General features: G+C 47.9%; 4 protein-coding genes across 4 annotated transcripts in view; 1 reads left to right on the top strand and 3 right to left on the bottom strand.

Annotated features, from left to right (window-relative positions):
- LOC131267714 (uncharacterized) overlaps positions 1-3,413 on the bottom strand; it is a 7,235-nt gene extending 3,822 nt beyond the window's left edge. Inside the window, 5 exon segments of the mRNA XM_058270799.1 lie at positions 1-387; positions 458-587; positions 651-2,068; positions 2,071-3,130; positions 3,195-3,413. The exon segment at positions 1-387 is cut by the window's left edge and continues 1,494 nt beyond it. Of these exon segments, the coding sequence (XP_058126782.1) occupies positions 1-387; positions 458-587; positions 651-2,068; positions 2,071-3,130; positions 3,195-3,269 (3,070 nt within the window). The 5' untranslated portion in view covers positions 3,270-3,413.
- A 9,054-nt stretch (positions 3,414-12,467) lies between these two features.
- Positions 12,468-15,218, bottom strand: LOC131258570 (carbonic anhydrase 7). Its single transcript, XM_058259919.1, has 5 exons — positions 15,030-15,218; positions 13,742-13,960; positions 13,517-13,670; positions 13,066-13,420; positions 12,468-12,975 (listed from the first exon to the last, which is right to left on the bottom strand). Exons 1-5 carry the CDS (start codon positions 15,106-15,108, stop codon positions 12,814-12,816), a joined length of 969 nt encoding a protein of 322 aa, XP_058115902.1. The 5' UTR covers positions 15,109-15,218; the 3' UTR covers positions 12,468-12,813.
- An 11,008-nt stretch (positions 15,219-26,226) lies between these two features.
- Positions 26,227-28,464, top strand: LOC131259217 (uncharacterized). Its single transcript, XM_058260658.1, has 2 exons — positions 26,227-26,522; positions 26,586-28,464. The coding sequence occupies exons 1-2, from the start codon at positions 26,227-26,229 to the stop codon at positions 28,462-28,464; spliced, it is 2,175 nt and encodes a 724-aa protein (XP_058116641.1).
- Positions 28,465-29,662: 1,198 nt separating this feature from the next.
- Positions 29,663-58,383, bottom strand: LOC131272032 (interference hedgehog-like). The gene is made up of 7 exons (XM_058273642.1): positions 58,306-58,383; positions 39,105-39,727; positions 38,706-39,040; positions 37,810-38,636; positions 35,839-36,654; positions 35,613-35,770; positions 29,663-32,813 (listed from the first exon to the last, which is right to left on the bottom strand). Exons 2-7 carry the CDS (start codon positions 39,687-39,689, stop codon positions 31,977-31,979), a joined length of 3,558 nt encoding a protein of 1,185 aa, XP_058129625.1. The 5' UTR covers positions 39,690-39,727; positions 58,306-58,383; the 3' UTR covers positions 29,663-31,976.
- Positions 58,384-71,712: the final 13,329 nt, after the last annotated feature.

Raw genomic sequence — 71,712 nt, 5'->3', positions numbered from 1 at the left:
ATTCCACTCTGATGGGCTCCTCGAATTTAAGATATCGATAGTGCTTGGAAGCGTTAATCTCAACGTACGGTTCATCAATATATACGACGTCCTTTAGGTACCGCTCTAGATCGTACCCATCGAGGTGGTCGACGTATATCGGACCATTTACAATCACCTCGTCGAACTCACAGGCGGCATCCAAAACTTTTGTCTGCAACAGCGTTGGGTTATCTAGGAATTTGTCCATCTGTTTTCCCCTTACGGCACCCCGCACGTCAAGCGAGTCTTCAATCTCTAACGAATCGAAGGTGACATTGCCTGGGATGTATTGCTCATCGTGTAGGGTGATGAAGTCAAACGGGTTTATGTTGTTCACGAAACCGTCGATATCAAGTGCGTCCATCGCTGTGAATACATTAAAAATCATAAAAGTATTAAACTGCTTTTGATCATAGGACTGTACCGAGAAACCTACTCAGCGTTCCCAGGAAATGTTTTTGACCAGTAATGATCGTTTCACGCGGTCCTTGCTTTAGCACGTAGTCGTCTGGAAAGCGCAAACGGTTTAAGAACTCCACACTCATTTGACTACCGAACGTTACATTCTGCAATATTCAAAAAAATATTTAAAAAATAACTGTGTCTTTGATATATGTTTAGCTACTCACTCCCTCTACATGCAGATGGCTCAAACGCATCGGTCGGTTTTTGAAAACTAATCCATCCAAAAATGTTTTCCATGGAATCCCATTAATGCGCTCGAAAGTCAAATCGCCTTCAACGTGCAGCGTTTTACTTCGCAGCACTTGCCCTTGCTCGTCGATGGCATTCCGGAGGGATTTTTCCGCTCGGTGCAGGTCGATCTGGGCCCCGTTTATTTCCTTCGCCACGTGCACATCATCGATTACTTCCAGCGAGTCGAGTGTCAAATTTTTCCATCGGCGGTTTTTACAATTGAAATACACCAGTGACTCGCTCAGATCAATCCCATTCACTGTGCCTCCGTCGGGCAGAATGACGCTATCCGTGTACAGATCGCCACCGATGACCAGCTCTCCTTCCAGCTCGACCTTACCGTCTACATCGTACACAAGGTCTTCAGCCGATATGCCGTTGAAGAAGTCGAAGTAAAGCTGCTCTACCGCCAGATCTTTTACGTAAAGCTCTTGAACGGGATCGTCCTGTGATGCATTTCGGGTAAACCGGGTCTGAGTGTCTTCCGGAGGCTGCTCGAACCGTTGGATGTACATGTCGTCAGCACGCAGAGCACCATCGATAAACAACTTGCCCTGCACCTGAATGGTTCCATTGATTTGCTGATCGTGCGATCGGGCCTCTCTGCGTACGCTGTGCTGCAGCTCGGTCAGCATCGCATCGACGCTCAGCTCGATTTCCTGAACCATATTGACCGTTGCGCCGAGATCAACCTGCAAGTCCGCCTCCCGCCAGTTATTGTGTCCGATCATTATCGTTGTTCCTGAGAGATCGTACCCCTCCGAAAACTCCACGAGTGGCGTCTCGAGTGTGCTGAAATTTTGCCGCTTCAACACCACCGGGTCGCCCTCCATCAGTGCAACGTAAGATTGGGCCTGCTCGATAACGGCGTTCTGATATTCGATGATTTTCGTAAATGCTTCCATGGTTTCCTTCATCTCCTGGATTTTCATCATTATCGGATGCTCACCGGAAAGTAACTCGATCGTGAGATGATAAAGGCTAGAATGCGCCTTATGCCGCGGAACAATGATCGAGATGGATTTTCCCCGCTGCACAATCGTTCCACCGAACAGCCCATCCGTGCGATCAACATCGAGCATGCAGCTCACCTCGTTGTCGATCACTTCGTTCTCCACCATGCACGGGATGTTGGTAGCCAAATCGAACGACACCCCGTTCCAGACGAGCGCCTCGAGGCGTTGAATTTCGTGTGTCGCAAAGATCATTCGATGCTGTACCAGCAGGATCATGTCGTCGCGGAACGTCCGAGCCGGTATCTCGAAGAACGCTTCCACTATCTCGAGCGATTCGGTGGGGATCTCCTGCGCGTAGAATCGACCCCGCTTGTAGCGGAGCACGGCAGGCGACTCCCGCTGATCGCAATGTACGAGTACCGTCCAATCTGAAACGCGTCGACCGAACGCAGGGCCTCGGAGCTGTAGTTTCCAACCGGTTTGAACTTCCTACGGTTCTGGTCTCCAACGCGGAACGTGTAAATCAGGACGGTGGAGTTCTGCGGAAACGCCACCAGGTATTCGTCACCGGCCGGCACAAGCCCTACCGATGGGCATGGATGTTCGAGTCCCATCTTTTGCATCAACCAAAACTGGCGTTCGTTGAAGGCGAATTCGTACACCGTTGCGGAGACGGACTCGTGCCGGTTCGGATGACGCCCTATGAGAAGCAGCGCATCAACCTCCTTCTGTCGGAAGAACTTAATTTGCGTGATGGTTTTATGCAGCGGCCAACGCCACTCCTCGTCCAGCCGGTACTCTTGCTCCTCGCGCATCGTGTACCACACGAGAAAGTTGCCCATCGATATCACGACACAACCGACGGCCGACGTGCGGTGCGTGTCCCATAGCGTCAGGATCTCGAACGCGATTGGCTTCGTCTCCAGGACCAGCTCCTCGGCCAGGCTGTACTGACCTTCCTGTTCGAGTAGCACCACCAAACTGGTATCGGTAAGCCCAACAACGACATGACGATCGACGTTTTTCGCACTCATAGTCTTCCAACGCACGACTCGCTCGCCAAGCGTGAAATTGAGATCTTCCACAATCGACCGAATTGTCAGCGTGTCCCGAGTGGCATCGTGCACCTTTGGAGGATCCGAAACGGTGCCGAGCGTGCGGATGAAGCTCGGATCGATCAGTTTCGCATCGATCGCCTCGTGCAGTACGTTGATGTGTGTCTCCCGAAGCGGTTTTAGATCATCCGAACTGAAACTATCCGGATGCTCCAACAGCTGCTGGCGTCGAAGCTCGTAAGCAGAAAGCGACTCCTCTGTTACGCCTTCTTCGTCCGGTTCTGTGACCGTTGGAAATGTGGCCGGTCCTCGAATATCATCTCCCGGCTGGTTTTCTTTTGGCGTAGAGAGCTTTTTTGGCACCTTTGGTGAAATTTCCACTCTATTGGTGTACCCTGTAAACTGTCGATCGAAATACACGTGGTTATCATTAGGTCGAGAGAACCCTTTCTTTAGAGGTTATTACCACCAGCGAGATTGCGAACGATAAAAGAAGGTAAACACTTGTGTACGAGGTACGAGATGCAGCGCACTTCACCATGCTAACTTTTGACCTCTTTGTTAAAATGTACAAATTAAAACACGTTCGCCTTATCTAAGCGAACGGCACCATTGCAGACGGAAGACTAGCTTGAAAAGGTTGGATACAAAATGACTGCTAGGTGTCACCGGCCTCCACACAATCACAGACGAAAAGATTGAACTGACCGCACGGACGGCACGAGATGTAATGACACTGGCATGCCGAACATATCATTTGTGATCGAATGAGAATTCAATCGTATACATTTACAGGTGAGTGTTTAATAATGCCTGGCTTGATTTCTTTAATTTTGATGATATCCATACTGCTTTCTACGTTTTACGTTTCTCTCAAAGTTAGGTATAATAACATTGAACATGAGTGGGAATGATTAGCCAACTTGGTTTAACGTAGAAAAATAAATTCATAATGATAAGAATGCGAGCTGAATCAAGTTTATTTTCGCCTAATTTCAGTCCTTTTAGAATTAAACCAATCTTTTGACGATCATAGAAGAACGTTTAGTTGTGACGATTGAATTGTTTTTTGTATCTGCAACGAACTCTTCAAAAAGCCCCTAAATGTATGCAACCCTCGGTACATCCAAGCATTAAATTTATACTCTCACGACTAGAACCAGGGTTTGCGAACTATGTTGCCGTCCTTGGTTCGATGCACCTTCTGATTTTTTTTGTCGGCGGTACGATATTACACAAAATTTGATTCTGAATCAATTCAATTCTAAATTCGTTGCATATTTAGTTCAGATTTATTAATGGAGATTCTAAATCATCAAGAACTGAAAGCCATGTGCTTATGTACCTATTTCAAAAAGTAGAAAATCAATTTAAATTGTTTAAAGAAACTACCGGATCAATCCAGAATGTAGTATATTATAGTACGAACATCTTATTTAGGAATTTATGTTGAATGATGTTAGCTAGAAAAAGCAGTTGACTACTGTTCTACGACATTCCAATCCATTCTGGAAATTCCAATGTTACTACTATTTGTGTTATTCTCATTTCTCAACAGCTGATCACACTCCTCACCACCCAGCGCAGACTCCACATCGGATGGTTCACTTTTTCCGTCGTTTCATTGACGCTTCGGCTCCATTCAACAGTGGAGTAAACGATCGCATGACAAGATCATCGTGAACAGCAGATCATCATAGTTCGAGAGTATATTGTTGCTCCAACATAGCGCTAATAAAAAGCATGAGCTGCAGCATGCAGTCACAACCGCGTGGAAGGGGTGTGACGATGGGCCAGTGTTGCGCCTTCGTCGAGTCCAAATTCAAAACCGAAGAAAAGAAACCCCGACCGACCGAAGAGTGGCTGCGGTGCAATGAAAGATCCAGATGGGAACGAGTGAAACGGTGCGATCGTGCCACGAGATGGAAACCGTTCGGCCACCAGGGGGGACCGGGCCAGTTGTGCGGTTTCATCGGTTGTCTGCTGTTGCGTACCCATCGACCGACGTTTCACCGCCCCAGTCAGTTTGTGTTAGACCTTCGTGCAGCTCGTGCGCACACGTTTGGCGTACCGGTGGCAAAGCCTACCGTTTTCCGTGGCTCTTGGGCTCCCAATATAAAGTGCAGTCTCTGAACGGTAGGCTTCGTGCGATTGCTGAAAATAATCTACTTCCGGTCACCAGCGCCCAACGGATCAACTCGGGACGCCCGGGTATCACATGGTGCGATTTCAAGGTGTTGTCTTTCCGCTAAAGCAGCACGCAACCGGAGAAAGTGGTCGTAGCGCTCCGGACCTTTACTGTTTACCTTTTTTTTCGATCGGTGGAGACACCAGCGGCCCGCGTCCTCGTGGTTGTGTGGTGCGCTTGAAGTGAATAATTTTTCAGTGTATTTCGAGGTGTGAATTCCTCGGCAGGAAGAGGAGAAGGATATAGGAATAGGGTGTCATTCGGTTAAGGTGCTACGTCATTGCAGATCCCCTCCACCGATCGACCATCGGTTGACAGGTGTTGGTGAATTCTATGAGCATTTTTTTATTAATTTATTTCTCCATTGATGGCCAACTGCACTTCGAGACCCAGAAATACCCGCCAGTGTGTTACTTCATCGACGTGACGTACATTCGCGAACGGATTACGCGATCCACTATCGACCGAACCTCTGTGGAACGATCCGCCGCTTCGATCGACAGTGAGTCATAATTTTAGTACTTTTCGCTGAAGCTATTCGACCCGGAAACAGGCAGAGAAAAAGCCTAACCAATTTTCGGGATATCCAGAGTGATACTTTCAGAAATCCTAGTGTCAAACCAGTGTCCAACCTCTTATCCAGGCTACAGTGTACGTGCGGCTTCTTGGGGGTCGATTTGTGTTTCCGTGGAGAACGTGAAAGTGAAGCGATAATTTTTTCGAACAACTTTCGTTGGTTCCGAAGTTCGACACAGAGAAGGAATTGTACTCAGGTGGACGTGGGGTGTCTTCCTCTCTCAGTGGTGACTTCCTTTCGTGGCGAGCCGTTAATCATTCGGCTTGTGAGTGTTCCTTGAAAGGATTGGGCTGCACGGCGTATCGTGCGTATTGAAGTGTAGTTCGCTTATGTTGTTGTTTTGTCTTTTTTTTTTGTGCAGTGCAAACGGAAACCAGTTGATTTTTTTTCAGGTGTATTTATGTGCACTACTCAGTGAAGTCGGCTGGTAAAGAAATCGTCGATTCGATCAACACACGGTGAGCATTCCTTTCCAATTTTAGGCTAGCAGTGGGACAGGTAGCAAGTATATGCACACATGTGATATGTCTGAGAGGTTCCGTTTTTTCACAAAATAATTCAATAAGAGTCTCTTAATTTCTAATCTGAAATCTTACGCCAAGAATCAATGAGTAAAATCTTAAAGACTTGAAAAATTAGTTGAATTAAGATGTAAAGGAAAGTAAAAGAGAAAGCAACTTTGATCACACTCCATATAGTTTAGCTTTTCTTCTTTTTCTCCAATGTGGTATGCAAATGAGAATTTACACAAATTTTTGCAATTAAATGAAACCAGTTTGTGCCACTTGCAATCAACAGAAATTAGCAGACTATAAGCATCGCGGTGATAAATTTCGCGAAACTAATCAAAGACAAAACGATTGATGTGCTGTCCTCTCAACGATCCCTCTCCGGCTTGATGGAAGGCGATCGCTGGCTTCAAAATAAGATCCACGATTAGTCGCCGATGTCATACGCGGACTCTAGCAATGGCTTACTGCAGCTACCGTGGCCATTAAGCAACCGGTTGTCCTCGTGTAGTGGTGGACGGGGGACAAGGGAGGTTAATATTACCTTGCTGACGTTTGCTGGTCGTGGTGGTGGTGGGCTAGAACTAATGGGCCAAGCAACCACATTTCGCCTCCGAGTCGCACGGACAACGGAGTGGCGACTGAAAGTAAATTACCTTGACTTAACTGAAGGTTGCAGCCGGTGGGGTGGTCGATTAATACATTCGTCGACGATCAGCGAGTCGTTTAAAATTTTGATTTATACGAGTTTATTAGATCGATGATATTTGTCTTCTGCTGTCAAGGTGAATATTAGTATTTTCGTGAAGACCTACGCTTCATAACAAATATTTCCACCCCCATTTAGCTCCCCAGTAGTAATGCAATTTGTGCAGTTCAATTGCTACAATCGGAGGAATTAATTTTAAAACAGGATAGGCCGTTTATTGTGGTGAAACTACACTTTTACACCGTATGTATCCAGTCCAGTCTTTTGTCTGATTTATTGCTTCAAACTAACACCTGCACAGTGTAATAGCCCAACCTTCCAAAGTAACAACAACATGCAACACCAAACCGCATGGAGTATCGATGACTTTAACGACCCCATTGCACGTCTACATACTCCACAAGGGGGCGAAATGTTACTTTATTTTGTTTGACTACAACTGCAACATGCTGCCGCTGGCGTAGCTATATTTGCAACGAAATTTAGCAATGGCGCGCCAAAAGAAGGTCATGGAAGGCCCGCGTGGGACGGGTTGTGTTCACTAAACCTGCCACCGAAAACCGACATAGCCAACGTCTATTTCACCACCGATCGGGAAAGAAATGAAAGAAAAAATGCCTGTCCGAGACACGGTGGATGCTAACTGGAGATCATAATCCACACTCACCTGTATACGTGTGTGGGGTGCAATATGGGTCAAGAATCTTGAGGAGACGCCTCGTGGTGTGAAGAGAGCGCCTTACGAATGGCAGGTTTGCGTGCTTCAACGGATCGCGCAGCGCACGGCTAATAACTAATGCAAATTCTTCGCACGTCCCAGAAACGTTTCGTTCGTTCGTACGCCGCTTGTTAGGTGCGAAACTTAGGTAGTTCAAGGCAACGATCGACCTGTCGATTCTTCGTCTCCATCTCTTGAAAAGCTTGTTCTGAGCGACGAGTAAGTTTGTGGATTCGTGAGCTGGCAGATTAGCCAAACTACTGGCAACGGATTGTCTGTGGTCAAGATGGGCTGGAAACTGTGTCATGAAAACGCATCATAAGCATGTGGACTAAGAATTACTAAATGAATATTAGGTTAATGATAAACTTGAAAAAGGAATAGAATCATTTGAAACGTATATTAGAAAAAAAAAATCAACGAGATATTATGTAAAGTCATTTAACGCACCCATTAAAACGACCCATAGTTGGGCTGACATTTCTCATTCATCTTCTCTTCCTAATCTGTACATTGCCGTCTCCCATTACTCTTGTTTCCCCTCTGCTGGTTTTACTCACCTTGCATAATGCTTGCCGCTATCAAAAAACATTAGAGCTTGGGAAAGGGCATCCAACTGAAGTGACGAGGCTCGCAAGAGTGTCTTTTTGGCGTATAAGTAATGGCCAAAGCATGTCTGCGCGCGCGGCCGAATGATCGTAATGCGATGCAGACAACTTACATAGTCGTCCGGCACCTACCAACTGGGCGGTATGGAGCATATTTACCACCATGGGGGCAGCCAGGATGGATTTGCATGATGCAATAGAGCAAAGAGTTCAAATGTGAACAGAAAAAGTCATCACATTGTTGGTGAACATGACACAACGGTCCTCATTACGTATCCGCCCGTTTTCGCAAGGATTGCGACGTGCTCATCCTGATTTTTTAGGAATAATATATTTGCAGAAGATTTATACTTGTTGCCGTGGTACATATGTACGAGGTATGACCTTTGATTTAAAAATGTTAAGCCTGTTTTATGTTACTTTCAAGCTGTGATGGTCTATTTTTCGCTTGTGCAAGTTTTTGTGGTGTGCCAAAGTAACAAAATTGAAAATAGTCCGCTACCTTGAATTTTCAATACAGTAGGTCCCCGCAGTACACAAATGTTTGGGAGCGTACGCTATAGCGTATATCGAGTTTTAGTGAATTGCAAAATTTTCTCTGCCATAGCGTTTATACTTCATATTGAAGAGTCAACACTGACAACCGCTTATTTAACATATCTTTTATCCAAATACGAATGACCATTTTATTATTTGATGCCATATTAATCGCTTCAATATTATACAGCTTAATGAAACAAGTACTTAAGTGTATTGATTCAGGCCGTGTGTAATTCAGACCGTTGCAGTCATGGCCTTTGAACGTCTGTTTAAAACTGCGCATTAAATACTTCATGCTACCAAAACAAACCAAAATTGACTAATAAGAATTCAAGCAACAACGGTAAACGCTGTGTAAAAAAAATCCCGTATTGCAAATTTGCGTATATCGAGTATAGCGTACTGCGGGGACTTACTGCAGTTTGTTGGATTATTTATTCATGTTGTAATCACGTTTCTTATAAAATCATTGTTACAATGATTTGCCATGCAGCGAAAGAAAAAAATCCCGTTTGGTTGTAGCTGTGGGACCAAAATTATTAGCTGGGATACTGCGCCGGTTGGAAAATGTCACAAGGACGCAAGGAAGTCCAAGCGGTGGTTGTCTAACAAACGTCATTTTGTGAGTCACAAATAGGACCTTTGCGAGCGTCGTACAACTTGTCTTTTTGCGTTGTCAAAACGGCTTAGTGTCTACAGTTGATTCAATTCTGCAAGTGCAATTGCTAAATCGTTACCGCTGCCATTTTTGTGTAGTTACGAAAGCAAACATTGCTAGTCTACAATGAACTACCAGCAACTAATGCGTTGCCCGTTGGGAGTGTGCGACAGACCATACTATACCTTGAAGGATATAACGTAAGTAAAACTTACTTTTGTCACTTTGCCCAATCATGATCCTTTTTGTAAACTTTAATTTGCTTTCTGTAGCGTAAATTGTAACGACCCGGTACCTCACGCATTCAATGGGTACGAGAACGAGTTGGCTAGTTGCATCGACGACAACTCAGTTGCAGCTTCGGAGCTGGATTTTACTGAATTTTGTTTGTCTCAACAGCCAACGTCATTATCCCCCAACATAACAGCATCAACGCCTACTGAAGAGTTTCAGGACTCTCGCCTAGAAATGCCAATCGAAGCAACCACCGAGTCGCCACAAAAATGGGAAATGTTTTTGCTTGACGGATCCACCGTCAAGACAATGCCAGAGTGCGTCGCTAAGGCAGAGGCATTTAAAAGTGTGTGCGACCTACGTGCCATGGAACTTCGCGACGATGAGAACAATATTGTGTCGTACTATCACCATTGCGGAGAAAATATCGGCCAACCATCGGTTATGGAAAAATCGCATCATATCGATCAGCCTGCGGTCCAAGAAGACGACCACGTTATTTACATAGAAGACAGTGAGGACTCGTGCGAGGAATCTCCAAACGTCATGGAAACCTCTATTGACGAAGTGGAAAATCATGTCGTTCAGCATGCAGTCAAAGAAGAAGCCGATACTATAATGATAGAAGACATTGAGGACTCGATGGAGGAATCAAAACCCAAGGAGCCTTCGAATTCCGGAACAGTGGATCCTATCTATCACCCTGCTTTCCATTTTGAAGAAAACACTTGTGACCTGTTGGAGAATTTTGCGAAACTCACGGAGGCATCGAATAATGAAGAAACAAGTTCTATCATTCAACCTGCAATTGAAGCCGATAACAATGTATTTATACTAGAAGCCACCGAGTACATTGAGCAGCCGTCGAATGCCAGCGCTGAGAATGATATCGTTCAGGAAGTCGATGTCGACGAAGACGACGATGTAATATTTGTACATGACACCGGGGACGCTGAGCAGCCTGCGAATGCCAGCATAGAGAATGATATCGTTCAGAAACTCGAAGTCGACGAAGACGACGATGTTATATTTGTACAAGACACCGAGAACGCTGAGCAGCCGTCCAATGCCGGCATAGAGAATTATATCGTTCCGAAAGTCGAAGTCGAAAACGACGACGAAGACGACGACATGACACCAAGATCGCATATATTTGTACATGACACCGAGATCGCTGAGCAGCCTTCGAACGCCGGCGCAGAGAATGATATCTTTCAGGAAATCGAAGTCGACGACGACATAATATTTGTACAGAACACTGAGTACACTGAGCAGCATTCGAATGCAGTTAAAGAAGCAGCCGATACTATGGTAGAAGACATTGAGAACTTGTTGAAGAAAACATCAATACCTAAGGTTCCTTCGAATACCGGAACAGTGGATCCTATCTTTCACCCTGCATTCCATTTTGAAGAAAGCACTTATGCCTTGTTAGAGAATTTTGCGAAACTCACGAAGGCATCGAATAATGAAGAAATGAGTTCTATCGTTCAGCCTGCAATTGAAGCCGATGACAGTGTATTTATACTAGAAGACACTGAGTACATTACGCAGCCTTCGAATGCAGACACTAAGAGTGATATCGTTCAGGAAGTCGAAGTCCACGACGATGTAATCTTTGTACATGACACCGAGAATGTTGAGCACCCTGCGAATGGCATAGAGAATGATATCGTTCAGAAACTCGAAAGCGTCGAAGACGACGATGTTATATTTGTACATGACACCGAGAACGCTGAGCAGCCGTCGAATGCCGGCATAGAGAATTATATCGTTCCGAAAGTTGAAGTCGAAGACGACGATGTTATATTTGTACATGACACCGAGATCGCTGAGCAGCCTGCGAATGCCAGCATAGAGAATGATATCATTCAGAAAGTCGAAGTCGAGGACAACGTAATATTTGTCCACAACACTGAGTATACTGAGAAACCTGCGGATGCTGGCACAGAGAATAATATCGTTCAGTCTGCAGTAAATACCGTAGAATACAATGATGCTCTGTGGAACAACTGTTTGCAAACCATGGGGCCATCGACTGATGGCGAAACGAGCTATATCATTCAGCCCGCAATCGAAGCCGATGATGGTGTATTTATACTAGAAGAGACTGAGGACACTGAGGACGCTGAGAATCCTTCAAATACCACAATAGAAAACTATAATGTTCAACCTGCAGTTGATTTCGCGGAAGGCACCAACGTCCTGTGGCTAAACTCTTCGAAAATCACAGAAACATCAATTGGTGAAACAAGTTTTAGCCATCGGTATACAGCCAGGCAGACTTGCGAAGGAATTGTAATAGAATACACAGATAACTTCAAAAACGAAGCTCCAACAATTAAACAGGAACCGATCAGTATAACAACGGAATGTGTCACTCCGCCAGTGATCGAAGAAGACGACGACGACGACGACGTTGTGTTCATAGAGGTCGTCGATAACCGGATCGAAGAATCTCCAATCGCTTCAGCCATGTTGGTAAACGGAATCGATCCTCAGAATGAAAACCGGGATTGTTTAAGGCCGATTTGGGATAACATCTCCGTCCCTGTGCTAAAACCTCGCCCAAACAAAAGAGGGGTCGGGGCAGCTCGTCGAAAGCAGAAGTCGGAATTGATTTGCCAATATGTCGCCACAAATTGCGAGCAGATGAATGAACTGGTGTGCACGTCGACAAAGCCAGCGGTCATACACTTCCCACCCAGACAAAGCACGATCAACACCGAATGCGTCGCTAAAACAATTAAAAGAGCACCTGCAACCCGCAAAGTCAGAAAACCAAGAGCGAAGAAAACAAACCCCACCGAACAACGGAAAGCATATTCGCGTCGTACCCGGCAGTGAGATAAAAAGCTGTGTGATGGTTTCTGCGTGAACGAGATTCGACACTGAAGAATGAATATAACAAGTTTGGCACTGCGCTCTCTCTCATACGATTGTTATGAAAAGTCCCGCTTGCACTTAGGACGCTAGTCCACAAGATGCGAAGCACATATATTGTAAACTCGTTTGTATCTTTATTTAAAATCTTAATGTATCAGTAGTGTTCATGATGATGTAAAACAAATTTAACCGTTCGTTTATCGTTGCCATTAAATGTTAGGCACTACTTCTACCTCTCCATAAGAGTTAATTCATTTTCTTACGATTGTCTTTCAATAAAGACGCTGACAACACTATGATGGCACTATGGACGTTTTGCGTATTTTTTAGATTTTTACTTGCGTTTGCTATACATTTGAATGGTGCATGCTTGCATAATCCTTACTTGCTATGCACATAAACGCACTGTATCTCCGATTCGACTGCATAAATAAAGTGTTTCGTATCTCACACTGCCCCTAGTACACCCAGTCCCATTTGCTGTGATGCTGGCCTGCCTCAAGCGCTTCCAGCGTGGTAAACCGCGGGTTAACCTTACGCACGAACACCCGCCGGTTGCCGATCGGTTGCAGCGCCCGGTAGTTGTCTACCATCGGCGATCCATGGATGCCGGTGTCCAGCTGAAATGTGAGAGACGACAGAGACATTGCGTTACGTGACCATTTCGCTCCTCAGGAAACCCCAGCCTCGATCAACGTTTGTATACGCACCGTTCGAAACCGTTTCATCTGGTTGACGGAAAGCTCCAGCAAGTCGGGGAAAACCACCCACGTGACGGCCTCCGAGCAGGGTGGCGTGGTCAGCGAGCCCTTGTACGTGTAGAAGCGCGTCATGTCGATCCCGTCGATGAGCGACTGCAGCGTGAAGGTGTGGTTCAGCTGAATCGACTGATCGTAGTCGATGATCTGGCCGAACGAGCGCACGAGACTGTTTATCTCGGGGCTGTCCTGCTCGGTGACCTGGTAGAAAAAGCCCAGCACCGTAAGGCCGTCGGAATAGCCGAGGGCCTCGGCGACGTTCTTGTACTTCTTGTTCCGATGGATGATGTGCATCTCGAGCGGATATCTGCGAACGGGTGGTGGTGGAAAGAGTGTCCGAGGGTCGAAACGAAACGGCACATAAATCACAGACCCCGGGGAAAGTTTCGCGGTTGTTGCCTACCTGATATCGTTGAGCACATGCTCGGCACCGCGGCTGTTTTTGTCACCCCAGTGGAAGTGAAGCCCTTCCAGCTCGTACTCGTTCTGCAGCTTCCCACCAAAGATGTACGGATGCTTGCCCTTGGTTGGGTCCGTTTTCGGAATCGCGAGGGACACTGTAGGACGAAAGGGAAAACGATCGGGTTACGCAACAGACACACGCTATCGGGCTCGACTAGTTACCCACCGGAATGGCCATTGTTGTGCACGGTGATCGGCCCGGGGAGCAGGTTGTTGTAGCCGACCAGCTCGATCGCCGGCATGTAGAGTGGAACCGCCCGGCTGCTGCTGATAGCGATCGGCGACTGGTGTTTGCCGGCGCAGCTCTGGTGTGCCTTCGACCAGCGCCGTTGGTCCGGCTTCGAGTACCCGAACCGGTGCCCGCTGACACCTCCTCCAGTTGGTCCTGTTTTCGACGAACGAAAAGAACACACATAGAAGATGAGGAAAACATGTTACCAACCAAAACGGCTCCAACTGGTCTCGCAGTGATGAATATTGATTGTTTCACTTCACTTCCACGCTCGAATCACCATCAACTGGGTGTTTCGGGCCTTTCAATGGAGGTGATTCAAAATTGGCGAACCACGGTCGTCCCAAAAAGACACGGATGCTGCGTGTACGAACTCGTGCAAAACAATCGTGAGCTATTGATTTACACCCACTTCGCTGTATCACATTCTGTATGAGTACGATTTACCGCCGGGTCTACAAACGGTGAGTAAACAGTGGGGATTATCTGGATGAAGCTGAGTGGGTTCAAACAATATTTCCAATCAGCAGAAACAATGAACAGTTCAGAGTAAAACACAACCGAACCATAAAACTAATCAACCACTTGGTGATCAGGTGCGAGTCGTTGACAAATACAATATAACGAGCCTCCGAGGCGCTAGCTAACGGGACAGAGGGGCGCCCAGAAGTTTAGCTAGAAGTGCATCTTGCTGTTCAACTGATAATGCAACATGTTTGCACGTCTGAGAACCAACGTAGTCACACGACACGTAAACAATCGGCCACATATGGCCACTTAAGGGGAGGGGGCTTTTGGTAGTTAATGGTCGTTAAAATAACCACGTGTGCAACACAGGTCAGGAGTGCCCAGATAAGCTAGTAGGGATGCATTATCTGTCTCGCGAATAAAATCGTGCCATACATTAATTCCGGTACATGACCGCGCATCCAACTTAGTAGGCTTTGAGGTGGGAGGTGTCGAGATGCAACGCTACCGGGCAGGAGACTGAGGTGCAACGTAAGTAGTTCGTTGTGCTAAATATTTGTGCAAATATCGCCTAAGCTAGATCCACTGTTCGTGTTTATCCCAGTTGCGCCAAGCGAAACTGTGTGGAAGACTAGAAACTGCATTTGCTATAGCAAAAGTTAGTTGTCGTGCCTCATTTGCGCTACCCCGGAGCCCGTCTAGTATCCATCGCTTTGTTGTTATGGGATTAGCAGGATCATATCGAGTGCCTTACCGCCGATTAGGAGCGCAAACAGCAACACGGAAATCACCACCATCGTCGAGTTGCAGATAATCGGTGCCGTGGACCGCATGACACTTTTACAGTAGCAGAAAAGCCCCCGGTTATTAAACTGTCTATTTATACTTTTAGCACTTTGCGCGACGACGAAGCACTGCGATTGGTTGGAAGACGTGCGCTTGCCTACTTGGATGTACACCGCGGACTGAAAGAATAACGCACAGGTGTTGCACTTTTATCCCGCAACACACTCGAAGGACTCGAAAACTGGATTCTCGATCGGAGGTCTGGTAGAAAGCCCCGCCCGAACCGAAGGATGTTGCTTGCGTCCGATCTGCAGATCGTCTGGAATACGACTACGTGGCGTCGAGTGTGGCGAGTGTCGCACAGACCACGGGATGGAATTGTGCTTTCCCGTTTTACCGCCGTGACGTAACAGTTCGCTCGCACGAGAAGACAAAAATCTCGACACGTGGCCACCGGTTGCTCACTACACGACGGAGATCGCGGCTTTGGACCGTTGACGCCGCTGGCTCGATAACAACTCCGAGGACGTTCGACAGGCTTCGATAGGCCACCGCGTCGTGGGACTTCCGAACCTCCTGCCCAGGGAACGAACTCACACACAAGCACAAACAAGTACAGTGGGGTGAAGGGACGCGTGTGTCTCGGCTGATTACCGACCGGCAACTGGTACCAGCGGGCTGGCACCGATAGAGTTTTATAGAATCATACCGGCACCCTCCCGCAGCCTCACCGCTTACCCGCCACCCGCCCTTGGGAACGTGCTTCTAGGCGCGATGACACTCGCGACGTCGCTGTACGAGATGTCTATATCGAGGGGAAGGGGAGGCAACCGGACAATGGTGTAAGCGCGTGCTCGCAGAATGGTCATCCTCGATCGAACGGGCGATATGGTCATTAAATTTTTGGAGCCCTCAACGCGCAACGCAGCTCCTCAAAATGCGCCAAACGGCACTGGCCAGAATCCATCCCGCCCGGTAACTTCTCCTACGGGGACGCATTAATTCACATCGTTACCTAATTAGCAAACCAAGCCGTAGATAAAACACCATTTCTGGTGCTTCGGTGGTAGTGCAAATTTTTGTCCATTAATTGCTAAACGTGCGGCGCCTTGGTGTGTGAGCAGAATGAGGAACCCTTCCGGCAGGGCTGGCTGACGATGGCCAGCAGTGCAGATTGGGTTGAAGCTCTGAGACACATCACCCAAGGGATGGATTTATTAGTTCTTATCGCTTCAAGGGATTCAGTTAGGCAGAACCTAAAACCCTAATGGATTTTTGAACCAAATCGGAAAGCTTTTGGCAATCTGATCGGTGCGCGCTACAACCGGTTTTTGTTCGAACTCATCTATCTGTTAATTTTGGCTATAAATTTTTCCACTATCAAACCAACGACATTAAGGGCATGGGATAGATATCCTTTTGTTTTGCCTAATCGCGGATCTTGGACTCACTGGGGTGGCAATATGTAACCGAAGATACCCAAGCAGGGCATTTGTCTTATTCAAAACCAGCAGCAACTGGTTACACGAAAAGAAGCTATGTAAGGCAACAGGAAAGAGTTTATCTTCAGTTCTCTATCAATTCCAGACATTCTTCTGGGAAACTTTGTTTGCGTTTATGTTCGGGCGTTTGCATACAAGATTAAAGTCGAGTCACACCGCGACCGGTTACGGACGGACTAAGTAATGAAGCTGGATCTACTGTTACCGTTCCGGGCCGCGCTGCCGGGTAATTAAATGAAAGCCCGCTGAATTGGGTGCCCCAGTGTCGAGGACATGCTTTATGAGCTTCAGGCGGGATAGGTGTAAATTACACGGTTCAATGGTTTTCCGGCCGGATTTCACGAGTGTTGGCAAGTTGGTTCATGTGTTTGGAATTATCTCCCTTGGAAGAGAGAAAAAAAACGGAAGCTATGCTGATACGTAGAACCTCAGGTGATCTCCCGCCAGTTAGAGAGCTGGAAGGGGGTGACAGAAATAAATCTACCCTGTTGCCAGGGCACTGATGGCAATGAACATTACTTCTACTGGCGCACGACGAAGGGAGTTCCCGCAATCAACTGGAGGTGTGTATTTTCCATTGTTTCCATAATTATCATCGGAATCGACCGGGTTCATCCAATAGCCCAATGTACTCATGATGGTATTTCTATTTTAGTCCCTTCATTATGGAATAAACTCGATGGCTTCGTGGCTGAAGACTTCTTCACGTTCCGCAGTTCCACCAGGCTGCTATTTTAAGGGCTTACCGATTTGAATTTCCCTCTCCCCGTCGGCCCCAAAAGAACGCCTACCCACCCCTCGCCATTGCAGACCGGCCACTACGCCGTCATTATCTCCCGGGTTAACTAGTTTTATTAGGCAATCCGTTCATTGCTATGCCGATGGATAAACAGCCGAGGCGCCTAATTGAAACGGGTGGTGGTACTTTCGTTGAAATATGTGCTGACATAAAAATCACAACTTTACGGGCTTTACGTGTGTGGCATGTCGACAGCGGACCGGCGTCTCGCCCTTTCGCCCGTCGACTGCTTTTGATTTAATTAGTTACAACTTCAGATATTTGCGCATCATTTCCGCCGTGGCGAGAAGGATAAATTGCCCAATTGCGTTAGCAGGCACGGCCGAATCATTACCGATTCACCTGATATTGCTACGGGAGAGGTTGGTGATAGGTTTGGCATCGCTGATCTCGAGTCGAGCCTAGATAATCGAAGGAATATTTTAGTGGATCTTTCGGACCTCGCTCCATCGGGATACTAGATTGATTGCTGCGCACACACAAACGTTGGCTTTATTGAACCGGAAGAAGAAAGGTACGCTGTTCCCTCTCTCTCTCTCTTCTAGAGCCGCAATGGTCCACTTAGACGATCCAATATAGGCCACCGATAACCAGTCGATTCTGGAGCGCGCGTGCGTCTTGTATTTCAATAAGTTTACCAGTAATTTAAATCACTTATAACGTGATTACGCGTCCGAAATGAGAAGATAAGTTTCCGGAAATAGAACGTATTCAGCTCGTGTCTTGTCCGGGGTCTACTGCGTTTCCTTACTGACGCCAGTCGGATACTGTTCTGCGACCCACATTCGGTGATAGATCGTGGCGATTTAGAGCATTGAAAATATGATAATAAGCGTATGGTTTAACGCCATCGGGCCGAGGAAGCAATCGGAAGAAGGCTAATTTTTAAGTCAATTTCCACCCGGTGCTGATGGTAGAAATGGTATCACTATGGACGCGCTTCGTTTGTTGTTCGCTTATGGCTGTTTTCGTCCAGAACAATCTGCCCGTTAGGAGATTATTGCTGTATCGTTGCGGGGTTGTTGATGCGAAGCACTAATATTGAACAGGCCTCGGAAAAGAATGTTTGCAATTGCTCTTGGCTGCAAAATTAACGGTTCGCGGAAACGGGGTGGGCATCAGAAGAAATGGATAAGGTGGGAGGCTCGATCATCCGGCACACCCTGCATGCCGTCACGATTGTGATCACGTGTGATTGCATGCAGTTGTAGCGCACGAGAGAGATCAATCACTTTTCGTACCATGGTTAAATATCGAACCAACTGTTAGCATGGTACTCATTTTTTTTTTCGGTGGTTGTCTTCCTAACGAACGTGTTTGTGTACATAATTTTCAGGATTTTGGATGACGTGACGAATTCTGGAATATTCTCAAACGGAGTAACGCACGCGTAACCAATTCACGGCAGACAACAAGACAGGTTGTAAATTGGACGGCGTTTACTGGTCAACACCTCGAAACGAATCATGATTTGTTTGGCTGCAACCTTCGGTTGAATGGAACATCACCATTTACCGAGTGCGAAAACTCCGACCAAGCGCCACCTCTGCAGGTTGAAGGAATCTTTCGTTCCGGCCTTCGTCTTCACGTGCTTACTTTCGGCAAAACGTGGTCTGCGCGTAGCGCCCTATTTTTGACGCATTTCCACCTGTTTATTTATCTTTTCCGTTTCACAAAAACGTGACCTGCGTCGATTGATGGCGTCTGTTTTGATCGCCTTGTTTCTATGCTGCTCTTTCGAGTACCTTCCGATTTGTAAACGATCGTCTTATTTTGCTTGGATTTCTTTTTCAAATTTAGATTTCAATCCTAAGTAAACTTAGTTAAATAAGACATAGCTGAAGTACAGGACAACAAAAGGTAACAAGAAATGTAATATGTAGTCACATGAATTTGTTTTTCCAAATACGGTATAAATTAAGTATGCAATTTAATATATTCTAATTAATATGCCAAATTGCAGCAATCAATTTAATGTATTAAAGGCTTTCAGCATTCGTATCATATAATTCGTTTTATTATACCAAATTAATTATATAAGTTAAGGTTTCTCTGAGAAATGCCAGAAATTGTATGCCCTACTTTTCATTCTTTTCAAAAACATCCTTAAAAATCTACGTACTGTTTCTTTTTCGTAACCATTTTGATGTTTTGGTTCACAGAAAGCTTTTATAATGTGATGTGTTTACAGATTGTTCCTATCCAATTCGATGTTTATTGAAACAAACGGAAAACCATTAAGTTTTTTTCCGTTTTATTTTATAGTTTTGGAACTTTATTATTGATTTTTTAATAGATTTGGAAGGCTTGATTAATTGAAAAACGTATTAAAACAGTTTTAACCCGTTTTGTGCTTCAATAATTTTCTGCATCCTGCAGTTTATATTTTGATGTTGTTTGTAATATGCTTTAAGATCATGCTAACGTACCTTAAATATAAATAAGTAACATTTCCCAATGCTTTTAACTTGTTATCAACGCTCCCAGTTTGGTCCTTTTTTGTTTTGTTCGACCCCACTGGTTAGCATGAAAGTTCGTATATATAAAGCTTGAGTTCGTTGAAAGCGATGTGATTGTTGGAATATAATTTATGCAAAAACTAGATCAAATATTTTTCCAATGGAATGAATGAGGTAGTAGCAACTACCAATTTGGGAAAAACACTTCCATATTTTTGACACACTTCCGAAAGCGGGCTAGGAGGAAATGTGCCAGAAAAGCACGCCAAAACAGCACCCTTCCTCCCTCGTTTCCGCCAGGGGAAAGTTGATAGAGGAGATGATCATCCTCTTCAACACGGTGTGGCACCACACGACCCTTGACGATTTCGACTTGCCAACGCCGTAGTCGTCGTCGTCGTCGACGACGTATTCGATGGTCAAGTTCCAGCTGGGAACCGGCGATCCATGACCGACTCTCTTATCCGCAACTATCGGTTACGGTCGCTTGACGCCGGCCGCTTTGACGTTCGATGAGCGTTCACCCACCCCCCCGGGGGTGGCACTCCCCGACGAAATTCGGCCTCTCACATCCGATGCTTGAACTTGCCACTCAACCGAACGTCATCGGCCGATGGTTTGTTTGAGCTTTCCTTGGCCGCACCCCGTGCCCTTCACGTTGCCGTGCCCGGGGTCGGGGTTAACGTAAGGGCAACAGTGAAAGTTTGCTAATTGCACGCTTCACGCAATCCACCCCGCCGGTAAAGAAGGAACACAAGGGAGTGCGGTCTGTAGAGGATCCATCAGCGTCGACGGCGCATGCATCTGCATTGTGTGTCTTCGTGACCGTGGCCCCTCGAAGTTTCACATGCACGAGTAATAATGCACCACCGGAATGTGCACCTTCTCCCGAGACAGTCGGCGGTGGCTTCCGTTCCAGAAACGGGCAGCGACATCGTCGACGGCAATGAACTGTGACGCCGCGTGACGTATGGGTGGATGCAAAATGATAATGCTTTCATCGGAGGAGGACGCAACAAACATTCGCGAGTTTCTACGCCATGACGGACGTGGCCGTATGGCATTCTCGTTGAAGTGAAAATTACTTTCTTCCCATCTGATCGATCCATCGAAAACTACTCAGCGAAAGACCCGTGGAAAAGCATGACCATTCTTCAAACATGCGCATTTCCCATGCACGCACACTTTACGACTTTCATTGGGAGATTACGATTTAGAAAACGTCAAATCCAACAAACCACCACGCTTGACCACGACCAAACCCGTACTGACCTAATTCGGACCTGCGCCGATCCGATGAAAATGTAATGGCAACAAATCTCGTGCAACATAAATAAAACCGGCCATAAAATCACAGATCGTTTGTAAACGCATCAAGCCTCAACGGATCATTGGCGTGGCGAACCGCGAGCCTAAAAGACCCCAAATTACACTTCGCTACACCCTTGGATGGGGGGGCAATCTACCGGTGTTGGTAGATGAAATGACTGGAAGGGAAACGAACCCAAGTCGTGTGCCGCCTGACCGTCGATCATTAGCGTTCGCTCACGAAAAACAACCCCTCGATCGTCGTTTGGTGCGCGTTCGCTTGAAGTGATCCGTTTCGTTTTTCCGACCAATGCGTAACTTAGTTACGGAATGGAAAGAGCTCAAGAGCAGGGTCGTCGTCGTTCCATAGGCAACGAGGAGGGACGGTTAGCTGCCAAAGTCAAGCGGAAGGTTAGGCCGGTGGAGTTAGGGAGTCCCTGGCGAGTCGGCCACACGCCAACACCTGACCAGCCAACCGGTTGCCGTCCGAAGGTCCCTGACTCTCGCGGGAAAACTGGTTTCGTCGCTGACGGATGTGCAAGGATGATGGGGTGGGTTGGAAATTTCTCTATTACGCCATCGAACTCGAGCCGTGGGTTTGGCCACTGTGGAAGGAAGGGGCGAAGGATCCCCCCGATCGGCGTAATCAACCGGCGTGTGGCGTGTAAGGAAAGGCGCCAACTCGTGGTGGTATCCATCGCGCGGGTCGGGTTTGATCGATTACAGCCTTCTGCAGCGAGCGAAGAAGTAGCTTTTGCCTGCCCCGGCCGGGGGGTAATGACTGTCATCGGGCGGTGCGAGGCCGTTGGGTATTCCGACGATGAGCTGTCCGGCGGGTTTTTCTGCCCGCCCTGTCAATAAACTGTGAAACGGCGTCCAGCTTCCTGGCTGGATTGTGTGTTGAGCAATAAAAGCCATCCTCCTTTGTGGGATTTTAAAGAGGAAACTTTATTTAATAAGGATGCATGGTTGAATATGCGCTTACGAATATTTTACATTTGACCGAAACTTCCGTTTCAATAAACTTTTGCTTGAATGAAATGAATAAATTACTATTTACAAAATTTGAAAAGGTTTCTGAAATGCCACTACTCTTACAACAAATCTTTTTTTTTTGCTGTTGGTAGCGCATCATTTGAAATTTTTTGGAAGTACTTTTTACATTTTTTCGTTACAGAACCCTTGTTTTCGCTAGCTAGAATAGCTTCATTTTTCAATTTTTTGTTTACATTTGAAGGAAAATGTTTCGATCTTTAGGAAAAAAAAAGTTTATCGTAGGTTTATTTACGTTTGGCAAAACTTTGGGTTTTGTGATGGGATAGAAACATTTGCTGGACACCACTTATCTATGTTTGTAATGTTGTTTTCAAGTGTTTCCTGTATATATCAATATTTCGTTATGAAGCTATTCCAAAACATAATTAACGATAAATTGAATATGTGTAGTCACTGTAGTCACTAGCTACACAGAAATAATAGCATGTCCCCACTGGTACTGTTGTGGAAAACGATTAATTTTTTGGAAGATCGTAAATTTTAAACCACAGTGCCGCCAAAAAACCGAAAAGCGATGTTATCATCAACGTTCGTCGGTTGGATTGGCGCTTCAAACTTCTTCGCCACGCCGCTTTTCTCTGTGACTTTCAACGAGATTATCAAAGATCGTGGAGATCTCAACACCATCTTCCGGAGGAGCCACTTCAACGACCCAGCACGTGGTAGTCTCCTCTTGGCATCTCGAGCGTCAAAGTGCAATATCTACAAACATCCACGCGACTCATCTTCCATTCCACCGAAGGGAAAGTGTTCCCGGGTCCATCGAGTTATTCCACACTCCTCTCCCGTGCTTGCCGGCATTTGCAGATCACCAACAATTTCGGCTTGCCATTGCATTCCCCGAAGGCGCTGGCGGTCGCACGTGTGCGTTAGGGAAGCAATTTCCCATCCCCCGAATTCATTCATTCCAGCCCATAATTTGGGTTGACCGGTGGGTGTGTGGGCGTGGGCGGGGTGCGTTTTGAAATCGCGGTTCGTGCGCTCAATTTACCACCCCGGCGGTGTTTGCTCGGCGCCTTCAATTGGACGTCTTCAATTGGTGTGGTTGCCGGTACGCGATGGAGCTGGAAAATCCATCGAACAGATGCGGAACGTCCGAACAAGTGTGGTCTAAAGATACCTAAAGGTGATGATAAAGAGCGAACACACAACGGTAGTTATGTTTTCTTCTTCGCTGATTGATTTGCAGTTTTGTTTGTTGACTGCTTGTTATGATTAAGTAAGGGCTTTCAAGATACCAACACCGTGATACGATTATTGAGGCCGATAGAAATTGTGCTTTGTGTTATGCAATGCAGGGTAATTGAATTGAAGAAGCTCTAAAATTGAATGTTATGATAAATCCAATACCATAAGCATAAACATGTCGAAAAGCAGTTGGTTTTCAGCATGGAGAGAAATCAAGAGTTTCTCTATTATGCTCCAATGGCGTATCGTATCCTTCAAGTCAGCCGTTAACCTGCTCACCTTCTCCACTCCCAAACCGTTTCCAAAGGAACTTATGAATATTTGGTTCAAATCAATAATTTAACTTTTCCATTTGAACCTTGCCTGCATTCGTTGATCCTCGAAGTTTTCATTCCGATTCAACCTTGATCCGAGGCTGGATCCGGCTCCGGATTGGAACCACCACTAAAGCGCGCGTGTGCGGCTCACCGAAGGAAGGCATTGCGATGATTATGATTGCGCAATGTACGGCCAGTTGTTGTTGCTGGGTTTCTTTTCTTTTTTTTGTTGCTACCTTCCACTTCCTTCTGCATCATGCATTCGGACAGCTGCAGTTGCAACGTGCAAGCGAGAGGGGGTGAGTTCACCCATGCGCAAAAACCATTCACCGACCGACCGGTGGGACCGGTTGTTTCAGACATCCCCCGATCCACCGTCCTGCTGAGGACGTAGGAAGTGGCACTTGTTTCGGTTCTTTCAAGCACAGCATAAACATTGCGCACACTACGGAACATTAGCTCGTGGGTTTATAAAAAAAAACGGTGGCAAAACGAGAAACTCCCGCCGGAAAGTTGTGGTTGAAACGAAAGGGAAAACGCATTACATCGGCATTACTGTGGTGGGGTTGAATAACGCTGGAGATCTTAGGAAGGATTACACTAACCAAGGATCACTTTTCTTTTAAAGCTTACTTAAAGAAAAAGATACGTTTAATGTAGAAAAAGTGTGTTACGAAAGAAACCACGAACAATGGCTAATTACCTAATGCTGATACATATTCTGTTCGGTCGAATTTCTTATGGTGCTGTTTTTCTTTCGCTAAACATCACCCAAAAATAATTGCCAACCGTCAAAGTTGGCGGTGTTTTGTGTTGGCCCGCGTTTTTTAAGTCCCACAGTTTGGTTGGCCACCGTCACACCGTGTCCGGTTAACGATTTCGAAAACATTGTCCCCGCTTTGGCGCATCTTCCTCGAAACTTTCGTAAACAAGTCACCTCGGGGCGAACGGTTGAATCACGGTGGAATCTACTGGCCTGACCGGCAACGAATCTCATTTTGTCCACAAAGTATGCCACGACTTGAGCTCGCCGAAACTTTGCACACTTATTTTCACACAGTCGCCGTTTGGAAGCCGACGACGATGAAATGGAACCGAAGTGTGCGTGGGGGAAAACAATGGACAGACTAAAGGTAACAACAACAAAAAGAAAAGAAGGAAAACTCATCCACGCACTCATCGCCGGAACTCGGTGAAATGCCAGTCCGGGGGCAATTACGAAACTCGCGGTTCGTTCCGTCACGTCGTTCAAAAATTCACAGCTCAATTCGCCATCCGCCACCCCATTGTGCGGGTGTAACCGAATGTGGTGCGAGTGTGGTGTAAATGCAGGCCAGGAGACCAACAGGTTGTTAAAAAAGCATAACCACGATCGTGCATCGCAATGCGTCTCTCATAGGGAAGAAAAAAAAGCCGTTCGTCGCTTGACGCTGCGTCGGAGTCGTTGGTTCTGTAAACGCTCTCCCTTTCTGTAGGGGAATTCACAGCATGCGTTGGGTAGGGGCAGAAAAAAAACAAACAAGGTTCCCCGCTATAAAACACCACCCCGTGAACTCTCAAGGCCGTTCGGTCGGCTATAATAGTTTCTCGTGTAGGTAAGGCTCGCCTATTCCAAACCTTGATCTGGGCATAAAACATGTAGAAAATGGGATAAAAAATACCCCGGCCGCTTAACGCACACACACCAACAATGCCTATGCCGGGCTCGTGGTGTGTTCCCGGGGAACAACTTTCACTTGTCCGTGCTCAACCCTCGTTGCGCATACAAAGTTCGAATTTTCCGTGTTTATCGATTTCCGTTTAGTTAAAAGGTTGAGACAATTTATCATGCAGAATTCTTTTAGTATATAGAAACAGTATGGACATCAATGTGTTTCATAAGTTTGTGGGGCAACAGTTTTGAGGGAGTAATAAGATGTATATTTTATAAATAAAAAAATATTTTCCAATAAACGAACAAATGATCAAATATTCACATGAGCATAATTTTTTTTAGCTGTTCTTTTTTGGAAATTAAATAATCCAATGTTTACTCATTAAAAAATGTTATGTAACTTAGAGAAACTAAAATTCTCTAGCTGTAGAAAAATGTGCTTTTGCGGCAAATCAAATTGTTGGTCAACCGCTGTAACATTTCGGTCGAACGGAAACGTCGCAGTGAGGGCGATGTTTTTTTAGAAGTTAAAATAAAAGGATCGAAGGATGCGCCTTCGCCCTCTTTTGAAACACGGAAACGTTTAGAGACAATCTATTTTTAATAGAAATTGTTACTACAATTTTCACTTTTCGGATGGAAAAGGAAAAGGAAGTTGTCATTCCTTAAGTATAAACATAATAATAAAACTTAAAAATCTGTACACATAACTTCCAGCGAAATTCGATTAGAATAATTTTATTAGAAACAATCATATTATAGAACGCAAATTTACGCTCTCTTTGACACTGTTTAGCAAATGTTTAAAAGTTTAACACGGGTTTTATTACTTCCATTACAGAACCACGAACATTACAGAATCCGCCAGCATTCGACGTCAAAATGCAGTCCTTGCGGATTGCATCCTTCCCTTCTCTGCCTCTTCTTTTGCTCCTGGTCGGACTGGTGATCGTCGAGGGTTTCCCCTATCCCCGACCGTATCCACAAACGACACAACTTCGCCGGCTTCCGCGAAGGAACGACTTCGTGGCGTACAACCTGCACCGCATCATTCGTCCCCGCGATGTGAACGATCTGGGCGTCGATCAGGCGCGGAAGGCAATGCACGACGTGCACGAAACGATCGCTGAGGTGCAGCGGCTGCTGGCGTTGGATCCATCGCTTCCCCGTTTGACGAGGTGAGAATTTTGGTCATGAGTTCTTTTAGAGCGTTTGTAATATTCTTTCCCGTTCTATTTTAGGGGTGAAATCGAGGAACTGTTTGAGAATGTCACGAAGGAAGAGTTCACCAAGTCGCTCCGAGCTGGCGATCACGGCCGGGCGCAACACATGCGTGCCCTGATGCTCGTGCTGCCGTACCACGCGAACAGCATGTCGCCGGAGAAGCTGCAGCAGATCTACACCCGGCCTCCGGTGACGCGGATCGTTGATGGAGCCACCTCCCAGCAGCTACGACCGACTGGAGGACCACTTCCACCGGCGCGTCTTATCGCAACCACGTCGACACCGCAACCTCCACCACCGGAACTAACCACCAGGGCACGCTCAACGACTCCCTCCTACCCGGTAACGACCATCCGCTTTACCACACCCCGTCCGACGACCTTCCATCCGACGCTTCCGGAACGGATGGGACTCCGGCAGGAGGAAGTGAACGACCTCCTGGCGTCAATCGGTCTTTCGCAGAGCTCCGAGGAAGCTTCTCTGCCAAACTTCCGCCCAATGCCCACCACCGCCGAACCGCTGAGTACGGAGTCGGCCACAACCACGACCACAACGCCATTCCCAGTGGAGAGTTCAAGCGCCAAGGCTGGAATAAATGTGGACGATCCGAAGGTAGCGCAGGAGCTGAAGGACCTGTTACGCTCGTTCGGGCTACTGAAGGACGACTCGGACAACTCGATCGGACTCGCGCCACTACCCGGCGTGGAAAACCTGGCCGACATTCAACCGGCTGCACTCGTCCTGCACGAACCGCTCAGGGTGGAAGAGTCGACTCCGACGATCGAGGAACCGACGACCCCGAAGGCGTCCACTGGGTTGACTCAAGCGAAAGTGAAACCGGACGATTACGTCGCCTTTAAGCCACTCCCGAGCGGCACCGGTGGGAGCGATAAGCCGATCGACGAGGAGTTGGACGTGCTGCTGAAGTCGTTCGGTTTGCTCGGAGCGGGACCACGCAACAAGAAGTCGATGCACCCGGCGGAGGGTGTGACCGTGCGGGAAAAGGCGTCCTCCACAGTGATGAAATCGATGCCGGCCATCAACCCGGACCTCGTGGCGCCCCAGTTAATGCCTGTACTTGGTACGCTCGGCATTCAGATGCAGTCCGCTGGTGGCGGTGAGGACCGAACATTCCCGGCGCCCGTGTTCCGTAGGAGGGAAAAGACGGGTCGCAAACTGGACCCCCCGACGGCGCACGATGAGGATCAGGCGGCGCGACTACGCGTCAGCAACGAAGACTACCGGAAGCTGGAGCAACTGTGGCAAACGGTGAAGCAGCTGGAGAAGCTCAACGAGAACCTTACCGAGGATTCGCTCGACGCACTGAATCCGCAGCACTACAACCTGAGCCCATCGTTGCTGGCACAGCAAGGGCCAGACCCGCTCGTCGATGGTGGTGACACGCGTGATCGCCTGAACGAGATCAAGAAACGACAGCAACCGGCATCGACAGCGGCGGACTCGAACGGAACCGGCGACAGTCCGACACGCTTTAGCTTGGAGCTGATCACGGCGAACGGTACCGCTTCCGAGGTGAGCTCGCCGGTCGTGATCGAAGATGCAAAGGACGACCAACAGGTACCAACGACCACCGACTCGGAGGATACGACATCGACGACGGAAGCATCAACGACACAATCGACGACCACCACGACGACAACGACGGAAAGTAGTGGCCGAAATGCGGCCCTGCTCCATGACTCCTTCCCTTCGCACGATCTGGCCGGCGATCCGGTTGACGAGGAACCGCTGCCACCACCGCGCCGAACCGGGTTCTACTTCCTGTACGACTGGAACACCTTCCTCGAGGTCGGTGAAGAGCCGAACAAGGTCGTCATACGGTACAATCCGCAGGCCGGCGATCCGAGCCGCTTCCTACCGGTCAATGTGCCGTAACGAGACCACCCTCCAGGGGTGCATGCCCCCTATATGGGGATGGGTGGGACGATAGGTGGTAGTGTAAATAGTGAACCTCCCGTCGGTTTAGTTTAGGGTAAATTATCCTTTATTTATTATCCAGGCTCCACAAACGAAACAAGCAAACAGCGATCGCGATCGACGGTGGAAAACTAGATGTGCGAGAAAGATTTATGCAGGGATCCATAGTAAACGCAACGCAGATCAACACGGAACCAACAAATGTAGTTATATGTAGCTTAGCGAGAGCTAACTTAATACGCGGGGCTTCGGGTATAGGGTGTAAGGATAGGAAGATTTCTATTCGTTGCTGCCAATCAGCTACGACGAATCCTGAAGGGAAATTAATTGTTATTAACAGACGGCACATGGGCTGACGAGAATCGGTTTTAAAAGTGCTAACAAACCGCTTTTATGTCACACGAAGGAACGAACATTTGATTCTCGGAACATTTTAATGTAATAATAGAACCAAAATTCAATAAAAGTTAAATATTTTGAAGGGAGTAAGTGTTATCTCGCCGGGTTTCTCTAAAAATTTGTGAAAAACTAAAAAAAACGAATTAAAAATTTAAATTTGAAATATTTTGAAACATTTCAAACGGGTTTGTACATATTTCAAGTAAGACACATGACAGTAGCGCTACCTATATGTGACTCAATGCAACAAAGGAATGTCGACACTAGCGCTCTCTATATTTGAAATAAACAAGCACATGGAACAGGCGCCGGTTACCTCCTCGGATTCCTGCTACCCTGGTACAAATTTTGTAAAATTGAAGCGCACGGGATCCGATTTTGAACCTCGCGCGGATCTGATTTTTGCGATCCGGTATCCTCCGCCGGTTCCTGCGACCCTGTTACTTTTTGTTGAGTTTGTGTGCCGCAATCGACTCCGGGATTTTGCTTTCGATTCCTGATACCCTGTTATTTTGTGTGGAATTTGAACCATCCGGAATCGGATTAGTTCGGATCGGATTTTGGCGATCAGGAGCGCAGTGTCCTCCTGCGTTTCCTTCAACCCGCACTTCTGGTGGAATCGGATTTGTTGCATCCCTTCGGCGTTTTCCAACGGGGTTTTTCCCTCTCAATTTCGGATAAAAACGCTAGTTTCTCATTCATTCCGTCCGTACGAAAAATCAAACCACATCGTGTTAATGTTTCGATCACTATTTCGTCTTTATTTTTCAACATCTTTCCAGCCGAAAACGTCACCCGTTTTCCGCCGGTATTTCCAGATTTTCCTCTAACACGCACACCTAAGCAACCGCACATGCTATATTTTCCTGTTCGTTGTGCGCGGGACTTGATTGAATGTTTCAGGTATCAAAGCTTGTTGGAAGTGTGATTTGTGGATGCAGTTTTTCCTCCACCCTTCTCGCTTATGCGCTTTTGTGCAGTATACATTTTTTCTCTCGCATCGATACACATACACACATACATATATATATAGATATTTTCTCTTTTGTACAGTGAAACACATTTCAAATGCTTGCGTATACGGATCCCCGGGATCCTCCGCGCGACGCCGGACCCGACCTTCGTCGCATTGTCTTAAGCAAATTTGATCGTCTGCGATCTACATTTCCACATCCTTCACTCCTGACCATCCGGGAAAACACATTGCATCTTGTATGTTTCGGTTCTAACCTCTCATAGTGTTATCGTATATTTTGTTAAAGTTTTCCAGTTTCTCTACATACATATATATTTATCCGAGATGCCGAGGCGCGGTGTGATGGAAAACGTGGAAAACACTATGTACACAGTTCCCTCGCCGGTCCGGGGGGGGGGGGGTTTCGATTCGAGGACATATACCATTTACCCTAACGCTAAACAACCCCGTATTCCGTGGGCTTTCGGATTTCGCGGAAGCGGTTGGATACGGGTTTTGTATATTTTGTTTAAATGTTTCCACTTCGTTCGTTCTGGCTAATGTTACTAAGTAAGTTTTAAGTAGAAAAAGGCAAAATAAAAAAATACCATCTTCATTAGGCCCTCCCCCTTCCCCCTTTTTCCTAAAGGTGTGCGGGATTGCGTTAAATAAATAATTTACAGCACATTTATAACACATCTCTCTCTCTCTACCTCATTCTCGGCCGTTAGTAAGCGCAGCTAGTACTAGTAGTAGTAGCAATATTAAGTAGTATATCGGTGCAGTCGTAAAAGTCGTTCACATTTCTTTTTTCACTTTCGACTGGCTTCTGTTGCTCGGGGATTGTTTGAGTTAGGAATTAAAACAAACAAACGAAAAAAAAAAAACAGAAGTGAATTACTAAAATAAAATTAAAATAAAACACAGGACAAAAGGCCTGTGTCGTCCTTCTTTTTCTTTCCCCTTACTAACGCTACACAATTAAAAAGAACATTCTATCGGACAGCTATAATTAATCAGTGCTCATCAGTCAGTAAAAGCTGCTGCTAGATAACATCGGTTTTTTACTCCTCCTTCTGTTACATTCACCCTACACTTGATCTTGCGATCTTCCGATCTGCACTCGGTACCGAGTTTGCCGTTTGCTTGTTAAATGAAGCGTATATTTTTGTTTTTGCGTTTGCTCGTTTGTTTCTATGTTATTTTTTGATTGATTTGTTTGATCTATTTTGCTCTTTCTCTTCTCGTGAAGTTTTTCTTTTCCTTAACACTTCTGTGCCTCTTCCTTCCGCAACGAAGGTACTTGTCTTTTGTTTTTCGTTTTTGCTATTTTCAAACATCCGTTTTCACCTTTTATTTACATTTTCTATCTTTCACCGTTTCTGCTCTCCTTTCGGGTGTTAAAATAATAAACTAGTCTTACTTATTTAGGTAGAAATTAAGTACAACGGTTCTCCTACAAGCCTCCCCCCACATCCTATGGGATCTTGGCTTGCCCTATTCCCCCCTAGCTCAACCTCTTCTTACAGTACCCGTGATCGGGGATTCGATTGTAACAAGGCAAGGTGACACGGTTAAAGTAAAATAAAACAACGCCGGAAACGAATCCGCAACCCGATGGACGGAGCAGTGTTGGTGTGTGTGTGGGGTGCCCAATTCGAAGCTACACGCTGACCACGAGGTCATGCAACGCGGACAGCAGCAGCTCGAGGGCGGACATTCAGGAGACGAGCCGGTACCCGTTGACGCGCTCGTAGAACGCCTGCTTGCGGCAATGGTGCTCGCTGTCCTGCAGCGTTCGTCCCCTTCGTCGCTCCTCTTCGTCGTCGGCGAGATGGAAGGTGTCCTCGTCGTCGTCGTCGACCGGGGAAGGAAGCTGACGGTAGGATGCACCTTTACGCTCCGTCGTTGGTGGAGGTTTCCTTCGTTTGCGTAAGAGATACAGCTTGAAGAAACGCCGCCGGCGACGCTTGCAGGAGGAGGAGGATGGTGCTGGTGGTTGCGGGTGGGTAGGCTGCTCTATCACATTGTCCACTCGTTCGTCGTCGTCGTCGTCTCCACCGGGGTCCGGTGGCCACCAGCCGCGTCCCGTGCCGGTGACGACGTACGGTCATTCTCATACCTCAATACTGTTCAGGCTGCCCGAGGACATGTTCTCGGCCCGGCCGAGCCGTGCGGCCGCGTTCCGCTTCACGCCCGAGGCCGCCCTCATCGGCATCGGCGATCTGGCTACCACCGTCACCCCCGCCGGCTGCTGCTGTTGTTGTTGTTGAAGGAACTCGCTGCTTGGACCGCGGCCGATCCGAGGGCTGCCCGGTACGGAGCCCGATCCACGGCGCGTTCGCCGGATGGACGAGTTGCGCCCCGGCGGATGACCACCCATCGGCATCTCACCACCTCCCCCGCCGGTCTCGTGCATCATCGTCGGCGTTCCGCCACCGCTTCCACCGTTCGGGATCGTCCGGACCGAACGCTCCAACGTCCTCCGGTGGGGCATCGAGGCCAACATCATCTGCTCCTGCTGCTGTTGTTGCTGTTGCTGGATGGTTGCCGTTGGACCTCCGATCGTCGGAACGCCACAGCTGTTCATCGCCGCCGTCCCCGGATGATGCATCGGTGGAAGTCCTCCGGAGGGAAGATGAAGCTGTTGCTGCTGCTGTTGCTGCAGATGGTGCTGTTGTTGGTTGGGAATCGATTGGTGGTTGTTGTTATTAGTGCCGGTCACGTTCGTTGCCACGCCGCCATCGCCATCGCCCTCGCTACTACCATCGCTACCATCGGTGCCTTCCGGTGGGGCGGATTCCTCCGTCGCCTGCTGCTCGCCGGTGCTAGTCGGGGGTTGCTTTTTCTGCCTCCTCCAACCACCTTCCGGGCGGCCGGGGATCGCCGTCGCCGCCGGGTCACCCTCGACCAGCGTGTTCGGCAGGAAGCGCAGCTCCATCACGGTGCGATTCTAGAACAGTCACGCTGATTTCTAAGCTAGAATAAAACGCGTCTTTCGCAAATCGAGCTACACAGCAAACGGCTACGGGATAATGGGTTGGGGAGGAGGGTGGAGAAGAGAGTGGTGGTGGTTTACCAGGGAAAGTGGTCCAGGGCAGAGGTCTTAGAAGAAGGTGTGAAAATAGGGGAGGAAAACAGAGCGCAGCAAGCGACGCTTTCCAGAGAAACAATGCAATCCAAGATCGGTGAAAAAAGAGAGATCGAAGCATACCATGGAAAGAGCCAAAAACCGTGGGAATATTTTTGACAGTTAGTTCGAATTTGGTTTATCTTTGATGAGCGGCTCGTACTGTTTGTGTAAAACAGAAAATTGATTATATTTTACTAATTGAATAAATAATTGAGACGTTGGGTTTGAAGGTTGCACGTGAGAAAGGCCTTCACCCTTGATTGGGGCCATATCATGGCGACCAACAGGATCCATATCCCATGAATCACCGGGGAGCAGTATCCGCGAGGATATGTGTCTCAACTGAAACACTGTGATCCAGAGTTTCCGGTTACCTATTTCGCGAAAGAGATTCTAACGAAGATCGCTTACGTAATGCATGAATGTTTGCAAACACTTTTCGAACTAAATAAAATAGCTTTGCATCGACAACTCTTTCTACCGATCTTGATGCAATCCCAAAGGCGATGGGAATGGTTTGTAATTCGAAACGAACAACAAATAGTTTTTTTTTTTGGGGGAAGAGTAAGGAAATAGTGATGTACCAAATCGGGTTATTTTTCACTGATTTTGGGAAACAATTCCAGCATTTTTATCATAATGTTTTTAAATTAGAAATATGAATATAAACACGTAAACAATGTGTTGTTACTAAAAAAACAGTAACCACAATTGACTGTAACTTTTAACAGGTTTATTCTGTGATGAATTAAATATTTTGTCTCAGAACATGACAAGTTTTGTGATTTTGATGCGTATCGATTTGAAGTAATTAAAGTTGATTTGTAAGTAAGTAAGTGTACTACGAGATTATCATATGATTCGAGATTAAGAAAAACCCCAATGGCTTAAACATGGGTTGGGAACATGTTTCGTAATAAATTAACCTGAACCGATAGGTGTTTTTACCCCGAACGGTACATCACTATACGTGGGGAAAGAAGGACGGTCCTTTAAGACTGCCTTAAAGACTTAGGATCTGTGGTGGGACTAACGGTGTGTACAACAAGATCACACGGATTCGAAAGTTTAATTAAATTTTCCCCGCAAAAAAACAGAAACAGTTGTAAAGAGGAAGAGAAAAATAGAGGGAAAAAGGGTGTAAAGAATAGTTGTTTGTCACGGACAGTTTCCGGAAACGCACGAGAGAGTCAGAAAGAGAAAGGAGAAAGGGACAATTTGAAAAAGGATCCCCCACACGCATTCAATGATCGATCGAGATTGTATGTGAGTGTGCGTGTGTTTGTCAGATACACAGGGAAACAGTCAAAGGACAGAGAGAAAGAGAGAAAGAAAAAGGGGTAAATGAAAGTGGTAAATTTTCCGGTTAAAATGATCGAATGGAAAGATCCTTGGTTATAAGAGAGGGTAAAAAGATGGAGCTTGAAGAAACACAATGGAGGAGGGAAAATGGGGAGGGAGAGACCTGGAGCGGGTGGCGATAGTGGAAGCATCCTTTCCTACCCCCATACAAACAAAAAAAAACAACAAACTCCGACGACAGCGATGGTAGCGGCGAGTAGCTTTTCTTGAGCGACGACGATGGTGGTTTCGTGGCGATCGTACATCTATTTGTTGCTGAAATTTTGTCTGTTTGTTTTAGTTTTAGGAGAAAAGAAAAACGCAAAACAACGCACCACAAAGATCTACACGACTAGATCTACATTTTGTACAGCTTGCCGCTTCTAAGCAGTGCAACTAAATAATTAAATCGTTTACTATACATGTTTGAGTGCAAAAACGAAAAACAGTGGATCGAAAAATGGAACGTAAACTGTGGCATGCACGGTTGGTGGAAGGAGAATACATATCCCGGTGTTTGATTATTCTGCAGCTACAGGAAACAGGACTTTTCTTTAGCAATTTTGACCGGAAGGATGATAAATTTTAAAATTCACATGTATTTTAATTAAATGATAAGTAATTCAACATAAATATTTACAATGAAACGAATGCACGAAAATGAAATTCACTCAAAAGTGCTTAAAAATCCAAAAACATCAGAACTTGCAAGAAAAAAACAAACTCAAAACTGCATGTCAAAACAAAACAAAACAAGAAAAGAAAAACAGGACGGAGAAAAACAAAACAAACAAACAAAACTATGCAACGGTTTAAATTGAAACTCAAACGAAAACCATCAAAAACGGCCGGATGAAGTAGGCTTGGGTTGTTAACCGTAAGGTGATCCAAAGTCTACTTCGACCGTTGCCGTTGGTTTCTCAGCCGCAATCCGGCGTTTCCGTGGAGGGATTGTCGATGCTTGTCGAGAGATGGGTCGGGGAGGAAAGGATACTTCCACGACATCCTTAAAGTGCGAGATTTGGGGCATTGCTAGGCGTGCGGTGGAGAAACCGGTTAGTTTGTCGGTGTAGTAAGGTTAGTCGAAGAGGATATGCACATGCTACTTGTTTCCGCGAGCTAATGAGAGGGTGCTTTTTCTACTTCTAAAGGATGCTGGAAGTATGTGAGGTTGTGAGCAACTGTGTGTGTGCGGGACGGGATGCGAGGAAATAGGCAAACGGATCCTACAACTACGAACTACGGCGGACGTTAACGAAGCACACACAAACGCGTTACCTTGTCGCCGTCCTGTGCGAGCGGGTTGGGCGTGATGTTCATCCGACCGTTGATGCCGTTGGCGCGCGTCTTGTGGTGCACTCGGGGGCCTCCGTTGCTGACCGCGCCGGCGAACCCGTTCTGGTCGACCGGTATGTGTACCTTGGCGTCGGTTTCGTCTACAAAGCGAGAGAATGTATCGGTTAATTTGAAGGTTGACGTAACTTCCTTGCGAGACGCTACTTACCGGCAGCGTGGCCACGCTTCTTGCGCCGATTGAAGCAACAGCAGAGCAGCAGTACGACCAGCACGCTCACGATGATCACGCAACCGATCACGAGCAGGTAGTTCGCTGGCATCACCTGGCTACCGTCCGCACCCTCGGCGGCCGCGATCACCGTCGGGACGGTGGGTGGCGGGGTCGGTGGTTTAAGGGTGCGCCCGGTCAGGATCGCACTGAAGTCGGACGCGGCCGACGCGGTGAACGATTGCAGCTTGAACTCGTACGCCGTGCCCGGCTCGAGATGGTCCACCTTGAAGTGGCGCGCCGTGCTCGAGTCGACCGTGGCCTTCGAGTACTCGCCGGCGGTGGTGGCGGGCCGGTAGTACGCGTAGAACCCATCGATCGGATGCGGCAGATGCAGCGGGAACTGCCAGTGCAGGACGACGGCGTGCTGCGACATCGACTCGATGCGGGTCAGCGTCGGCGCCAGCAGGTGGTTCTTCGTGAGGCCAAGCTGTGAACCGCGCTGCAGGTGGAACTTGCCGGACGCGGCCCCCTCCTTGTTGTCGTTGTTCGAGTAGACCGCCACGATGCGGAAGCGGTACAGGTGGTCGGACTTCAGATTGTTCACCTCGTACGAGCGCGTGTACGGCGGGATGTCCTCGTTCTCCGTCATCCACTGGGTGCGCGCGATGTTCTTGGTCGGATCGCCCAGCATCCGGTACTGCACCTTGAAGAACTGGATCGGCAGACCGTCGCTCGACGGTACGGACCAGCGTACCATCACCGATTCGTCCGACAGGCGGGTAATGTTTGGCCGGGAGGGAGGGATCATGACCACTGCAGAAAGAAAGAATTAATACAGTATGAATATTAGTAATCTTTTCTTACTTTTAGAGCGGAAAACCTCCACTACATGGTGTCCAATCACTCTCATACAATTTCAAACGTCAATTATTATTTGAAAGCTACATTTCTAAGGCTCAGTTACAGCATATGTTTTGGAATATTACTGTAACATACGGCACGCACGACTTCCATCGCTTTTTTCTCCAAAACAGTCGTTGGGACTGCTACAGGACCGATAGGTTCCATCGGAAAGGAAGCGCTTCAAGGAACTAGTTTTATTTTTTATTAAAAAAGAACTGTCATTCGATAAGATTCAACTTTTATGTCCTGTCTAAGCACATTAGAACATTTAAAACAAGTGTATGAACTGTGCAGTGGAAGCTACAGTTCGATAAAAACGGTGTATGATACTATATTGGATACCGTGTATATAACAGTTCCATACGTTTAACAAAGGGAGAAACATGACTTTGCTTATAAGTTCAATTTCAAAAGGTCTAAAAGAATAAGACCATTGCTTATTACTACCTTTTCACCAAAACAATAATTCTCTGACAATGCAGAACTTTGTAAGTTGGTTACAAATTTCTACTTGATTCAATTCCATCATCTTAGCAACCTGTGATTCGTGTCTTAATTTTGTTGCATCAAAATTGTCCGTGTCAGTATGTCAAAAGCGAAAGGAAAATCGAAAGGCAAATCGAAAGGGAAAAAGAAACAACCCGTCGATCCAAATCTCCTGTACTGCGACGACAAACACTTCGACGAGGCATTGGCCATCGTTCGGATCGTGCACTGCCTCAAATGTCCCATCTATCGGACGATGGCGGAGCGGTTGTTCGAGCAGATCTGTCATGCCGCACCGGACAGGCGTTTCAAGCTGATACTGAACGAGTTCGACACGCTGGAGCAACCACCGGAGGGTAGTTTTGAAGTGTCACTCGCCCGAAACTGTCGCCTGCCGGCCTGCGAACTCTGGAGTGGGTTCCAAAGGGGGCCTCCGAGGAGGAACAAATTCCCACCGACCGATCCGGATGCCTCGGAGTGGCTTGCCATTGTCGCGAAGGTCCGGGCGGAAGTGGCTTCCCCGAGGGAGGAGAATAAGAACATGGCGGGATTCGTACGGCATGACGTGTGACAACTTACGATGTTTGTGCTTCTTGCCACCCTTCCGCTTGGCCGAATGGTCACCGCCAACCTTCGCCCCGGACGGGACGGAGCCGAGCGGGACCGTGCCGGTGCCGCCCGGGATCTGCTTCGGGATGACCTGCAGCAGGTTGCCCTCGCTCGCTTCGCCCACCTCGTTCCGCGCGAAACACTGCACGATGCCGGCGTGCCGCTTTTCCACCGACTGGATAATCATGCGCGTCCCGTTCGCGCGGATCAGCGAGTCCCACTTGGCGTAGTCGCCGTTCAGCATCCAGTAGATGTCGGGCCGCGGTGAACCGCGTGCCACACACTCCAACTCCAGACTGTCGCTCTCGTTCGTGAGCGTCGAACGGGGCGGTGCGATGATGCGCGGCGGTTCCTGCACCGTCAGCCAAACCGAGTGCATCAGCGGGGGTTCGATGCCGTTCTGCAGCCGGCACAGGTACTGGCCCTCATCCTCCGGGTGGACGTTCGAGATCTGCAGCCCGTAGTCCTGAATGCGGGCCCGGCTGTTCAGCGGGATTCCGTTGGCACGCGTCCAGCTCGGGATGGGCACGGGGTTCGCCACGCCGGGACACTCGAGCAGCGCCGTATCGCCCGGCTGCACGGAGACGTTCTGTGGCTGGGTGAAGGCACGCGGTGCCGACCGGGCCACGTAGTCCACGTCGATCGTGGTCTTCTGCGGCAAGATCACTTCGCTGCCGGTGATCGAGTTGACCGCCGAGCACCAGTACGTGCCGGAGTCGCGTTGCGTCAGCGTGGGGAGGATGAGCCGCCGGCCGGTTTGGATTTGCGTCACGTTCGGGTAGATCGTAATACCGTCCCTGGAGGAGGAGGAGAAAACGGACAGTGAGTATTCGCTATTCAATTGGCAGCGAAAACGAAAGACTTACTTGTAGTAGCTCCAGATTGGCGGCGGATTCGAGACGATGTCACCGCAATCGATGATAATACTGTTGCCAGGGAACACCTTGAAGTGCTGCTGCTGCGGCATCGGTGGCAGGACGCGCCGCATCATCGTCGGCACCCGATCGTGCCGTCCGCCACCCGTCGCTGGAGGTTGATCCGCCTCGAGCCCGATGGTGGCAAGCGTTAACCGGGCCGGTATCGAGGCGATCGCGGACGCACCGAACCACGCCACACACTGGTACTCCCCGATGGTGGCGCCACTGACGGACACTCGCAGCTTGTACCGGCTGTCGACCGTGCTGACGTTGTATCCCGCTTGCTGAAATGATACGGTATGTAAGTAGAAAGGTCCTAAACTCTTGTTTCCGATGCTCGTCACTTACGTTCTTCCCGATATAGACGTAGTCCTTGCGCACACCCGGAGTGCCTTGGGCCCGAAACCGCCAGTCGAGCCGCTCGGGGACGAGATTGAGCTCGCACTCGAACAGGACCTCATCGTCGGCCGGCGCGATCGTGGACTCGGGCGACCGAATCATGTACACGCCGAGACCGCTTCCACTACCTCCACTAGATCTCGAAGAGGAACCACCGCCATGTTGATGGCCGGAGGAACCTGACGCTCCAGAAACCTGCGTATGCTGCACCGACTGCTGATGGTGATGCTGGTGATGGTTGTGGTGATGTGTATGGTGCGTTGCCCCGTTAGAGGACTGTGGAAACGGTGAGGCCACCGTCGGTGGGAACAGCTGACTGCTTAACGCTAGGCAGAGCACCAGGGACGCTGCTATCCGCTGGAATCGATGGCAACCCCGCGGCCGACACCGGCCCACACTGTGATGCGAAGGTGTACTTCTATTCCCTGCCCTTTGCCGTGGTGGCGTCCCGCACTGTCTTTCCTCCATCGCTGTGCTGTCCGAGGGATCACGAATTGAGGCGGTATCACCGAGCCGGTCACTTGCTGTGCACATTCTTCGTTTGGCGCTTGGTCGCTTTAGCGCATATCAACCTGAAACGGAGGACAGATGCAAGGTTTCATTAGCCTGCGGTCACTTGTAGTTTTTTTGTTTGAGGAACTTGTAGAGAAAACCGAAACGCCCTCATCGTTATCCCTTTGGGGAAGCAACCTAACCACATTGCGCTTGGACCGAGCCTGGGGGCCGAAACGTGTAACATCAAACCACACTTCCGCAACTTGGCCGGGCTCACTGGAGGTCCCCGACCCCTTTTCCCCGGGCCCCGGGAGTTTGGCGATTTCTCCCAAGCGATCGAATATCAGCTAGGGTCTCCAGTTCTTGGACCCGTTGTGGTCACCGATGGGCCGCAACGGGGACTTTCCCTTCCGGTTCGGTTGGGCAGCAGCAAGTAGACACAATTTGCCAGCGCAAGAAAAGAAATCGAGACCCGGGGAGAGATCGGCGGCGTCGGTTCGTATCATGCATGAGAGATATATGATTAATAAATTGGACTTGCTACGGATTCCCGCACCGTCGTCTCCGCACGAGGGAGGTGCGGGACCGGGTGCGCTACTGTGCAAGGTTCAATCAAATGCATTTTACGCAATCCCGTCAATCGAGTGGAAGAGAAACCAGTCAGGAAGCGCTTTCCGGCCATTGAATATTGAATAAACTGGAGCTGATTGTCTAGAGAGCCATTTAACGAATTGAAGAGTCAATCAACAGTGAGGGATTGGAAAATGGAATCTCATGCTGCTGATGGGTTACTTTATTTGTAGCATAGTCTTGTCAAGAAACAGTTAGAAATTTTAGAGTCCATTTAAAGATTAGAGCAAAACTCAACGAAAGTAACTTAACGAAAGCCCAAACTTTGAAATTGTAGAAATATCAACAAATAAATTATGGCGTTCTTTAAATACTTCCCATGTGAATTATAAAGTTCAAGATCTAGGGATCAAACAAAGAATCGTTTTCGAAGCTCATCGCAATAACCTCAAGAACCGCATACTTCCCCGAGTCAATTCCCCGATTAAAGCAACGACCACTTTGGAGTCGGCTAACGTGAATCGGACAAACTTCTTCCACATGATCCCTTCGGGTTTTTGGAGTGCGGTGCGCTTTCACAGGGTCGAGATAAAACCCATCGAACCGTTTAAATCCCTCCTCCCATCAGGCGCCAGCTGTTGCCCCGGTTGGAAGGAATGCAATCTTCTTGAGGATGCGAGCATTACGATGCAGTTTACAAACGGTACACAAACACACACGAAGCCGGCTTCGGAAACGGTCCCGATGTGATCTTGCCGAAACCGGTGTGGAATCAAACTTCTTCGCTCCGAGCGAGCGAGCGAAGCGTCCAGCGCGAGTCGTCCGCGTCCCTGACGGAGGGATTTCATCTTGACGTGCTCGGGCCGTGATTGATGATAGATTAATCACATCGTCACGGGATTCTCGGCTCCCCGGGAGGAGGGTAGAATCGAAGCAAAAAGTAAAAACCGGAGGAAGCGAAGAACAAAAACCATCCCAAGACAGAAGGTTAACTTCTCCTTATAGGCAGAAGGCCCTGCGTATGGATGGGGTTTTTGGAGTTGAGCGTCCGGCGTTCTGTCAGAAGCAAACGCGTTGATGAGCTGTGAGGTTTTACGAGAACGTCGTGCGTCGAAACCGCTTGGGGGTCCGGGGTTTGGGGTCGGTGCCGGTGCGTTTCACCGGCAGCAGGGTGCAGGGAGTCACAGCTCTTCAGCGTCGGCGTCGGACATGTGGCAACGCGCAATCAATCTTTCCCGAATCTTCTGGAGGCTTCTTTATTTGTTTTCGATCGGCCATCGGGGGGGATGCGAGAATGGAGAGGAATATAGAATTAAATCAAAGAATTATCCCACAACAGGAGGACTCCTCGGGTTAGGAATGTGTTCACCAGAGGAATTCGAACTGCATCCCTGCTGATCGTACAATGTGCTCACATTTGCAGTTGCTTGAAACGATTTATTAGAGTTGATCAATATCACCAGATTGAGCAACTGAGAATGCCGTAGTTCGGTTTTTGTTACCTATTCTGTTTAGCATTTCTAGAAAATTGGATTCTTAGACCACATAGCTATTGTGCTAGTCACCTCTTATCCCTAGGATTTAGGCTTTCTGTAAATGTTGGTCAAAATTTCGATAACTGCAAGATTTTAACGTGAAGCTTTCGCGATGAAGAAAAAACTTTTCTCATTTCCATTTCAAACAAAATTGCCAAACAACCATGTCATCACTTCTGTTTTACATTTCTCCTACGAACTGGAGCAACTTACTGAAGATACTCGTATACTGACTAATTAGAAATTAGTTGTACTTGTCTTGTTCCTATTTCCTTTTCCTTTTTTTTTAACCGTTCCGTTTTATTTTCGATTCGATCATTTGATCAATCACTTAAGTTTTCTATGTTCTTTACAAGTATATTTGAAACATTATAACAAACTAAACCTCTTTTTAGTTCGTCCTTTGTCATCTGACTATGTTGGAAATATTTGTCTATTTAAAATAGAACATAAACGAACTGACCCGAAAAGTTGAGCACAATCTGTTCAAATTCCAGAGCACTATGCGTTTTCGTTCGCCGGATCGCTTTAAACTGTTCCTTGAACCGCCCTGGAACCGCTTGGCGTTCGGAATGGAAAACCAGAATTAGGCAACAAATAAAAAATAAACAAATTTTACTATCTTCCCTCACCGATCCCGATTACGAGTGGACACGTTCCCGGAACGGAGCGTAGGAAAAACAAACGTACGATCGCTCACGCGCTTCGCCCGAGGTTTGGCTTGTTTGCTCTTGAAGGTCCTAAATATTGAGTTGCCAGGACACTGGTGCTCGTCGCTCACGACGTTTGTCTACGGACGAGCCCCTAATCGGACCCAATTTATTTCCTCGCCTCCGTCGCCCGTCCATATGCTCGAAGCTCAAAGGCAGTAAATTAGACGCTCGATCAAGTTCTTCCTTCCGGTTCTGTTGGGAGAAGTCTCTGATAAATCGACGACGACGACGACGACGACGGGGCGTGAGAAAGTAAGCATAACAGCCCCTCCTCCTCTGCTCATCGATCGCGCTCATCTATAATTCGGTACACCCGCTCCCCTTCCTCATGCGTACCGCGTCTTCCGACCAGACGTAAAAGTAAACAAACAGTCAATAACATTCACTATCTGTGGTTTGCTTATGTTTATCGCTCTTCTCCCGGGGGCAATATGGTGTTCGTAGGTGCGTGTGTGAGTATGTGCGTGCATGGTTAGATGAGGCTCACCCCGGGGCGTGAGTTTAAACTGCCGTAATAACGCTTCACCGCTTTTCCACCCCATCCGACCCCGGGGGGAGGATTCATTTTCGTACGTGGCGAACGACTTTAATTGATTGTGATCGATGAGTGATTTGTGTAAACGACCGGACCTGGGGCCGGGGAAGAAATCGGCCAGGGGTTACGGGAGTTACGGAAATGGAAATCCTCCGCTCCCACTCCCCGAGCCGATGATAATTACTCTCCGAGATTGCGCATTTCGGACGCGCGTTAGATACGCAGCCGAGCGTCAGTGAGTGATTGTGTTTTGATTGATCGAACGACTTCATCGATCGCCACGCGGTCGTAATGGCAATGTTAGCTTTATTGGATATTCATTTCCCCCCTCGGGCCCGAGGTGGTGGAAAAGTAAAACAGGTGTCCCGTGCATCGTCGGAGCAAACGAAGAAAATAAGGGATGATTGAACGATTAATTAAAATATTTGAGATAAGCAATCGGAAAAACCTCACAGGACTCATTCGATCCTCCTTAGACGGGGTAAATTAATTTCAAACAAGATAAATAACAACCTTTCATCCCTCACACCGAATAAGGTTTCCAGTTGCGATCCATAACACGCAAGCCGAGCTATTTGTCAGCTGCCATCGTAAAGAAGTTCGGTTTTTATCGAATTCACCGCAGCTCGTCAAATTTATTGGATTATGTTAACGAAACGATAGTATTCTTATTCTTTTGTTTTTTTTGGTTTTCGTTTTCTGTGTTTCGGGTTTTTTTACGAATAACAAATCGATTGTAAAATTCGACGTGAGCACGTATTACACCGAACGCAAGCCGGGTGTCCAAGACGGAGAGAAAAATCTCCTTTCCGATGGTGTGTTCGTTTTATTTGTCCCAATTCGTCCCTGTGTTCGCCCATAGACACGCACCCGGGGAAGAATAAACATCTTCGGGGCCAGGGCGAAAGAAAATAAAATTTATTTCAGTAAAAAAACACCCGCGCGCGGAACATAATTTTACGACAATGTTTTGAAAACCATAAACCACACTCTCGTCAATGATGTGGCGCGGTGGGGGCGGTTGATGGTAGTGGTGGTAATGATGGTGGTGCGTTCCCATCCAACCACTTCGGTCTATTTCTTGGCCATCGAGATGTTCTTCGAGAAGAGAACTCGACCAGGCTTTGGGGCTTCGCTAAGATCCCTCTCTGGCTGACCGTTGAAGGAGGTGCACGACATTCGTACACCCCGGCCTAAGATCGTGCTGCTCAACTCAGTAGCACACATACACACACGCACACACACACATGTACGGTTCTGTTTTTTATGAAATAGGGCTCGAATTATTTTAATTTTAGATTAACGACCGACAAAAAGCGAGCGCACGCGGGGACGGATGTGGTTTGTGGTCCCGGGGGAAATTCGAGGTTTGATTCCAGTGCTCCAGCTACCCTGTACCCATCCCTGTGGCGTGGAGGCATAAAACATTCATAATTTAATAGTCAAATGAAAAACTGAACCCTAAACACTTCCGAGAAGGGGACTGTCCACGATGTCTTCCAAGCTGAACCGATGATGAACCAGTGGAATGTGATGAAATGATCGCATTCGCCCCTTTTCGATCACGGAACATGAGACGGTCAGGTTTGGGGGTTTGACGGACGTGGTGCAGCCCAGCATTTCCAGCACCGGAACTACACACACACACAAACACTTAGTCTTGCGGAAAGAATATGTTAACGAGCAGGTGCGCGTGTGACAGAACAATCGGGACAGACCGTAAATTATGTTTCGGAAGGAGTCATTAAAACCACGGGTCCGCCGGACGACCGTGAGGTGGCTGGTGCGTAAAACTCGGGTCCGGGCAGGTGGCAAACCGATGCGGGAGAAATACGATGCGTTCCGAACATTTTTGGAAAATCGTTTTTAACGGCCGTTTTGTAACATGAGGAAAATCTTTCCAAAATATATCGCCGCACGCGCAAAGGTTAATACGGTGCCTCGGCTATAACGATGGAAATCAATCAAAATGGACCCCACAGTTTTCCCACACCACTTTTCCACCCACCACACCTTCTCGAGAGATTCGATGAGCGATTGCCAATTTCCTAAATATAAAAGAGAAGGAACTCCGGGATGCCCTCATACGCCAGAGGACGGGCGGGATTGCCAAATCGGGGAGGGGGAAGCTGCCAAGGCGCGAACGGTTAATCAATCTTAATGATGTACGAATGGTCCCCGGCTTTGGCCACCCCCAAGTCCGAAGGGTGGGAGTGGGGGGAGGGGACCGTATCGAAAGTTTAATTACTGCGCATTTTAACCTCTTTTAAATTTATCATCCAACGCGCGCACGCAAAGGAGTGGGTGTGTGTGTGGCTAGTGATCAAGAACCTCGAGTTTCCCTCATTTTCCTTCGCCGCCCTTCGCCCTCAATGTGATCCCTTTCCGGGTGACGAAGGTGGAGTAACGACGCATCGCGAAGGAGCGCACCATAAATGGAAGCTTTCGACGAGTGTCGGAGTACTTGGGGACCGGTATCGATGGACCGTTGGGGGAAGAACCGAATCGGTGACCACAAGATCGATCCCCGGGTTCAGAACGAGGTTCATCGGAGCGGTAGGAGGAGGGTGCGCTTAAGTATCGCGGCGCGAATTGCGACAATTGAGCGAGCGAAGGTCCATTCCGAGGAGGTTTCCATTCGGAAAAAGCCGCCTCAAAACGAAGTACTCGTACCGGGAGGAGGAGGGCATGAAGAAAGGGAGTCAAAAGATCACATTCGATACGAATCATTAGGCCAAAAAAAAAAAACGAGGTAACATGAAGTAAAACTACCCGCCCCGGGAAAGAAGAGCAGAAGAGCGAACACAATGATTCATCTTTCCCGATCTGCCCCCGGAACGTTGGCCCTTTTCGGAACGACCGTGGGACGAGAGGGGACTGGCCAGCCTTTTGACGTCCAGTTTTCGGTGGTGGGAAGGGGCTTTCGGGGGCATCCCACTCGACACCTCCCGGGGGTCAACCTTCAGAGTACGATGATGAGAAATGGTCACCTAACGGTGCATATTTTTATGAACTCGGCATAGCTCTCCTGAGATTTGCCAGCCTCACAATACTACCCCCACAGACACATACACACATAGACCGGGTTCCTTTGCTTTTTTTGCACCCGAGAGGGTACAAGTATGACGCAAACCCTAATTAAACGCTAAATAGGTTACATCGGCCAGGTGAACGTTGGGTGGAAACTCTGTTCCGTTCGCTGCGACTAAGACCGATCTCGATTTCCATCCAGTTTAGCTTACATTAATTTTTGTTATGTTTTGTTTTCATACACCGTCCCTTTGTCGTTCCGCTCCGCATGGAAGGAAAACGATGGCAAATGTTGGCCGCGGCTCACTTCATTTTACGCCCCATGAATGTTCCGTAAATGGTGGCGATAATTATGCTCGACAAATGGGCAGCAAAAAACTAGGGATCTGGTTTGCGCGAGTGTGTCTGTGTGTGAGATGCGTGCAGAAAATATAAACGTATTTTTTTGCAATAGTACACATTATAATTGTACTGTTTAGTAACCGATACGAAACCCCAAATTCATCGAATTTGTACGTTAACAAATTGGGTCCTAATAGAATAAATTGAGTAATTAATTTAATTTAACATTAATTTTTAATTTTAATAATTAATTTAACACTCCTAAATGACCATACTGTGAAGTTCGTGATCGTGATCATGATAATTTAGGGGTTGCAAGAGAAAATAAAATACACTTGCGCGATTCTGATTCAAATTAAGATTGAAAGGTGTCCTACGAGCTAGGTAAATATTTATGTAAAAATTTTACGGGGGACGAATATGTGTCTACAAAATGAGCTCAATTCCATATCGGCATTATTAATTAAACATTTTCTGTCCAAAACATTATGTAATCTATTATAAATAGAATTGAGTAATGTAGCAATGAAAGAAGAAGAAAGCACGAAGATTTATGAAATGTGGATGTAAGTTTCATTTAGATCCATAAATTTTTCGAACGATTCAACAATGTTCTAAGATACGATACGAATTGAAGATACTTCAAAGATTCATAATCATGAGTGAAAATATCATATGAAAAGATCATAATCAAAAGATTCATAAGGTACAACTCCGATTAGAAAGCATACATGCATACACCAAATCATGTAAGAACAGTTCAAAAAACCAATGAACAAAACGAACGAAATGGTCTACCAAATCAATTTATTTTGCATAAACTTTACAGAACGTTAGGCGAATTCTTTACGTTTGACCAACTAAGAAGAAATTATTGTTATCGAAGAGAGAATGTTTTATAACAATCAACTATTTTTATTAACGTTTGCTTCGGCTGGTGGTTGCCCCGCTGATGCTCATATTAATCATGGCAAACAACCGCCACTGATCTAATCAGATTGAAATGGAATCCGAACCCAGATCTGATTCAACCAACCCCCGAGCTGCTTGGTAGTTAGATTCCAGATGGTTATTCTTGCCGTCTGTTTTTTAATGGCACCAAAGCAGTCAAAGAATTCAATCCGAAAAACCGGCTGCAAATCGACTCCGTGCGGGAAGCAAAGCCCCGTTTGGGAGTTGTTCATTTTTACAGACTTCCCAAACCAGATCGAAGTTCATCGCGCCGTCGTTCGGCAGGCGGGCAAAGCCCTCCTTGGGCGCATTGTTGCTGCCAGCGCGCCGTTGGAATTCCAAAGTAAGCTCGAGAAGCTCGGACGGACTTACTCACGGCTCGGCGCGTGTGTCCTGCCTTCGACGACACCAATATGGTGCAAGGAAGCAAAGGGTGGAGGAGTGACTCCCCCCCCCACCAGGACACCAAGGGAGGGAAACAATCATAAAAACATAAACCCCCGCCAAAGCTACCATCATTAGCAGCAATTCATTGGCATTCTCACGGAATGTTAATTGATTTTGGCTTTTTTCCCCGTTTGCGCCATTCTGCAGGTTTCACGAGCAGATTATTGCTTTCGCTTGCGTTAATTCGTCGAACGCTGAGCTGAGACTGGCGGACCTGCGGACAGGCAAGATGAATGCTTAATGCCTCCGCCTGTTTCACCTATCAGCCCCCTTCTTCTAGCAGCGAGTAGAAGAGTTCTAGAATCTTTTAGGACGCCTAGTGTAGGCCCTTTCCATTTTTTTACTCACCTTATCCAAAACGAGCACACCCAACAACGAGGGCTGCTGGTACTCGTTTGATCGTATCGTTTTTGGGGGGAGGGCGGAGAACCAAACCGAAAAACCCCCTCGAACAGCAAACGATCACTTGATCATTCTGATACTGATGGAGATCCTCTCCTCTTGTGCGCCAGTGTGGTTAATAATATTCAACCTTAGCAAAAAAATTAAAAAAAAAAACCAGTCACCCCTGCCCCCCTCAAATACCGCATCCTGTGGTGAAAAATGATTGACCGAAAATGATAATAAATTGGACGGATCATCATCATCATCATCATCATCATAATCATCATCGATCGCGGAACGCAGAAACATGAACCGTTTGCGAATGAAGAGAAGGATGTGTGCGCGCGCAGGGGAGAAGGTTGATTAGCGAATTAGAATCGGTCAACTGTAATAAAATGGAGTAAAAGATTGAAAACGAAACATGAAACCGCCGCCGGGGTAAGAACAAACACAGACACACGCTGCGTTACGTTGGATTGCGGAGGGTAGGACCCTCGAACCAATGCTTCCACTGCCCACTACCCCGAAAGGTTTGACGCTATAACGATAGCACCAACGAAATCGATGAGAAACAAGACAAAAATACAACAAAAAAACATGATAACTTTATGCAGCCTCATGGCGTACACAGCGTGCCATCGAGCTCCATCGAACATCGTCTTCTCTCCTGTTTGTGCCTGCCGATTGCCATCTTACCAAACCTCGCGAGAAGGGTGATGTGGTTTTGGTTATTTTATTTTTTTCAAACATTTTGGTGATGTTATCTTCGCCTAATCGAGTCCATGAGTCAGACGACAAAGATCAAGGGGTTTATTTTACTTTTTCCTTTTGGCAACCAATCGAGCGACCTCCGTGAGAAGTTGGCCAAAATTTGTCGTCCACGGAAGGAGGCTGGCGATGGTGGTGGTGGTGGTGGTGGTGGGTTGGTGTGTGACTAATCGTGTTTCAGGTGGCCTTTTTTCCACTCGACGGCATCGATAATGGCCACAATCAGCCGAACGGAGGGAGGGAATCCGAACGGAACGAAACCGATCTTCGTCGACGCGGGAGAAGAGCAGCGACAGTGGACAACGGCGGACCAAAAAACAAAACAAGGGCAGGGAAACTCTATAAAAACAACCACTAACAACTCCCATTAGTCATTGGTGGAGGGTGAAACAAAAGAGACGAGGGGGTGGGGAAAAATAGGAAACGAAAACCGAAACCCGCAGCTTAACACGCAGCGAGAAGAAGGTGACCGAATGAGGCGGAAAAACAGATGACAGCCACAACCCGCAAACATCCCACCGGCCAAAGAGAGGGCCGATCGCGTTAGATGGCCAACGCGGCGGCCAGAAGGAAGGATGATAATATGCGTGTGTGTGCGAGTATATCAGGGTCTATCGGGCCAAACATTGTGTCCCTCCATCGGCGGAACGTTGCGGCGGGACGGGGCGGTTTGTTGCGGGGAATAATAAATTGATAAAATTTAAATTACAATATTTATTTATGCAAATCGATTGGGCACAGTTCGGATGGGTTTTTTCCTTCCATTCCTTCGCCTCTGGGCCACCCCTTGGCCTTAAGTTTTTGTCAGCCGAAACAAGAATCCAACACGAACCCGCGGGGGGAATGGAACCCCTGTGCAACCTGTTGCTCGGAATGCTGCCTACCGCTGGCGTGCGCGCGCGATGGAGATGAATTTTTGATGACGATAGCTCGACGGGGGATATGGGGAAGGCGCGTGACGGGGGAAAGGGGCGCCTTGGGAGTGAGGCACACACTTGACTTGTGTCACGCTGGTCGGAAAGCCGCGAGGAACCAACACGCTCGCACACAAGGACACGAGAGGTCGCAAATATGTTCTGGTCATCCACCATGTCAGGGGGTTGCACCATACCATTCCACCACCCCTTCCTCCCTTCCCTTAGAAAAGGTGGCGTTCTATTTGTTCCGAATTTCCATGCCAAGCGTTTTATTTCTCTTCGCCTACCAATGGGATTGTTTTTTATTTTACTTTTATTTTTCATTTGTCTTGAGAGGCAAACCATTCTTGGCGCAAACCCGCGAGCAAACGACGCGACCCCCAGCAGGCTGGTCCCAAAAGCGCGTGGCCAACACGAGAGCAAATACGTGAGGCTGTGGAGTTTGGTGGGGAGGGCGAGAAGGGTGGGGTGGCAATAAATGACAGAGAATAATAAAGGAGCGAAGAAATCAAATTAACAAAGTCCCGCGGGAGAATGGGCGTAAGTCGCGGGGGGTGGGGGGTGGCGGAAGGATAAATGATTGAGAATGTTTAAAAACTCCCTCCTTTCTTCTCGAACGGACGCCGAGGGTAAGTGGACCCCGGGGCGCGGATGGGGCTAAGGTGAAGATGGATGTATGTTTCCAGAGCCGTGAGCCTCGCCGAAGCCATCGGGCCATCACCATCCCGCTTTCTTGGTGGGGAAGTTTAAAATTGAAACAAAGCCAGGAGCGAAAGGAGTTAAACTCGTCGAAAGGAAACGAAAGGATATGGAGGGATAGAAAGGGGCGACAGTGGAAGAGCGTGAAAGCTCCACGGCATCGACAAGTCTCTCTATTAGGCGAATGGGAACCACCCCACCTTCCCCGCCCCCTCATTCGGGTGGTGAAGGAAAACGCTATCTGCTGCCGTCTCGCCCCAAGATCCACTCACCCTCGACAACGACGACGACGACGACGAAGTTTGCCAAGCGCCGGCGGCAGAGTGCAGAGCAAACAGAGGGAAACGATAAAATAATTGACCACTGCGGAACCGCCGAACCGCCTCCCCACCCCACCCTTCTTTCCCGCGTGAGTGGACGGGGTTTTACCGAATGACAAATGGCGAGAAAAATGCGCGAAACTCAAACATTCCGATCCGATAAATCAGATCCGCACACCGCCACTCCGGCGAGGGAGAGGGGCAGGGTGGGTTTGGTTGGTGAAAGTCACTCCCCGTCCTCATAATCTCCCTCTCGTTCTGGATGCGCCGGGAAAAGAAGTGCAGGTTGGTTGGTTTTTTTTATTTTATTTTCAATTTGTTTTCACCTTGCCACCAGAGATTGGTGGCTCCTTCGGGAAGGGAAATCAGGTCGATGCTCGAGAAAAGGGCATCCAGTCGACCGCGGGGTGGGGGTAGCAGCAGGTAAAAGTTACGCGATAACAGCTCAAGGATTTATGACGGCAGACGGGAACAAAAAAAAAGAACGGGGGGAAAAAGCGCGGAAGTAAAATAATCACGAGTGTTTGGAATGCCGGCCTGCCCGGGCGACGAATAGTTTCTCATCACCGCCGAGAGCACGTGAAATGGGAATTTTTACGTCAAATAAGCATTCCGGGAAGGGGAAAGAGGGTGTTTTCAATGTGACACTATTTGAAAAATGAAAAAAAAATGTCAAGAATCTAAAAAAATAATTACTTCAACGAAGTAAGCCGTGGGAAAAAATAACCAAAAATAAACGCACCGGCTTGTGGTGGGCTGTTCAAAAACGGTCTAAGCCGAACGTAACGAAGTAAAAATAAACAAAAGTTATTAAAAAAAACGACAATGAAGGGTAAAAAAAATAGTTAAAATGAAAATTAAAACGAAAATAAACAGAATTGACCTATTTTTCTGAAGGAACAGTAAAAAACGTTGGGTTACTTGAGCTTGGTTTGGAGTGTCCAAAAAAAGTCGAAGTGTTGTACTAGCTGGAGGCGCAATGCGACACTGTGTACCAGTTCACCTTCAGTTGGTGTTTACTCTGGTTTTTTTTTGTGATGCTTCCCTCTTCAATTTTTTCTTCACTCACTCTCCTCGTACCCTTTATTTGTTCGACAAAATTCATCCCTTCGGCGTTGGGAGATATCAACGAAAAACGCATAACCAACTACACTCAATCTTGCTTCTCCATTCGCTGTTGCGCTCGGCAATGTTTTGAGAAGGATTTAGCCACTTTTCCACCAGTTTACACCTCATGTTTTGTTTGGTTTCTGGGATTCACTAAAGCGCATAAGGGTTTTACCTGGTGTGGAATTCTTTCTTTCCCAAACCAGATCACGGGATCAGGAATGGGACCAAGCGAAACTCTGCAGAAAGGTACGTCCATTCCTCATCGAACCGCGAACCACACGAGAGCTTGCAGAGGATCTGGTGAGGTTGTACGATATTTTTTTGTATCTGCATTCCTGATTTAGAGTACGAGGGAAATAAAAAAGGAAACAAAAATCCTTTTGCCCGCCCTCTGCCCGGGCCAGATAATGGAATTCCGCGAGAATGTGGTCCAGGTCCGATGGCATGGTGGTTGCATGGGCTGCAGACATTCCGAACTGCTGGCCACGGTCCAGTGGAATGACCCGCATCGCAATGGACTTTGAACGCAGCGCGTCTAATCCAGTGGCAAAAGTTCGCCACTCGGTTGATTCATGGATTTGGAATGTTCGCGACTCACCCCATATCCCCCGGACAACTCGCGACAACTCCCGCTGCAAGCTGCAACCAACGCCAGTATACACATATGAACACACACACACACAAAGCAAAGCCTTCCCGAGGCTCGAGTGCGAACGATTACGATAAGTTAAACCGGAGCTGCTCCAGCGTCGTCTGCGCCAGATTTATGCCTTCTCATGCTTCCCGGATGGATGGCGGCTGGATGGGGCCTGCAGACGCCTGCCAATGGGGTCAGTTACAGTTACCCTCTCGCGCTCCCTTCGCGGGTATAAACCCCCTCCAAACCGGGGGCCCACTTGTCAAAACGAGGTGAAGGGCTTTGGCCCCGAGCTGAAACGACGGCGTGACGACGAAAGCGGGCGTTGGCGCGCCAGGGTTACATCCCTTCATCCTTTCCCCACGCGCCGTCGGGTCCGTCCGGAGATTAAATTTCCCTACCATCGGATGCACTGCTGCACCGGCGTCGGTGCATCCGGCAAAAGGATTCTTCAGACCGAGTGCAACACCAAAGCGGTACATGATATCCGGGTGAACTTACAACAAGGTACGGTATCGGGCAGAAAAAATCTACCAAAGTCGCAAGGGGACACTCTCTCTCTCTCTCTCTGGTTCTTCGCCAAATTTCCCATCCGTCTTTATTACAGCACGGGAATTGGAGATTGTCGAAAAAGAACCTGACATCCCAATGCTTCTTTTCCAACAGTTTCATTTTCTTTTCCATCTCAAGTATCCATAACAACCTGCCTTCAATATCTCGCGCCAAAATTCCCTCCGGATCTCTCTATCGTTTGCTTGTTAAATGAAGAAAAAGTTTTGCATCCCTCCGGAGCGCGAATTCTTGATGGAACAACTTTCTTTTTCGCTCCAAAACTGTTCCAAAGCGTTTGCAAATTAACATTCCTTTATGTAAGGTACGGATGAATTATCGTGTTTTTTTTTTGGAAGAATCTTCGCACGCCATTTCTACCTTCATTAAATTCCTGGAGTTGGCCGCTCGGAATTGATGAATGTTCTTACCCCGCTTCGTCGCTCGGGTGACAGATTCCCACGGTCCCTCCTCCCCCGGTGGTCGGTGATGCAATTTCATTTTCTTGAGTAATATTTAATTTTGATAACCCTCCCGGGGCCACGACCTGCTGGCAGAGTAACTACGCACAAAGCCCCGGACCGGACACACAATCCACCGTCACTCGACTTTTTTGGGGAGGGAAAAGTTAACGAGGGAAAGATTTATCGGATTCCTTTGCCACTCGGATGGGACAAACCGACCGTCCTTCCCGTATCCTCAGAGCCATCGCCAAGCATCGAGTTTTGCAGCCTGAATGGCTTGGCGCACGACAGGACACTCCATCATCGTATCTCCATCAGTTTTATTCTTAATTTCATGATAAATCAAAATAAATTGACAGCCGGTGCCGGCGATCGTTTACAGTTGTTGTGTCAGGTCGATCGGGTACCGAAGGGGGGACGTATCCCTTTAACCGACTTCGACAAACGGCGCAGGACGAAAGAATTATTGTCGAAATTAAAACCAATTTTACTCCCCTCCCCTGCACACTCGCCTTGCAGCTCGGCAGGAAAGTGAGATTTTGAAATACCTTAAAAATAATGCCAAAACTAGTCTACACTACCGAGTGGGACGCAGATCCGTGCACATTCTCCGCGCGCACAAGACCATTCTGTCTTCCGTCGCAGATTTTGCAATCTCTAAGACAAGATCAGATTGCCATCACTTCTTCTTCGGGGTGGTTAACTTGTTTAAATGATTTTTTTTTCAAAATTTTGTCCATTATGTGTGTGTGTGTATGTGTGAAAAAAACAAGTCCACGTTTGGATGCTGTACCACCGGCATAATGGATGTCCTTGCCTGCCACGACGGATTAAGCGAAGCCACCGTGTTAGGAATCCGAAAATAAATCGCCGAAGCGCATCGCATAAAAAAGGGGATGGAGATTTTTGCTCTCCTGTTCCTTACTGCAGTAGGAGGAGGAGAGGCAAAAAGCGGTATAAATGGCACCCGCTTTATCGCATACCCTCCATCCCACCGATCGACCGCATCGTCTACATTTCGCGACAGCGGACCAGCGCAGTTTCGCGGAATCACCTTGGAAGAATGTCAACCGACGAGTTGTCCAGATTTTGCAGATCTCACCAGCCACATATACACACACACAGGCAAACACACCCCAAAGGCTAGGGAGAACGTCGAGTAGCGCCGCGGTCAGATCAATCCGATTCGCAGATCCTGGTTACATCGGGGACTGGGGATGTGGCAAGCGGGGAGGACCGTCCAGTGTGCAGAATTGCTGCCCGACAGTTCCAGCGTGATTATTGCAACCGGTTTGGTTTGGGGTATGTCTACTGGTACAGGAATAAAAAAGGTGGACCGAACTGCCAAACGATGGCTAAGAAAACGAGAACGAATTCCTCCGAACGAACGATCACGGTGGGACCGATCGGCACAAGTTGTCGGATGTACTTTAAAGTGAACTTTAAAACATTGAAATTCAATGTGGAGGTTTTCGGTTGCAATAATTTTGTCTAAAAGGTTTTAATTGACGATTGGATACCCTTGCACTAGGAACTAACATATTTGTAAAAGAAACTCAATATGATGCATTTAATGCACTTTTTGATTCAGCGGAACAGGTGGTTATATGTCCAACCTGGGAATCTGGAGATTTAGATAAGACTCTTTGTTTTTTACAATTAAAACTAAATTTTTATGCTTTTCAAAGTTGTAAAGTAAATATGAGCTTTACAAAAATGTTTTTAGAGTAAATGTTTTTAATGTGTTTTCTGATAAACTGAAGTTGCACACAAAATTAGCAATAATCCAATCATGACTCATTCATCATCCTACGTGAAGAACTAAGTAAAAAGTACTAATTTACAATAAAAGGAGTATTTAAAAATTGGAGGAAAACTTCCGAATCCTATTGGATTGTGAAAAAGTGCAATAGCTTTACGCTTTCCAATAATGGATAATAGTTTCTGTTGTGCTTGTACACAATATCCATCATCGACTACACAGTTCCTGAAAGCATCACCAAAACAAGGACTACAAGCCCAACCAGCCTCTTCGCCAGATAATGGCAGCAGCAATAAAACCAAAATTCATACTGAACTAGGTTCTTCCGAGGAGCGCCCACAGTGTACGATGTTATTCCCGGCGCTGGAACGACGAGTTGTTTGGCGTTGCGAAAACCAGTCGATGCAGCGAATGTTTTAATCATTCGTAGCGAAGCATCGTGTAGTGCACTACACTGCACGACACTACGTGTGCGCACACCTCACTGTTTATCAGCGTGATTTATCCGCCCGTGTAGGACCCAAGGCTGACCTTAAGACCGAACGCCCGGCGTCGCCCGTGAAGTCCTTGGGCGGCTTTCGGTTGGCGGGACGGTTACACACACACGCCACGGCAGCCGGTGGTAAGATGAATAGCTTTCTGATCTTGGAGAGCTGATATAGCTTGCTATTTCTGGGTTGATTTGCGACCAGGACAAGGTAGGTTCTCGGTTCCACGACTCGCTGACGGTTGGCCCAAGAACCAGCGACTGTATCGTAATGTGGCTGGAGATTATCTTCGGTGCATAGGGAGCTTAAATTGTTTTGGATAGTTTTTTTGATACTCATTCAGAAACAAATCTAATATGTCTGGATGATTTCAAAATATCGATATCCATTCAATCGAAATGGCAAACTTCCATGCAAGACGATGCAGGTGCATACAGGTGTCACCAACCGGCTGATGGGACTCACCTATTGACACCTGAAATAAGCAACTCCCCATGCGGACGGACTTTCAATATGGTCCCCAGATTGACAACTTCGTCAGCTGCAGCGACATGCGCAGCCGCCTGATGACACCCTGCCAAATGCATCGCACCATCGTATCGTACCTTCAGAAGTGTCGAAACCGGCGGAACCCATACGCGGTCGTCGGAAGTGTGCACGTGTGCCAATGTGCAAATTGAACTGTGCCCTTATAAGCTCGAGAAATGGGTACCGTAACCCCCTGATGGTGGGTGTGTAGGGTATTCCTTTGGCGTTGGCCATAATCTCGACTTTGCCGGAAAGCGAAACGTCGCCTATAGCCACCGGTATATCGGAATTGGCGTACGGAGTGGATTTGGCGTGAGTTTGGAGTGTGCTTTCGCTCGGATGAATGGACATTGAGTGACGGTGGGGTTATGCAACCTACTTCCGCTCTGTTTGTTTAGAGTTAGACACCAGTAAAGCATAGGAATTCAAGAATAATAACGTCCACCGTGTATATTAATTCCCAAGCATGACTAGATCGAACAAAATGAAGGATCCACTGGAGATTCCTGATGTTACTAGGGCGAGCCTTTGCGCTGCATCCCAACATACATTGTAGTTTACCCATGCGAATTCCATTCTCGACCCTACCCCTACAACTCCAGCATCTACCACTACAAAATGTTTCTCTGGAGAAGTCACCTTTATTCCATTGTATTGTACCTCCTTCTAGTCCAGGCCCGAAGCCGGGCAGTGTGTACTACTCTAAATAAATAATACCGCGTAATCAATTTACGCATGCACCCTTCGATCGCATACAACAATCGCGACTGCGCAATCGATCGAGCCGGGGATCTCCGCGAGCCCCATCGTACAGACGTCTCTCCCCGAGTCTCCTTGGGATGTCTTATCGGATCGGAGCACACGAGCAAGTCAAGATCTTCCAGCGAGTTGCAAAGCACCGTGCTGCAGTTGCTCGTGGCTCCGGTTCGGGGATCGGGAAACGTTTCACCTTCCACGTCTCCATACCGGCGAATGGTGAGGCTGGAAAATCAAGGTTGGCCATCGGGGGATGCGAAACCGGGGGATGCAGATGGGCAGGAGCCGGAAAAAAAAACGGGACAAGCAAAGCGAAAAAGATCGATCGATTGCTGCGCGATCGTGAATGCATTGCGCTTTTGTGCAATGGCGCACTAAAAACGCCATTAAGAGGTGGCCAGGAGGAGTCGGGAAACGAGTATCCACCAGAAAGGCAGGCAAGGAGTGGGACTGAAACCGAAGACCGGCGGGTGACGGGGTTTTGCAGTTCCCACAAGCTCAAGCATTCCGGACTATCTGGTGTGGGTTTTTATTTTTTCCTGAGTGTGTGTGTAAAAGGCAGGAGGAAACCCACCACATCAACGATCTGGTTGTCTGGCTGGTGGTCGCGCGAAACATACACATTCCACGCGCAAAATGAGGATAATTTTTTATGATTATTTTATGTTTACTTTTCCTCGCGCCCGTCGTTCCGGGGGGAGAGGAAGGAAGCGTTCGAACCGATTCCGTTTCGTCCCTGTTTCTCCCGTTTAAAGCGAGCCGGTTCGCTTCCTACTTTATATAGTTGGCCTCGCAGAATATCACACTGGCGTAAGTTAAACCAAACCGTGTAATCCTTTAACTTGATGCACATCTCGTGGAGGTTTTTGTTGTTTTTTTTTTATTGTGAGTGGATGCATGAAATGGGTGTCGCTTTTTTTTCTCTTCTCTCTCGTTACCACCCTTGGTGCACTAACCGAGGCACAACACACCGACCGTAAGACCACCGGAAGGCATCGCGAACGGTTCCTGCATGTCGCTGTTGTCCCGGTCCCAAAAAAAAATGGCTTGTGTGAGGGAAAGATTTGTTTTACCGTGAGCTGGGAATCGATCCGTGCGAGAAAGTGTGCGACCGATGAAATATAGGTACACCACCACGACGTTCGCTTACCTTCAGTTTCAGCAACCGCCAAGAAATGAGCCCGAGATGGGAGATGACTTTCTTATGCCGGAGTTATGCCAGCACACCCTTCAGAATATGAGTCCTTTTTTATTCCTGTTCTCTTCTTCCCAAATCAAGGGCCAATCATCTGGAACGATAAGAGTTGTGCACACCGAAGGTTAGTGGAGGCCATTACATTACAAACCGGTGAACAAACAAGAATCAATTTAAAACTATCATAAATGTTTACGCCGAGGAAGAGATGAATTTCACTCCACGATACAGATGTCGACACCAAGCTTGCAATTCTGTACCCTTCGAATGAAGTGAAACCGTCAAACTACAAGCGGTGAATGTGGGCAGTGGGCGTGAATGGATTGTTTTAATATCGCAATAAAACCACCACACCACTCGACGACAGATGCATTAATAGGCGGGAAAGGAAATGCATCGAAAGAGAAGAGCGATTATAAACCAAAAGTTTCCCCCTTCGCGAATGCACTTTGCAAAAGCAATTAAAGCCGAGCGATGGAAGTCCTTCATCAATGCAAATATCTTGGCACGGGAAAGAAGATCACGATACCTTGTTCAGTGGGCGAAGGGGGAAAAGCTAGTATGAAACCAGGAAACATGAACATCCTCAAACACACATACATATGCCAGCATGTTAATTGAGGACGACTGTTGAAATAAAATACGTTTTTGTTCCAATCTTGACTGCTCATACGGCTCCAAGGGCTCCGTTGCCATTCGCGCATTCAGATTTGTCGCTTTCCTTCGGTGAGTGGTGTGTTAATTGCTGTTTTCCCTGCAGCGTTTCTCCAGCACGTTTCCCTTGCGTCCTCGAAGGAACCGCACCGACAAGTCGGCTCGTGGCGTCCCGACGTTAAGGGGGAAATCGATTAAAATTCCATCCGATCTCAATCCGCCGTTGGTGCTTTTCGTCCTCTTCCACACACTCCCCACGAGGGCTATATCTACAACCCCGTCCCGTCCCGACATCAGCAACGTGGTGGCGATGAATTTTCGTTTCGGAAGACACTTTCATCGCCGGGATTAATTTCTGCAAACGATGCATTTATGCATGTCAACCTGCCAGCCATTTCACGGCGCTCGAGCCGGGCAAACAAATCCGGGCCTTTCGAACGATTGGGAGGGGAAGAGGGGGAAGGGTTGAAGAGACCGATGGCCAAATAGCCGCTGGATACGGCAGCAAACACGATTTGAGCGCTCGTCAGGAAAATGCATCCTCAGGCACAGAAAAAAAGCACAGGAAAACCGTAAGTTTCAGACTTCAGGAAAATTTAATCCCCGTTGAGGGCAGGTTTAAGCGACACACACACACACACACTCACGACTCTAGGAAGGAAAGACGGATTTGTGTGATCGGGAAAGGTTGAAGCGAACCGAACCTGTCCGCTGCAATCTCCACCGTATGCAAAATCTGACACAAATCGGACACAAGCACACACACACACACACACACACAAACCCGGTGGTGCAAACCGTTGGAAGTCGATTAACGTTGACGAAATCTCCATCCCACGTGCATCCCCCATTGGGCGTGATAGCGTCTCTCGCTCCGAGAGCGAAGATGTCAAACCCACGCGACCCTCATAAATCCACCCCCGGAGGGAAAAGGGCACCCCTCCGGGAGTGGGAAGGCAGCTTGGACGCGTGCAGACGAAAATGTGAACGATCCCAAGCACACACACACCGACGCGAGAGTGGGGAAAGTGCACCGTTTGCCGTCAATTCGGAAGAGCGTCCGTCCCACGATCGAGGTAGTTGACGGATGGTGGTGAGTGGTCGTGAAAATAAGGTATAAAGTGTCCACCCAACCCAACCATCCGACAACCTGTGGTAAATTTTCATAAACTAACCCAAACAACCAAGGGCACACATTACAGACAGTCGATCGGCGGATCGGTTTGCAACCTAACTGTAAGCCTTCGTTCTCTGTCTGAACCTACAGTTTTTCAATGTTTTTTCCCATCTTCAACTCATATTGCAATCAGATTACACAACTTCCGGTTGGCGGGTTTCGGTTATGTTTCGATCCGTCTGTTCTTCCATTGATACATTTTCCAAAACATACAAAAAATTCTCTAGACAAGTTTTTCATACGAACTCAAAAACCTAAAATATTAAGTAACGTTCGACGGGAAAAGTGACACCGGATGAGGACGGTTTCCGTTGCATATGCACGCGATGATGCAATCGTCAAAATTGCAATCTGACACAAAATGAGCCGAAGAATTGAAAACCGCAGACCAAACAACCGCAACAAACCAAAAAGAAAAAAGGCCCACCTTAAAGACGCCAAGGTAAGGGTCCGTTTTGCGACCGAAATGTTGCCGAAATGCGCGCGTGAAAGTCTCTCACAACCTGACGGAACCCTCAAACCCCGAACGGTTCGGTGCGATGATGCGTTTTTGCCCGAATGTTTATTTTTATCGCTGCCCCGCGCGCCGTCTCTCACCGTATTTTGATCGTCTTTTAAGTGGACAATACGTGCTGGGGGAAGGCGGACAGGGTAGGTGGTGGGAGCCGATCGCAATGAACTGTCCGCTAACGGACTGTTTACAGATTTTTATTCACTGCTTTACCACTCACCGACGAAACCTACCCCACAGTTCCGTCCTTCCGGAGGACCCGGTTTGGCTTTTGTTAACAGAAAAGTATGCAGTGAAAATTACCATCCCATTCGTTCCACCGAAGGATCGGATGCTACCCTGGCGTCGAGGAAGGCGGTCATATAAAATATCCGGCGTCGGGCAGGGAAAGGTTGGGAAGTAAAGAGAAGATAAATCATATCGGGAAATAATTTTGTCATTCATTTTTTTTTTTTTTTGTATAATTTGTTTATTTATGTGGCGCCGCTTTAGCCTGTCCTCATAATGGACGGAGAATACCGCATGCCAAATTATTGTCTCGTTAATTTGCGGATGTTGTTTTGGGGTAGGCGAGAGCACGGCATAAGAAAAGGGGGCCTCGGTCGAGGACGGGTGTAACGACCGGGAGATTATTTTTATGAGTCGCCAACATGTACGAAACCATCAACACTTGCTACCGAATGCATTCCTGCGGCCAAAACAGGTTGGTGGAATATTGGAGGATGGGTGAGGTTTATAAGAACTTGGTGGAGATAAAACTCATGACAAGCTAGTTCTTAGATCATTTAGAAATAATGTTGGATGGTGATTTAAAATAATATAGAATAGGACAATTACGTCCACCAACCTTCCTAACTTTCTCACAGCGCAACAGGTATTCAAGGTCCACCTCATTGCTGCCGCCTCGAGCCAGCCACGTCAGGTCTGTTCTCGGTACGACTATTTTTAACGCGGACTTCATAAAACCCTTTCAAGCGATGTCGCCACCCGAATGGAGGCCAAAGTCATCGTATACGAGGATCTCGCGTAGCGGAAGTTATCGAACCAGATCTGAGACAGACACTTCCAAGCACTATATTTTCTAGTGGTTAATAATCGACATTTCGACACTTGGATCATGACCAACGGAACCTCGTATGAAGGACTCACAAACCGTCGCTTTGCTCCCAGAAGAATATTGCGGACAGTTACGAAGTACTAACCTTGACGGATTATTAGACACCGATAAATGTTAATGCAGCTAGTAGAGACACACTCACCATAGAAACGCTCGACGAGGAAGCGCCTTTCGCCCGGCCGCCATTTAAATGTGACCCACTTTAGGCCAGACGCACTCAAGCGGACGTACTTCTATAGTCCGCTCGGGTCGAAAGTTAAAGTGAATTTGTACGCTCGAGTAGCACGCGATGGAGATTACATGCAAAACCGGCAAGGATACCGTCCAACCTCGGACTCGAAGTAGTTAATCCAAAGTAACCACTCCACAATCCGATAGTCAACCGCAAGCAATCAAACACCAAGCTGTTCTGTCTCTCTCTCTCCCTCTCTCTGAACCAGCGGACCATGTGGGACGGGTAAGATCTAGATACGTCCGAACGAAGAAACTCCCTCACGGGACGGTGCGTTTTTCGGGTAACTATAATTAGTTCATAAGCAGCCCGACGCTAGCCCGGCATGGGCGCATCCATCACAAGGTGGCCTAGTTCTAGTCCGGCACGAACTATATCTCGATCTCTGTGTGTGTGTACTTGGGGACATTTTGTCACGCTTTGGTGACGGGTTTGCCGCGTGATGTGTCAGCTCGAATTGAAACGTTAATTTGGTGACTCTGTCCAACCGCAGAGTAGGTGGTTCTTGGTGGCCAGCGTAGGCGAGAAAATACGTTCACATACCGAAAGGGTGTGTCTCTAGCTTTTTTTACGAGAGATTCACCCAACAACTATGCTACGGAGACAGGTGATGGTTTCTTATCGCCACGATTATCAGCGTTGTCCAATGTGGATACGGACCAGATAAGGGTCAGACTGCTGCATAAGCTCTAAGCGACACGCAGGACGCTCACACGCTGTAGATAACAAACTTCACATGCCGAGTGAGACATTTACACGCGGGGGGTTCTCTTAGGGAGATTCCCTTAAAGTAGAACTGGTCAACGAAGGCCAGGCACGAAGCTGATACAAGCCGTACTATGAAGAACCAACGTTACTCAATGTTATTTCTTGGAAAAGACATCTGTTGATTAGGCAATCCACAATCTCCCCGCCGGTGCTGCAGAAATTGTTCTCGCTCCGTTCGCACGTCGGCATTAAAATCTTCCAATTGCAACCCAAAAGAACAGGGGTTAAAATGCTATCGCCTCCGGCATACCATTCCTACAGTCCATGGGACCATCTCCGGCGCCGTCTTCGGTCGGCAAAGTTATGGCACACGTATGCAAAATACTTGCACCCGCAGGGGTCACCGTCGACGGCGGAACGAGCCAAAGCAGATGAACATGTCATTAGAAGTGACTGGACGCGGAGTGCCACAGTTCACTTGGCGCTGTCGTAAATTTCAGCCATAATTTAAACCATGACCTAGAGGCGGATACGGGCCCCGGGACGAGATTCCGCCTGTCCGTCTCGAACTGTTTATGTCCAGTTTCTTGCGCTGGTAGCAAAATGTTAATTACTTTTGCACATCAAGCAATTGGTTAGCCTGTGAAACGTAAGGAGAGAGCAGTTGAATTCATCTCTTGCACACACATTTATTCACTAGGAGTTGGACGTGGTTAGGTGGCACACCTCGCAGCAGATAACCCTACAGTTGGGCTTGTTCAGGTTATTAATTTTCATTCCAACAACATGCGTACATCTGAAGTCTGCTTATCGTCTGCACAAGCAAAGGTGAACTGTAATCAATCAAAGGATGGCACGAACAAACGTTGTTTCTTTGTCATTTACGACCCTCGTTTGAGGAATGCCCCAAAGGATGAGCTACTATTAGACTTTTGCTCTCATTTTCTTTAAAAGAAGAAGAAGGTTTGGACAATAAAATTCAATTATGGTAAGTGAGCTACTCGGCCGTAGCTTCCTGCTTTAGCGGAACGCCTGAGATTTGAGGTGAGACATTCGATGTGAAGCAACCCCGTCGCGAGTAAGAAGGGCAAAACATATTTCACCAATGGCATCATCGCACAGCGTTCCTCTAATATACCTCCCTCCGTTTGGCGGCATCATTTGACCAATCAGTGAGTCATCGGTGCTGATGCGTCGTTCGTCTGATCGGATTTGGAATTATGCTGATTTTACCGCCGCACGATCGTAAAACCCGTCGCGTTCGTTCAACGAGCTTCACGGATCATGTCAAAAAAAAACTTCATCGATCGTTGAGGTACAAGAGAGTCCCCCCTACTTAACCGCACCGCATGGGGGCCGTAAAGAAAAAAGGCACGGACGCCGCCTGCCGGATCGTATCTAATCCCGAAATGGGATCGAAATTGGCACGGCATTAAACTGGAAAAAAGCACTACGATCCGATTCCGGCCGGTGATCCCGCGAGCCATCAAACATATCGACAAAACGGTCCAGACCGACCCGATCGAGATAAGTTTGTGGCCGCGCGTGTCATAAAACTAAACCATCATCGGATTCGATGGCCATAAATAAAACAAATTCCCATCCCGATCGAACCACCTTCGGTTCGATTTTGCATGTGAATTATTGCCTTGCGCGAGGGATGACGCTTGTTGCCGAGTGAATTCAATTCAGCAAAAAAGAGGTCACAAAAGTTGGTTAAGACCCCTTTTCGTAGACATTTAATTATGAGCATCACTTTCGCGAATTCTCCATTGTATGGATCGATGAATTCAGTCGTTAAATTTGTCGTTTAAACCCTTCTCAAATGAGTTATAGTTTTTGAGATCATCGAGAAATAAAATCAATTAAAAAAGGTGTTTAAACATCGTGAAATTTAAGTGGTTCATCAAACAACAACACAGTAACGGCAGGTGGCATTGAACCGGGCCAACCGGGGTAGTCGACAAATCTGGTCGAGTGATATAACGCAAAACAATCACACATACACTCGCACACTGCACCGCAATGCAATGTTTTATGCAAAACAGGGTCAATGCACATACGGAGGAAACGTATTTTCCGGTGCCACTGCAATTGGAGCACCACCCTTGCGCTAGACCAAACAAAGAGATGGAGTGGGGTGGAATTGCGAGACAACCTGAAGAAAGCTGAACGTAAACAAATGCTGGAGAACAAATAAGACTCGTTGGGGTATCGAGGTATCGAGACGAATGAAGAAGGTACGGCGCGCGCGGGAAAAAAGAAAGAACCCTTTCCCTCGATGCGACAATGCAAATGCCGGAGAAAAATGGCTTAATCCCGGCGAAAGACTGGTTTGCGGATTGCTGCTACGATCAATGTAAAATTATCAAACGTTGAACGCGACATGCAACCGACGGGTACGCCTTTGTCGAACCCCGAATGTATCGACAAAAGAATGTCCCGGTGTATATTGTGTGCCGCTCCGGTGCGACGCATCAGTGCACTCAAAGAAAATGATCTTGTGTATTTCGTTTTGCTCGACGGAAGGTGCGCATAGGGGAAAGAAAACTGCTTGCATCCGTCCACCCAGCCCCCGAAAGGAACGACAACTATTTGTCCAGCAAGCCTCCCTTATGCAAAGCCGATGGCATTATCGCACGAGCGGAGCCGTAGGGATGGGGACAGAATTCCAAAGCCGTCACCGGCCTAAAAGTACTACGTACGGAAAACGATGTAGATGTTGGTTGGGTTGCTTGCCCTACGGAAACAATTCCCTCCCCTCTCCCAGGGGGTGGTGCAGCATTCAATGCTTCAGCCGCTGGTTGTGTCCACCATCAAAGACTTCACTTTGCATCTCTGCTTGTGGTGTACAAGTAGCACAAGGCATTGGACTAGGCAGGGAATGGTAGGAAACGACCGGCAGGGGAACACACTGCGCCTCGGCGTTTGCAATTGAAAATGCATTTATGATGATTATGATTATTGTCGCTGTCTCCGGGGAGGGTTGTTCTTTTTTTTTTATCTGGTGCTGGTGGACCCGGTGGTTTTTCCCGGGAGATTTTCGCCGCCGGCGGAAAACCACCCCGAACCGGAAGATGGAAACGTGTGGGGAAAAGTGTTTGGGGCGGAACAACAGTCGAGCGAGTACTCGAAGGGAGTTCACAGACGTCTGGAGTAAAACGGTTCTTCTCCGACTGAGAAGAGGAATGCAGCGGCAAACCGGCAAACAATGGAAAGCCTCTTCCAAGCAAGCTCCTACAGGCAGAGTGTCCGACCCAAGTGATTTGCCTTACACCGAAAGCAAGTCGGTGCGGCGGTTTTGCTTCAGGAAATAGAAGTTCCCGGTCTTTCTCTATTCCCTCTAGTTGAGCTGGTTAGCTTAAGTCCGTACAAAGACACACACAAACACACTTGTAATCGATAGTCCCCCGAGGTCCAGAGCCTCCGCACACGGGAGGCTTAGGCTCAAATGGAACACGCTGGCCAGCAAAAGCTTTACGAGCCTAACCGCCATAAATCTGCCTCCGGAGCTGAACGTGGTTCTTGGAGAAGGGGAAAAAATATACTGGCGTCCAGCGAACCTAGCGGCGTCTCGGAACCTTGATGGGATTGACAGTTATGACCCATTCGAAATCGCAAAACGCATCACCAACCCGGGGAAGTGTAGGATTACAACACACACACCCGGCTCGCTGCTACAGCAGACGATCGTCGTTCGATCGCCCAACTCCATTGTCTATCCATCCATCCCGTGGAGCTCCCGGGTTTTAAACTTCCCCACGAAGGGCGACGAGAGACAACCACCGTGTGTCTAAGTAGTTCATTATTTATTTAAAACCCACCTTCCCTTCCAAACGAACCACACTCCGCCATGCCAAGGGCCGATCACTGCAGAAACGGGGCTGCGGTAGCGAACGGTAGAGCGCTTCCCCGTTCATCAGATATTTATGAGCGTTTCCTTCTTTTCCGACGAGCTACCGAAATCTGCGACGCGTCCCTAGCCCGGCGCTAGGGAGAATCGGAGGTGCCTTGATGCGCAACGCGCGACGAGACGCATAAATCTTCCGAAACGATCCTCAACACCACACCGAACCAACCCCCGATCGGCACCCATCGATCGAGCAGTGGAATGTTTGAGTGGTTTCTTTCTGTTAACCATTTTTCAGCGCCCCCTTCGGGCGGGAAGCATTTTCATCGCATTTTTTCCAAACCTTTTCAAATAAATTTGCCCATAATTCTTTTCGCCACGTTATGTCACGGATTCTTCGGCACGGGTTTCGGTTACTGCAAGTGTTTGTCAACACCGGCGCGACAGAGAAATAAACAATCAATTAGTACTGACTTTGTAGTCAGGAAGCGGGACTCAGGAGTCGCTGAGCGCTTGTTTGATTGTAAGGACAGAATTAAGTTTGAAACATAAAACGCCAAATTTGGGGTCAAAAAACAAAAACACTATGTATGAGAAATATCTAATATTTTATGTTCAATTGCATTCGAAGGCATCAAATAAAATAAATTAGTTTTTGACGACTTTAGAGCTAAATCAACTACAAGACATTTATGCAGCTGAAGTGAAAGAAGCTCATAGACCAAACATGATTTAGATACAACTTCGTCTTCCCGACAAGTAAATAAAACTGTTCACCTTTGTGCAAATTGTTAGACAAATTCACGCGCAATACTTAAGGGCATTTGAAAAAATTCCCAATGTTTGAAAAATGTTACACTTAGTAAAATAAAAAAAACAATATCAGTAGGTGCACCAGTTCAATTGAAAGCCCACTCTACTTTTCATTCATGGGTATATACAAACATCCAAAACCACCTCTCCATACACTCGCACTTGTTAAAAATAATGTGGGACGGTACGCCTTCCGCCGCCGTCCCATTTTTCAGCCATGCGCCATGGCCATCATGTGCAAAGTGACATTGCAAGCGCGCGACACCCACAGACTTCCGCCGGGTGATCGATAAATTCATCTGCACGCGCGCGCGCACACACTTTTGGGACCGACACGCGCACAACATAGTCCGATAGTCTGCGTCTAAGTGGAGTGAATAATTTTGTGTTTTTTGTCGGGTAAGTAAACTTCCAGCTGTTGCAGCAACCAGACACTGCACATGCGATGGTGGCAGCACACGTTGCCCACCGTGCGTGGTGCACACGCGAACACACACACACGCATTTCCGTTGCGTAGGAAATAAACTTATAAAAATATTAGAACCGTATGTCGCGGACCAACTTGACAACGCGTTTGGCGCTTGGTTGGCTCAATGGTGGAGGCGTGGACGTAAAAACCGTGCGGGCGGACGAGAAGGAAACTAAAATTGTGACATTTCCTGTGCGAACGGGGACATGTCACATAAGCAGACTACCGTATGCACTTGCCTTCGAAGCAGGTGGCACGGCAGTGAGGTGGAAAAGCCAAGGATTGTAGCAGGCAGTTGCCAAGAATTTGCAGATTATCTACACATTCATGAAACATTGTACGACGCGATGGGATCACTAGCGCCAGCGATAGGTAACCTTCACACCGGTAGTCGGGTGCATTTCAATCAACACCTCTCGTGCGCCAAGGTTAGATCAATTCTGGCACAGTTTGTCTCGAAAAATCCCCTTAAGTACCACCCCTCCCATGATCCTGACTATGGATCCTCGGGACTATAAAGTCTTCCACGGTGGAGTACCGTTCACGTTTAAAAATAACCCATCGTGCTCCACTTACGTGCACCGGATCCCCGGCTCGCGTTACTCACACCGGGCCGACGCTGGAATGTTCTCGGCCCAGTTATCCAGCACCGAGATGGGACAGTATAAATGGTGGTTCCCAAGTTGGCTATAGGTCGCCAGCCCGAACACCTGCCCACCACCTGCCTATACTCTCCAGCGACAAGAAAATGGGTAAATCGATCCAGAAACTGTGCGCTGGTCGCGTCTTTCGAATTTCCATTTAAGGCGCTAGAGGAACCCGGCGGCCACGAACCTATAGCGCCCGCATTTCAGATCCATACAACGAACGAACGAACAACAGGAGAGCAAAAAAAACCTGCTCCAAGCTCCACATCACCGTAGCTTCAGTTCCTTTCCTCGAGGTAATCGGTGGAATCGGAAAAGGATCAATCAACCTGAACTTGGAAGCGGCGACGGTTGGCCATCAGGAACCGGACGCCGCCGGTGCGATGCGTAGTGCGGCCCTTTTATGGTACGCAGATAGCGCGAGTTCGTCGCGAGAAGCGGGACTCAGGAAGTCCCGTTTGACCGAACGCTGCGCCTGAAGCGTGTCCCGGTGGAAGCCGGCGACCAGCTCCAAACCTCCGGTGCGGTGTCAAAAAGTGTCCGCAAAACTCGCGCAACCACCGAGCGCGGATTTATGGCGTGTACCAGACAACGCCATGAAGCCCGGACGTCCATGTTGGAGTTTTGGTTTGCACTCCTCGCGCGGTTCCTCTCATACCTTCCAGCGATCCCCAAAGCGGAGCGGAGGAATTCGATCGAGATATCGATAATCGAGCGCGTGCAGGAACGTTTATAATGATCGCCAGATGTCACAAAGACACACGCAGCCAAGCGATGTATCTGAGAGATGATCAACTTTCTAAAGATCATTCTTGCATTCTCCGTTCAAGCGCCCCATCCGGGCCGGCTTTTAGGAGTTCACAATTAGGTCACGTGTTGTCGGGAGTGATGTTTCGCGGCCTCCTACCGATGGACCGGAGACCTACTCCCAAACATTCAACAAGCGTTACCCGCCGCGAACTTCGGGGCGTAGCGAGGAAGGGCCCGATGGCCGAAAGATGGTTATCGATGTAATATCGATTGACCGCTCGACTCGCTGGGGATCGCAAAGAGGGGGAGGGTCGAAGATCGCCCCCATGGTTTATGATAAATCGTGAGAGTGTGTTGTCTGGCACGCGGGAAAACTTAGATCCCGCTCGTGGTTCGCCGTTCCTTGAGGTCCCGAAAGACGGAAACCGGCCGGGCGGAACGATACAGACTCCAATCGATGAGATACCGTTAAATTGATTTGGAAATTGTATAAATAAATAATGCATGGACATGGTGCTCTTTCACTCCCTCGAGTGCCCTACTATGCTTACCGACCACCACTTGACCACGGATGGCAAAGTTCCGCGATCCGGCGTTTGGGAAGTATAGGCAGAAGCAGTTCTGCGAGAAGCAGTAAGGTGGGCAGTTTGGATGTACAGTGTAACCAACCGGGGGAGTTGACCGAGAGACCGGTGGCGTCGTTTCGTAATGGTTGCAGTTACTGACGGTTATGACTTTCCATCGACCACCAACACCGCCACCTTCCGTTCAAACCGAGCTCCCACCGGAGGTAGATCGGTCGGGTTCTCAAGATATCCATTAGTCGGCGAGCCAGGGTAAACTTTTGCCTCACAGGGAGTCACAAACAGGGGAGAAGGGGGACCATAAAGTCTCCTGCCCCGTCGGTGGCCTTTCTGGCTGCGGATCATCGGATCTCCCTTGACGCCACCGCAGACCACCATCGGTGTGCATCGCAAAATAAAACCAGCGGTTAACCGTCTTCGATTGCCTCTTGTAGACCAACCGAGGTCGTCGGTGTGTCGTAGCACGGTGCAACAAATATTCCCCAACCCATCCCGACTCACGAGATTAGTTGGCATCGCAGGTACACACAAGAGTTGGCTTAAGAATTTTACGACCGCGAAGTCATTGCGGTGTGCGAAGCGAAGTCTGGCGGGTTGCAAATCTTTCGCCTCGGTACGGATGGGGTGCAATAAACTAAGGATCCATCCCCCTTTACAAACCTCCCGCACTGCTGTCGGGATGAGACTTCAGGAACCAGCAAGTAACAACAGCGCACCGCAAGTGAGGCATACAGAATCAATACACTCCACTGGTTGGTATCCGCCACTCGCGGATTGTTGAAGGCGAACCATCCCGAAAGCATCCACGAATTGAAAACCCCCCACAAACGACCAACGGCTTCGTGTGGTGCGGGCAAATAAAAGGAGAGAGTCAATTAATTTTCAATCTTAAGTCCCGAAAACGAAACGCACGCTGCCCTTTTGGATTGCACCGTTTTTCTTCATTAGTCCGCCCGGCCTCTTCCTCTCCAAAGCGGGCATCTGGACTCCCAGCGATTACCGCGGACAAGGAGCAACAGTACCGCAATTTTGACCACTGATGGCGTGTTCGAAATGCCAGCGAATTCGCGCGAACTCCTGCCGAACGTGCGCCTCCAGCGGATATCGGAACGGACGCAAGATGCCATAAAGTGCACCAGTGATAGTGCGATAACGAACGATCGACCAAAGTCTCTGCGTGCCGTGTATCGTTAAATTTTATCGCACACACATAAAAACTTATTAATGAAGAAGATAGAACCCCCGGAACCACCGCGGATGCGTGTGCGGTTGCATCGTCCGACGAAAGGAAGGTAAGCTCGTTGTGTAACGTACGTGTGAGGCATTGAGAAGAGCTACAATTTAATCCCCGTTAACAGCAACTGACTGGTAAAAGGCTCGACGGAGATCTCCGGCGAATAAGAAGTCCTCAACTGCGAACAGTTCTGGTTGGAATCGGCCTCTATCGAGAGGCTCGCGGAACCTAAGATTTCGACGAACAGGACCCAAAACAGCGGCACCGGTCCGTCTACAGCTCAAACCGACCAGCGGTCCCTCTATTCTCCGTTTGCCCCAAGAGTCACAGCCTATTTGATGAACGATAATGTCCACCTAGCACTCAGCTTGGGAAGCGAACAGTGCACAGAACGACCCCCCATTTGCCAGCCATCTGGCGCAGTAAAAGGCTCAACCAGACATGACTTTTTCGCGTGCATCCGCGCCATGCAGCCAGCACCCCGGGTGGGAAAGGATTATAATCGAATCATTAGGAAAATTAAACATTCTGCCCACGGTGACCACCGGTTCGGGAGAGATGCGACCAAAGCGCTCGGGTGCAATTGATAAATGGAATAAATTGAAACTAGTAAGA

The sequence above is a fragment of the Anopheles coustani genome, chromosome 3 (genome assembly GCF_943734705.1).
Source record: "Anopheles coustani chromosome 3, idAnoCousDA_361_x.2, whole genome shotgun sequence".
In the NCBI taxonomy this organism is placed as follows: Eukaryota; Metazoa; Arthropoda; class Insecta; order Diptera; family Culicidae; genus Anopheles; species Anopheles coustani.
Note: the sequence above shows the minus strand (reverse complement) of the source record. Positions and strands in the feature narration are given on the sequence as shown.

Excerpts from the sequence above, each read along its gene's own strand:
- LOC131259217 (XM_058260658.1), top strand. The coding sequence starts at position 26,227 with ATGCAGTCCTTGCGGATTGCATCCTTCCCTTCTCTGCCTCTTCTTTTG. Across the intron at positions 26,523-26,585 it reads TCGCTTCCCCGTTTGACGAG|GGGTGAAATCGAGGAACTGT; the intron begins GTGAGAATTTTG and ends GTTCTATTTTAG.
- LOC131272032 (XM_058273642.1), bottom strand. The coding sequence starts at position 39,689 with ATGTGCACAGCAAGTGACCGGCTCGGTGATACCGCCTCAATTCGTGAT. Across the intron at positions 39,041-39,104 it reads ACGTCTATATCGGGAAGAAC|CAAGCGGGATACAACGTCAG; the intron begins GTAAGTGACGAG and ends GTATCATTTCAG. Across the intron at positions 38,637-38,705 it reads CCAATCTGGAGCTACTACAA|GGACGGTATTACGATCTACC; the intron begins GTAAGTCTTTCG and ends CTCCTCCTCCAG.
- LOC131258570 (XM_058259919.1), bottom strand. The coding sequence starts at position 15,108 with ATGCGGTCCACGGCACCGATTATCTGCAACTCGACGATGGTGGTGATT. Across the intron at positions 13,671-13,741 it reads GCACAACAATGGCCATTCCG|TGTCCCTCGCGATTCCGAAA; the intron begins GTGGGTAACTAG and ends TTCGTCCTACAG. Across the intron at positions 12,976-13,065 it reads AGATGAAACGGTTTCGAACG|CTGGACACCGGCATCCATGG; the intron begins GTGCGTATACAA and ends CTCACATTTCAG.